The sequence below is a fragment of the Stylophora pistillata genome, chromosome 6, assembly GCF_964205215.1.
Source record: "Stylophora pistillata chromosome 6, jaStyPist1.2, whole genome shotgun sequence".
NCBI lineage: Eukaryota > Metazoa > Cnidaria > Anthozoa > Scleractinia > Pocilloporidae > Stylophora > Stylophora pistillata.
This window is the reverse complement of record NC_142524.1, coordinates 35,742,736-35,813,162: the sequence shown is the minus strand read 5'-3', so window position 1 is coordinate 35,813,162 and position 70,427 is coordinate 35,742,736. Positions and strand designations below refer to the sequence as shown.

Sequence of the window (70,427 nt, the reverse complement as noted above, 5' to 3'; positions counted from 1 at the left end):
CCACGTTGCGGTTTATTAACACTATTTCTTTGGATAAAAAGGAATCTCCACAGTAATTCTTGCAATGTTACAGATCATTTCTTCTTCTTTTTTTGAAGGTTTGGTGCTGAAACTTTCACTTTTCCTGGAATGTAACGCGAAAGATCGTTGTCCTAGAAATAGAGTGGAAAACTAGTGAAAATTTAAAAAAAAAGAAAAAAAGGAGAAGCACTGTCAGGGATGGTTTGCACAAAAGCTGTGAAGTGCGATTGACGCTTAGAATGCAAATAATGTGATGAATTACTTAAAGTTCAATAACATCGTTGACTGCTTCATCTACCTACTAAAGTATCCCGAGCTTTGAAATTTTTACCTTGAGACTTTTAATTAAATCTTTCTCTCGCTGGGAAGCTTCTTTGGAAAACAGAAAAGTGCCCAACGCCGTCTTGGCAGCTAAGGAAGGAAACAAAACCTGCTAAATTTATATTTGTTTTACACGAATCACAGGACGAGGTGAAATGTATCATTCTCGATTTTGTCGCCTAAAAATTCTTATAAACTTGTGTTACAAATTACTTAATAGAACTCCCTCACCGAGTAAATTCAAATCCGAGTTGGCCAAGTAAATTCAGAGAAAATTCATAGAAAATTTAGAACTGAGCATCAGCAGAATATTTTGGGAAGAAAATCCGTACAGTTTTTCTAACCTTTTCCTCGGCGAGCTGTACCTGGAGTAAGTTTCACTTTAAACCTGTCGACGAAACGGAAAAGAAAAGACAAATAAAACACACACACATCTCTTATCTGAGAATTAGATGGGGGCGGGGGGGGGGGGCGGGGGAGGAGGGGGCTTTTCGATCGTCATATTTTATTCAGGAGCATACCAGGATGTTTTCTTACTATAAAAGATAACTTTTCCACAGCCCTTCTGATACAGAAAGATAAACTCTGGTCAGGGCTGATCTATCACCCAAACAACTTGAGCTTAGGGTGTCTTAGAAACTTAAAGAAAAAAAGAATAGAAAAAAGAAAACCGCTGTCTTACTTGTAGTTTTGTACCGCACCGTATGGAGCACACACAGGAATTGCAAACAGCAGTAAATCTTCAGACAGCGGACAACCTGTAAGAGAATCAAGCAGCGATACAGCTTCCTGCAAAGCAACGAAAAACGCCGAAAATTAGAAAAGTTACCCAAGCATGAAGTCAACGGTAATCGGCAGAGTTTGAGTTTCTCACAATCTTGCTTAACTCAAAATATTCGGATTGGTTGTGATCAAAATATTTTTTGCGGTTATTCTGAAATGGTGAACCATAAATCACGCTTGTAAGTAAAATCGGAGTTGACTTTTGCCGCAAGTTGCTGTGAAACCATCATGCTCAAACCAACTATTATCGAGCAATAACAGCACATTACTAAAATGAAACAGGCAAAGAATAAACCAAGTTATGAGCTGGGATGGTTAGAATTTTGAGAATCGTTTTTTAAAAAAAAAAAACCTCCAAAAAATCTCAATTGAAATTATTTCATTGCGTACTTTCGGTGCTTCGTCTTCTGCTTCGTCATCTGATACAGCCTGAAGGAAAGAAAAAAAAAACAATTCATATTAACTCGCGAAGTAACGAGAAAAGAAGTACTGCCTGGGATTTATTAAAACATAAAGAAAACAAATAAGTGAGTGAAACGCAACAAATACGCTACAAATATAAATATAAACAAATTAATAAATGAGTTTCTTCTTTACATTGTCGTAAAATGTGTAATTTATAATCACCAAACAGGGTGTCATGTCACTTTTCAAGTGCGCATGGCATTTTGTTCACGACCTCTGACTGTTAATCTCGCTAAGGCTGTAAAGTTTGATAAGGTTTGAAGTATTTACAAAATACTGAAAAGTATATAGCACAGCCGAACTGTCTACTTACAATGTCTTTTTCTTTCTCAGAATTCCCATATTTCGCATCTGAAAATAGAAAAAGCTGACTTACACTTCATTACTTTCGGTATTTTACGGTTAATTACATAAAAAAAAAAATTCATAAAAAAATGATTGTTGTACCTTCATCTTTTGGAGCACCCTCTTTGAGAGAATTGTCTTCTACACTGACTAGTTCCAAACTGCTCGTTTCACCAGCTTGTCTATCAGAAGAGTTCATCAAACCAGTCGCTGTCTCTTTACTGTCAATATCGTTACCTTCTCTATCGCCTTTATCCTGATAGACGCTTGAGTTTTGATTTGTAAAGTTTGTTTTTTTGCCTTTGTTTTCTTCCAAATCTTGCCTGGACTGGAAGCTGTTGTCCTGATCTTGGTTTTTACCGCCTCCTGTTGCAGACAGATTATTTTGATTTGAGTATTGGTCTTTGCTTGTCTGGGTTTCCCTTTTCCCTGGTTTACCGCTGGCTGGCCTGTTGACGCAACTTCCTTTACCCGCCTTCTTGTCTCTTTTCCTCTTATCAGCTTTGCTTTCTTTCGAAGGCCCAGCAGACTATAAGAGGAAAAAAACCAGCATTGTTTAAGAGGAAAAAATAAAAAAATTATCATACATCTGAAGTATTGGGAAACGGCCGTGGTGCATTAGCTCACCATAATTCATGTCAAAATGTCTCGGGTCGGTTTACGCGCAATGTTTCTCCATCATCCACTGTTCATTGCAATCACCAAACTGTCCAGGAATCAAGACGTTATATTTGGGAGTACCTTTGAAGAATTCTCATTCTATCCATGAGAGTTGTAATAGACTTGCAGTTACTTGAGGCCACAGAAAACACTACAAGCTGTAGCAGGTATGCAAGTCAAACCTCATTTTGATGCAGCCTTGCCAGTGAACCTCGTTCCGATCCAGACTCATTTCACCCTTTACAGATTACGCAAGGGTAGGATAAATTCGATACTTTTTACATGCTAAAAATCATTACCGCTAAAATCTCCATTTTCATTTGTCGTTCCTCTTCATCCTGTTCGCCGTATTTCTCTTTTATTTTCCTAAGTTTGGTCTGAAAAGTGAAAAAAGTATAAATTGCTTTAAGCAAAGCCACTAAATTCTTCTGACAGACCTTAATTAACACGGGTAATTCCTTAGATTTGTTTTTATATCGCTCCCGTTCATTTAGATAACAAAAGGGTGTAGACTTGAAATATCCAATTTTTTGTCGCTAATTTCAGGCCGGTCACGCTGGAAAATCATTCGTTAGCTTCCAAGTCTGTGAATTGTTATTAAAATCCTTAATGTTCATTATTTATCACGCTGCACAGAGTGGTCCATATTTAATGTCTGTTGTTTAAAATGAACGAGCGGAACTAGAATGAATTCATTCTAACCACTTAAATCTACTATCATGCTCAGTCAAAGAAAGTGAATCTTAAACTTTCTCTGTGACATAAATAATCAACTAAATATTCACTTCTCCTCGCCGATATTAACAGTCTAACAGGGTTGAAAAAAGTGTGTCAAACCTTTTGTCCTCTCTTAGGTGGCTGCTGCTGTTGCTGTTTTTGTTTTTGTTTTTGGTGATGGTTTTGTTGAGATTTCTGTCGATAATATTTTTAAGGATCAGAAGATATTAGAAGCTGTTTCCCAAAATACTTTCAAAGCGAAATGCGAGGTCGAGCAGATATAAATGCTCTGATATTTTGTTGAATCCCCTACCATGAATTAAAACATAGGCTAATGAAGAGGATTGACAAGGGCTCATTTTCGACATCACCATTAAAAGCAGAATGCAAACGTACCTGGTCATATTCTTCTCCTTCCTCTGTTTCTTGCTCCTCCTCATTCGCCTGCAAAGAGCCGTCTTCACCTTGTCTGACCTTCTTCTTTCGATTCTCTCTAAGATAAATTCGATTGTAATCATTAAAAATCTGTGGTGTATCTTGGTCTCGCAATAAAAAAATATGCCAATGTAAGATCAATATTGAGCACAAAGTAGCTTGGTATTGCACCTTCCCTTTTGAAAGAAAAGTGAATACACCTTAATTTTATAAAACAGTCGCCGCGTAAATCAGAAGACAAGTGACAAGTGGCTGCACTTCATTCATAATACAGATTTGTGCTCACTGCAGCGTGTCATTAAGTGAGAGTCAAGATTTACATGCGCAGGATCATGGCTAATTATTACCTCCTCTGTTTCGCTGATAGACGCTGTTTGTTTGCGGGCTGAAAAGAAAAATAATGAGGAATATTAGGCGACGTTTCGATCGCTCGAGTGCTTGAAAACTAAAACAAAAACTATAGCAAAAACCAGAGTAAGTTCAGGCCACTGATCTCAAGCGCTAGAAAAAGTGAGTGACCAGGTGACGCGCGTTTTTTTTTTTCTTTCATCTGATTGGTTGAGGAAGTGAAGCAAGTTTTCTGGACCAGCTATAAAGGTATGGAAAGGAAAGCCAATCTATTTCCTGATGAAGTTTTTGATACGATAGGCAGTTTCTTGATAAGATCACGAAAACTGGCAAACTGAAACTCGGCTATAACTTGCGCTTTCTTGCATTTTGCTATTCATGAAATGCAAGGGCGAGGAATGACATCTCAAATTCTCAAGATACTTGTTTGGTTTCCTCAGGATCAACACTTTCTCCTTCTTCACTATCTCTTCGGCTATTGCTTCTGCTTGTACCTCGCTGAAGGTGTACTCTAGAAACGAAGATAAAAGCACGATAAATTTAGAGTTAAACAATAGACTTAAACATTGCCATTGAAAATTAATCTATTAAAAATACAAACAAAACTTACTTTCCCTCCTTCGTAAGCTGTATATCGATGCTTGTATCAGGAAACAAGCTGTCTTCTTCATCATCGTCTTCTAGAGTAGCTGCCCCTTCGACAACAGAATTCGGTGGATTTTCTGCCTCGCCTTCGTCACTTGGAATGCTCAGCTCTTCCTCTCCTTCAGCATCCTATGTCAAGTTCAAAGTGTTATATCATTGGATCGTTTCCCGATATATTTGGGTGGAAAAAATGCAAACGTTACTGTGTAAACAGTCTGTGTTATAATGTAAAGCTCTCATTAGCTAGTAATCAAAACAAAACAAAAAACAAACAAAACACGGTTGCTGGGAAATCAAGCACCGTTGAAAATCTCTCGGACCTTACCTCTACTATTTCAGTATCCTCCACAGCTCTGACTTTTCTCTCGTTCAAGTGATTCTCGATGGACGTTTCATCCAGTTTAAACAAAAAACCAAAGCCCATCATGAGGTAACATGGCGGCAAGAAGTTCTTTTTGCCCCTAATCATGAAGCTTCCTGTGGTAAGGTACTCTCCTGTGGGTGCCGTCTTGGACACCTGCGAATGATGCACCCACCAGGCTGAGGTCACAATCCGTGCCTCCCACGCAGCACTGTAGGACACCGCCATGCAACCGGCTTCATTTAGGGTCTTTGGCGGGACGGGCTGACCCGTAGGGTTCTTTACTACAACACTTGTTGCACCATGGAGATCTGCGTGAACGTACACGTCTCCTGAGGAGAAAAGATATGTGATAATGATACATGACACAGAAACATGTAACTGGCCCCAAAACATATAGCCAGTGACCGAGCACGGGATACAAGCTCCTGCTGTACCTCAGAGTCAAGAGCTGAAAAATGTAACCACTGCTAACCTCGAGAAATGAGAAACAAGCTGAGAAGCGCTGAGAAGCGCTGAGAAGCGCAGAGAAGCACGTAAGCATTCACCAGGTGCACTCTCGAGAACTGTCTTGACCAACTTTGACCGCGGGCAAACACGTGACTGGCGACATTCGTAAGAAAAACTTGGGAAGTTGACAAGTTCCTAAAACAGTGTAGAAATAGAATGCAAAGTGAGCCACAACAGACCTTGTTCTAGATGTCTTTTGACCACAAGTTCGTTCTGCTGTTGGTCTCGGCCACCAATTACCAGGTAATTCTCAGAACTGATAAACCAAAGAAACTTCTCAAACCTAAAAAAACAAACGAAATATTCATTTAATTCCCATCCCAGGAGATATATATTCATGTTATCTGCATCACTAATAACACATTCTTCAACATATTATTCCCTCTCTGTCTTCTACATTCATCAAGGCTCACTTCGGCTCAAGTTATCTAATTCACGCTTCTTACAACTCGTCTGCTTATCAGAATGGTGGTGTGTATGGCCGGCCTAAATTGTGGATAACTCTTGCTGTAAAACGTTGAAGGAAAAGTAAACGCTGATTGACTGTTATGACAAACTACTTCAAAGCTGCTTTCATTCTTACCAATATGTTTTCCGAGCTTTCTTAATTCTTGTTGTAGTCTCAACTTCTTTCAAGGTTTCCTTCGTTTTTCGCTCCGCTGATTTTAACGCCTGCGGTTAATAACAGTTAGATTTATCATGGGGATTTGCAAATTAAGCAACCAACAACCTGCGACACTGGGTAACTAACCTTTTCCGATGCATCAATTGTCTTCTGTTCCTTTTTGGAAGAAAATTTCTTCTTGTCATAAAAGCTGCGACGATAAGAGTGAGGATAAGTTCTACTGCAAAACTGGGGATACCACAAAGAGATTACATACAGGACAAAAAGGTCTTTAAGACACCATCATATCAGAACAGCGACTAAAATCCGTTAAGGAATGAAATCATTTTCCCTTCTACATGAGCCGCCAGGAATGGTCGTAAACAAATAGAAATATTCTCAGTACATAACTTGCCGTACCTTCGTGCATTGGCATATGCAGATAAAGCCAAGTTGATGTCAATTTTAGTAAATTTAGAGCCCTGCAAGATGGAGAAAGTGTACATGCATAACTAACTTCACGAAGGAGCACTGGGGGTTGCAGAACTATGAGAAAAATTTTGCGTGTCGAGAAAGCACAGTGCACAGCAGTCAGAGACATACCTTGGTTTTTTTCTTCCTTTTCTTTTTTGTACTTTCATCATCTTCTTCTTCTTCATCTGAATCAGGGTCTGATTCTGAAGAGTCGTACGGATTCCTACAGAATAATGTCGCAAAATGTATGTAATCATATTCACAAAGCAAGCAAACTCGGTTTTTGAAAAGAGAAAAAGTTTCTAGAAATCCTTCGCCAAGATTTTTGGGGTTGCCTCTGCGAGACAAGGTCTCCTTTTTCTTTTGCTGTCCTCATGAAATAAAGGTAACGAGAGACATTCCTGTGCAAAGCCAAAGGGGGTAACAACGAGGACGAAATGTAACCTACGCAATTTAAAGGAGATACAGAGATGGGTAGAACAGTGGATACCTAAAACCAGTGCAATAATAAAGTTTTGAAATGGTGACTTCTTGACGCTAAGCTGTGTCTATGGCACAAAAGCCTGTGGGGCGTAGCAATCAATCAAAAGTAATTTTAATGGATCAAACACCTAAAGATCCAAACTAAAGGAAGAGAAATCAGATGACTTTCAGCAACCAGGTCTAAGAATCCCACTTAGGCACTCAAAAATGCTAGCGATCTAAACATTTGGTTAGGAGCCTACTGAAAGATGCCTAAAAAAAGATATCAGACCTGAGGTGCATGGTGATATGATTAGTTTCCAGTTTTAGTGCACCAATAGCACATGCCACAGGGTCTCCTTGTGACTGTGCCTCTTTCACAATGTTGTTGATTTCAGACCAATCAATCTGGTTTGCTATGGCGCTGTTCACGATCAGGATTGCTTTATCCACCTAAAACATATAAGAAATCATCTTTAAAAAGTTGTAGTTTTGCACTTTGGTTAACATGTTTTCATTTTCGCGATGTAGTCACTACTGACGTCATTTCCAAATACGAGTTGTACTTTGACGTAATTTCCACATACGGTTAAAATTTGATGTAGCTTGTACTTTTAAAAACATGATGTCCCACTTTAAAACAAAATAAAAAACACGTCCATAGTTCATTTCCTCCGGAATCTTCGGGTGTCAGTTGAAACGTAGGGACGGATATAAACTGTAGGTTACCCTGACAGATAATATAGTCCTTCGTGACACATTACAACTTCAACATTCCTCGTTTAGGCTAAAGATTTTATTGGGAAACAATTTTTTTTTTTTTTGGGGGGGGGGGGGAAACATCTTGATAAGATGATAAAAGGCAGGTAAAATTTTACAAACATTTCATACCGGTAACGAGAAAAGAAGAAATTCGAGCGTTGAGTTGCATTGCTAATCTTACAACGGGAAAACCACGATCTTTCTTGCCAGGACACTTTTCTTTTATTTAATACTCAATGGTTAAGCTGAAACTTTAATTGTGAAGGAAAGAGGCGCCTTGGAGAAAAATTCAAAACGGGTCAATAAATTACACAATGGCTTTAATCACAATAAATTTACAAAATCGTGTCTTTCATTTTGCTCATTATTCTTTTAATTAAATTTTTAATTTTTACAGTTTATTTTTACTCTTGATTATGAAAGATCTCTCTTAAATAACTGACATGGATTCTGACAAAGCTGTTTTCATGCAGTTGACATAAACTAGAGGCTCAGTTTCAACGGAGCAACATGTTTCGCAGAATTTCTGCGATGCCCTTTCGAACTTGTCTCATCTTCCAACAATAGATAACAGGATTTAGGGATGAATTGAGATGCAGCAGTGAACAAGTGTACATAAGAAATAGCTCTAATGTGACATTTGATCCACGAATGAAAACAGACGCAACGAAACTGCAATAGTGGGGCAGGTAACAAAACAAAAACAAAATGAGGACGTAAGAAGTATTAACTGCAGTTTTCCTTTGCTTTACATCATTTACTAATTTTTCATCATCTTGTGAAACTTGTTGTACTTGTAACGGGCGAATTTGGTTTGTAAGGCGCACCACCACGAAATAAATTCTGCAATTCGCCACAGTCAGAGAAACAAAGCAAAAACCCAGAATGAAACCGACCACGATTCCCATGTGCACCCAAATGATCCTCATCACTGAAAGCAATGCACTGAACACCCATATCAGCAAGACACCTGCAACGGTTCGTTTGTGAGCTACAAGTTCCTGATATCTCAGATGAAGATGGACGGCTAGGAACCTGTCTACACCTACAGCCGTTACACTGAACAAAGAAGCATACAAAATCAATCTAACTATAAAATCCATAGATTTCCGCACACTGGACGCAAGATCGTTTTGCAGCAAAAGCGCAAGTAGCTCTTCAACGTAAAACGGCTGCACCAGCAAGCCAACACCAAGATCAGAAACAGTAAGACTTAACAGTAATGTTTTCAAAGTCTCCGGTAAGGACGAAGTTTTCCTCATCGCATGGATTGTTAAAAGGTTCAACGTTACAGCCGCGAAAGAGGAGACAACGTTCAATACAGCGTTAACTATGAGAGACGAATAAAACTCTTCTTTTGTATCTGCCATTGTAGAACTGTGACTTAAGTTGAGGTCGGGCGTTCTGCTGCTAAAAGCAGTGAGACTGTGCGCTTCATAGACTCCGATCTTCAAGGAGACTCTAACTCTTGAATTGCATGAACCACTTTATAAAGTCTATTTTATCAGAAAAAGTAAACAAACTGCGGGTAACTGTCATGGACTAATGAATGCAACGTAAAAAAGATCAAAACGTAATCTCATCTTTATTACCTATTGAATTTCGCTTTTGACGAAGTTACCAATTGTTTAAGTTGGTAAGAACAAGGGAATAAATACATAAATAAATAAATACGACGTCGAGATAGCAATTTTTTTTTGTCCAAATTCAGAACTGGGATATTACGAGCTTTCATTTAGTTTCCTGGTCGGCAACTGGAAGAAAATACTCAGCCCTTACTCTTAAATTTAGAAAAAAAATGGCATCATCTTCTTATTCCCTGTAAATATTTGGTTGATCAGCGGTTTTACGTTTCCATTTCCGTTTAATGACACCGGTGTTACTCGCAAGCGCTGTCCTGCCTAAAAGTTCGTCAGGGATCCAATAAAAAAGACAATGAACGTCGTCAACAGGCAAAGATCATCGCTACTTTGCAAATATTTCCTTTGAGTAACGAAAAACCGGAAAATGCACTCCCGCCCCCACGTTTCCACACAAAAATACACAAAAAGATGAGATCCTGACGTTAAAATTATTGTCATTGGGTGAAAGTGATAATAAATTAATCTTGACATAAGAGGTCGGAAAACGCATCATTCGTAATGACAACAACAAAATGTCCCATCGCCGTCATTTCAACAATTTAGAATTAAAACCTGTGTTAGTCCTCCCTTCTGTACATAAGCATTAAAAAAAAATGGTATTACCAACACCATGCGTCACTGGATTAAAAAAAAAAAAAAAAAACACAGCCAATAAAAAAACTTCGTATTATATTCCATCATGAAATTGTGTTAATCATCTCAAAATTCTGATTTTTCAGAAGAAATGAAAAAACCCCATGTAGTTTGATTATTCAATATCTCCGTGTTGTACAAATGTCAGTTGAAACTCAAGTAACGATAATAAACTGTAGAGCGAGACGACACACCACCATCATTAAATGTTCCTTGTTGATAAAGGTAAATAAACTGCGACCAAAAAAATGGAACCTCTGGCGTTAACAGTTCGTCAGAGCATATAACTTGAGGGCTGACGCAACATCTAACTTCAGCTACTGACCAGCGCACCAACACAAACGCTACAATCTGATCGGCTCCATCACTGCAAATCTAATTAAACAATAGAGTGCACTATGGGCTGACAGTATCTCTCCACGGATGAACACTATCGCGTCACGTGATCAATTTAAACCAATAAGAATCGGAGAAAATTTAGTGGCGATACCACTGAAACGAAACGACCGAAAAGGCGAATCGATTGAAAAAAAAAACAAAAAACAAACAAACAAACATGACCGAAACATTGGTGCGGAGGAGAACAAAAGAGACCACCGTTAGGTGAAACAGGTTTTTATTTTGAGCTCTCGAATATTTTGGGATTACCCGATAAATTTCTTAAAACCAGAGAATTCTTTAGAGGATCACGATTTTTAATGTCGATAAAAGGATACTTCGGCGTATAATCAATTCCGCGAGGAGATCCTCTTCTGAGAAAGCCCTGAAACCCTAGCCCTCTTAAAAAAAACCTCGCTTCAAGAGACAGCTTTAAACATCAAAAGGCTTTTAAATACAACACAAAACAAATTTACATATCTGAGTATGAAGGGCAGAAGGTGAGGGAGTTGTTTTTGGCTGTTTGAGGAGAGGCTTAAAGTTCTAAATGTGAGAGAACATCTAAAGTAAAATGTACCTTTTCCTCGACATTCCATCTTTCCCTCACTCGGCGTGGGCTTATTTTGGACGTTTCACTCGTTGCGAAATTCCTCTTGGTTATTGCTTTTGTTTTTGTTGTTTTGACGGTAGCGCTTGTCTCAGTGGTTTCAATCTAATGTTTAGGTTTAAAGTCCATTCGATTCAGATTTGTTGATTATCATAAGAAGTTTTTACTTTTGTGTTCAAGCGTGCCAAAGACATCATTACGGTAATTTATGTTTTTATAAACAAAGCTAGTAGCTCCTAATATATAGCATTCATAGTCTGTTTATGAGCCACGTGGCCCATCAGGCCGACGCTTAACTCCGGTTCCTGTAACATAAGCGACTAGGAGTCTCTAATGTAGTATTCGTACTTCTGTTTTAAAACCAATACATGTAATAAGAAAATTACCCTTTGCTTCCGACGAGAAAGAGGTAGAAAAACATTACATCTGCATGTTATAACTTCAATTAACTTAAGCTGTCTAAGCTGACAAATTGAATACAAATATAGGTCTACATTTACATATGACCTGTCAGCAAACTACAAGGACTTACAGATTCTCTACTGTGCAAAACACATTCGTTTACTTTCGTTGCGAACTATTCATAATACTTGAAGATTGCCTCCGAAGTGCTCGGTTGTTATATAGCTACCTTAAAAGTTTCTTCAGTTTTAACGACGAAATATATTTCGAAGAATGCAAATGATAGATTGCCGAATGCGTCTCATTTTCCAGCAGTATACCACAGGGTTTAGAGACGAGTTGAAAAACAAAAGCGTTAACGTATAAATAACACTAGTACGAAATCTGGTGATTTGTTTAACGGAAGAAAAACTCCAAATATAAACACAGTACCAGGGTAAATAACACAACAAAAACACGAGGTATATGTAGAAGGTACTGTTAGCCGACTTCCTCAACCTGGCCGCGTTCACTGTCGTTCCACCCCCGTGTGTTAGTTGCAACGCTTGGATTACGTTTCTGTGGCGCCTCACCGCTAAATATATTTTAAAGTAAATAATTGTTGTACAAATAATACAACAACAAAAAGTAACGGTGAGTACGGTTTTTCCAGCGTATTTGAGCGAGAAATAATCCAGCACTAACAGCAACGAAAACAAGAAACTAAACGTCCATATCATCAACACTGCAGCAACAACACGCTTGTGAGTCACAAGTTCTTGATATCTGAGATAAAGATGAATGGCCAGAAATCTGTCTGTGCTCAAAGCAGTAACACCGAACAGTGACGCACACAAGAATAAACTCGAAAAAAAGTCACTGATGTAGGTAAATATATTTAGCTCGGGGTAGATATAGTTTCCACTAGTAGCGCAAGTAATCAGCCTTGCAACATAAACAGGTTTCACCAGCAAACCAACACCAAGGTCAGAAACAGCGAGACTCAGCAGCAATGTTTTCAAAGTCTTTGGCAATGCTGACGTCTTCCTCATCGCATGGATCGTCAAAATGTTCAACATAATGGATGTGTAGCAAAAGAAGGAGTTCAACACGGAATTAGTGACACAAGATGAGTAATACGGGCTTTCGCTTTTCCCCATTCTATATCTGGTAGTCAGGAGGCTGATTTGTCAGCAAGTTCACCGAGTACGCTCAGAAGAAATGGATTTCATGAGACAAACATGCTTCATCGTGAATTAATGGAGAGTTACTTAGAAAAGCTTCATGATAAATTCTGGCAAAAGCCAGGATTAATAAGTAGTTGGAAACCAGAGACTTATGAATAAGTTGATGCATTTGACAGCTTCGTCCGGTGCCAACGAGGAAATCGAAAAACACGCGTGCTCCTGCTGAAGTGCTTTTTTATCCGTGTTCTTCCGACGTTATTCACTGTACAGATAAATAGCTACTTTCCTGTTATGTACCTGTGGCCCATATGGTCGATGTTTAAGCCGCCGAAACAACGTTCGCCAATTCATTTCACGTTTCCCATTTAATACACATCGAAAGTGTATCAAGACATCTGTATATATTTACAAAACTAGAAATAGTTTTTTATTCTTCAGTTGTAGAAATCTAGAATTCAGGGAAAATTCATAGAAACTGCAATGTTTACAAATACCGGAAGTCACGGATCATACTGACCCATGATTGGCTTATTTACCGTTTAGTCGCAGGGACTGGTCGCACAAACAGTTCCCACGAAGGGACAAACATATGTTTCATGCGACCAGTCGCAGGGACTAAATTTTGGTCCCTGCGACCACAGAAATGTGTAGTTCACACGAAGGGACTAGTTGCATGAAACTGGTCGCTGGGACTAGTCGCAGGGACTAGTCCCCTCGTGTGTGCCGACCTTTAGACTTAGAATTGGTAAAATGTTCGCTTTCGTCAGAAAGATAGAGGTTGTCCTTAGGAGGCGGCGGCGTGTCACTTTCAGTAAGCGGAATTTTGGAAAAGAAAAAAAATAACACCTCTTTACATTCGAAAATTCCGCGAGTTATGGCAGTCTAGAATAACAGCTGTAGCGAATAACTGAAACGAAGCTATGAAGAGAACAACATATTAAACATAATAACTCCTCTTTGGCGCGAATGCTCAAGTTCCATCGACAGAAACTTTAATTTGTTTACTCTGTTAAAAGCGACAAGACCTACGTTTTGACAATTACACGAAACAAACCCAATATCGAAACCAAAAAACTTTAACAGTAACTTTTCGCTGTTGAAGCGGACATTGAAAAACACTAATGTTCATCTTCTAGAGATCTATAAAAATGGGAAAAAACCTCATTTACAATAATCTAGCACAACAAAAAAGGGACGTAAGAAAATGCATTTCAATCAAGTACAGAAAATCAGCTGTCTCTAAAATTGACTGTTTCTACCGAGGTCAGGTGTTGAATTTTAATCCAAAACCTTTTGTTTTCAAGAAAAAAATTCTTCTAGGGCAAAACAAATAAGAAGGGAAAAACTGAATGTGTCTACTTCCGACAGAATGAAAGTAAAATAAATGTAAAGTCTATTTTTCACAGCTTTAATTTCATCTAGAAAACTCTCCGTAACAGAGAGAGAAACAAGAACCTCGAAAACACGCAGACAGTTTATAAGCTCCTCTGCTCTTCATCTCTATGAAAAACTTTGGATATAAAAATCAAAGCACAAATAAACCTTTGGCAGAAAGCACGTTTAAAGTCTACAATAATATCATCTTAAGTTTTAACAGTTCAGTTCTGACGAATGATCACATTTCGCAGCATGCAAATGATGGATTGCCAAATGTGTCTCATTTTTCAGCAGTACATTTCAGTACAGTTCACCGCCATTTCATTGCTTTGTGAAACTTGATGGACCTGAAGGCCTTGAATTAAGCTTGGGTAGCGCCGCACAGTGAAATAAATCCAATATTAAAAAATTATAGTGCAATTAAAACAACAGCCGAAATCGAAATACTGTTATAACCACAGCAACAATACGCTTGGGAGTCACAAGTTCCTGATATCTGAGATGAAGATGAACGGCTAAAAATGCTAATGCTTTCTGGTAAGTTCCTGTCAATAAACAAGAATTAATAAATGGAAACCGTCACCATCTGTCAAGTTTTACAGTGAAACAGTATATTTGAAAGCACGAACGATCATCGTCAAAAGTTCTTCATGTCCGTGTTTTCCGTTCTCCTTTCTCGGCTATCAACCATAGAAAGGGATGTGCACGATAAGAGGACGTTTCAAAGGGAATTAGCTAAGTACTTTAAATAACATAAGTGTGAAAATTTTCCATTTAACTTAATGGAACTTAAAGACAGCCTACACTAAGTATAATGCAATGTTCACTGAAATTCATCTGCTAATAGACATATAACTAAGTAAATAAGTCTTTGACCACTATCGTTTGTTGAAAGCAAGAAATATGTATGCGATCCTCGGGTTGGTGGATGAAACATGGACAACGAAACAAGATTAAGGTTTTCGTAGTTAAAATCGACGTTTCTGCGCAATTGCGCGTAATTTTCGCGTAACGAGGACGACTGGCCGATGACATAAGTTAAAGACAAAACAAGAGCAGTTCACTGAAAAAACACCACGCTCTTCGCAGTATGCAAATGATACTTTGTCCATTGTGTCTCATACCCCAGCTGTAAACAGAACGGTTTAATGATGAATTTAGATACACCAGGGTTTTAGTCTACTGATGAAAATTCCAAAACGTAGTATTTGCTTCATGGATGAAAGATCTTACAACAAACGCACAGTGCCAAGGTAAATAACAAAATAAAAACACGAGGTACATGTAGAATGTACATAGGGCTGATTTCTTTATCTTCACAAAGTTCACTGCCATTTCACCCTAATGAGACACCTGATGGACTTGAAGGGCTTAAATACGGGTCGCGTGGCGCCGTACAGCGAAATAAATTCTACAATAAAAAAACTACAGTGTAAATAAAAATACAGCCACATGTAACAGCTATTATAATAATTCCAGCAATTTTGATCGGGATGAACCATGTTAATGAAAGCAACGTATGTAAGCATCTATTCTGTTGAAACCGCAGCAACAATATGCTTGTGAGTCACAAGTTCCCGATATCTGAGATGAAGATGAACGGCTGAAAATCTGTCTGCACTCAGAGCTGTAATATGGGCTGCCGTCACCACCAAAAATACAAGGATGTCAAATAGATCAGTAATAAAGGAATCGCATGGCCAAATTATAGACAGTCTAGGTTTCCTTAACATTACATGAAATATTCCCATCGGAATATTTCATGTAATGTTAAGCAATTCAATGTTCAGCTAGAGTGTCTGATGTTCTGCAAAGCTATTCGACGTAACGCTACACCATTTGTGTGTACCCTATACCATTCGACATTACGCTGAGCCATTTCATGCAACGCTACACTGTTTGTATGTGCGCTGTACCATTCTACATTACGCTGAGCCATTTCACGCAACGCTACACCATTTGTATGTACGCTGTACCATTTGACATTACGCTGAGCCATTTCACGCAACGCTACGCTGTTTGTATGTACGCTGTACCATTCTAAATAATGCTGAGCCATTTCACACAACGCTACACCATTTGTGTACGCTGTCCCATTCCACATTACGCTGAGCCTTTTCACGCAAAGCTACACTGTTTGTATGTACGCTATACCATTCGACATAACGCTGAGTCATTTCACGCAACGCTACACCATTTGTGTGTACGCTGTACCATTCCACATTACGCCGGGCCTTTTCACGCAAAGCTAAACTGTTTGTATGTACGCTGCACCATTCGACATTACGCTGAGCCATTTCACGCAACGCTAAACCGTTTGTGCGTACGCTGTGCTACTCGATATTACCCTGAGTAATTTGACGCAACGCGACACCGTTTGTGTACTGTATTGCAAATGAGTGCTAGCCTATTCGCAATTTAGCTGGTCCATTTCACAATTTCATGTTCCAACTTGACATGGGCAACTAGACCGTTTATCATTTGGGTAAACTGTCTATAATTTGGCCATGCCATTCCTTCATTAGCTATGCTATCCTGCAGCTGATTCTTAAAATTTACTGATCTATTTGACATCCTTGTATTTTTTGGTGGTGACGGTTGCCCATACTGCAACACCCCAAAAATGATGCCCCAGCGAAGAAAATTGAAAAAGAAATCGGTGATCTTTGAAAGTGCCTTTGGTGCTCCAAAGGAAAATTGTGGTCCTGGGTCGCAAGAGACCATCAATACGATATACAGAGGCTGCACCGGTCCAACACCAAGATCAGACACAGCAAGACTCAGCAGCAATGTTTTCAACGTCTTAGGTAATTCAGACGTTTTCCTCACCGCATAGATTGTCAAAATGTTTAACATGACAGCTGTTTTGTAGTAAAAGAGGATATTCAAATGCAGGAACGCTCATCGTCTATGGTTGTTCACCTCCGTTTCATTTCCGTTCTTCTTTCGCGGCTGTCAGCCTTAGAAAGGGATTGCAACAATGTTTTCTTTTTTTTTTTACAATAAGAAGACGTTTCAACGATGTACTATTAACAGCAAAAGTGTATTTTTTTTTTTTTTTTTTTTTACTTATACTGCGGGAGCTTAGGACTGGAGGGGCAGCATACACAACGTATGATATTAATGTCAATTACATCTATCTGTGCGCGAAAATTACCGGACATTTTTATTTAAAGTTCGATTTGGACCGAATCTAATTGTCTGCCAATGACCAGATGAGTGAGTAGGATATTCGACCTCCATTTCTTACTACAAAATGTGGAAATGACCACTTTCGTCAATAAACCGTTAAAATGTTCATTATAATGGCTGTGAAAGAATCGAACGAGTTGAATGTAGCAGTAACTTTACAGCATGAGTAGAGCGGATTTTCAGTGTTTCCGATTTTCAAAGAGCTTAGCTTATTTATTAGTCGTAAAGATAAGTTTGTACCCTAGAGAACTAGAACTCTTGCGTCTTAAGTTAAACCTGTTTATCAAAATGCTTCCGACAGGTTCCTGTCAATAAAAAAGAACTAACACCAGCGAGAAGAAACCGTTGCCATCTGCCATCTCGAGTGAGATGTTAAACTTCTTCAAATGTTTTACCTCTTTTCGCGAGCGATGAATAAATATGCGTAGACTTATGTTATCTTCCGGTTTCCCCCCTTACTTGAAACGTAACAAAATTTTCATTTAGACTTCGACTCAAAATAACCTTATAATTTGGATATATCAACAAAGTTGAAATGGTAAATTGGCCACCGAAACGATTACAAAAGCTGACGTTTCGAGCGTTAGTCCTTCGTCGGAACGAATAAAAATAACCTTACTCTGGCAAACTCATCAGAGCTTCCTCCTTTAACCCGAAGATTGCATACATATATTTTGCTTTTCAACAGACAAAAGCGGTCAAAGACTTGTATACCTGTATGCCAATTACCAGTTCAATGAGAAGGATATTCCAGCTCGATTTCTGAGTAGAAATTTGTTAACGTTTGATTTCATCAGTGGACCGAGTTACCTTTACTACACAGCCTCGTTTTCTATGGATATAAAAAAAACCCTGCTTTACACTAATTTAACCCAAACTGAGGAGAAAGAACTTAAACAAATGCATTTTAATAAAGCTCGGAAGATCAGCTGTCTCTAAAAGTGACTACGAAGAGCAAATGCGTTTTGCAAAGTTTACCGGGTCTGGACTAAAACATAACTTTTACCACAGGCAGCCCAAGCTCTCTTTGAGAACCACACAAGGAACACAATTTGCATATCGATTTATAAGGATTTGTATGGGATTTTCTACAAGATAGCCATAGAGATAGTTAAAAGTGAAAATATTAAATAAAAATGGCTTACCTTATTCCATACGTGTATTGCTTGCTCCTGGTGTCGTTATTTTACCGATTTCACTTGATTTAATCGGGTTTTTTAAATCCTGGTTTTCTTAAGAAGAGAAATCAAGCGAAATCGGTAAAATAACGACACCAGGAGCAAGCAACACACGTATGGAATAAGGTACGCCATTTTTATTTAATATTTTTACTTTTAACTATCTCTATGGCTATCTTGTAGAAAATCCCATACAAATCCTTATAAATCGATATGCAAATTGTGTTCCTTGTGTGGTTTTCAGAGAGCTTGGGCCGCCTGTGCTTTTACTAAATGTGAAAAACTCGATGTAACTCAAGAACCTCGAAAAACCCAGGCAGTCTATACCTTCCTCATCTTTTTATCGATATAAAAAACTTCGTGTGTAAAGAAACAATAAACGAACAAAGATTTTGCAGAAAACGTTTAAAGTTGACAATATCCTTAGCTAGAGCTCTAGCAGTTCAGTTTTGACGAGTAAAAACATTTCTTAATATGCGAAGGATAGACTTTCGAATGTGTCTCATGTTCCAGCAGTAAATTAGAGGGTTCAACGATGAATTAAGATGCGCCAGGGTTGTGGTGTACAGAAAAAAAATTTCAAACATACTATTTGGTCCATTGATGAAAAAAAAACCTAAAATAAACGCACAATATTGAGGCAAATAACAAAACAAAAACACGTAGAATGTACACAAAGCCGATTTTCTTGTCTTCGCAAAGTTGACCGCCATTTCATTGTTTTGTAAAGTTTGAAGGGCTTGAATATGGTTTGTGTGGCGCCGCACAGCGAAATGAATTTTACAACAAAAAATTGTAGTGCAAATAAAACAACAAACACCAGTAACAGCCTCTATAACTGTTTTGACAATTTCGAGCGGGAGGAAATCCATTAATGGTAGCAAAGCACTAAGAATCCATAATGTTATAACAACAGCAACAACACGCTTGTAAGTCACTAGTTCCCGATATCTGAGATGAAGGTGAACGGCTAAAAATCTGTCGGCCATCAGAGCCGAAACACCCAGAAACGAAGCAAATAAAAAGGAACGATACAAAAACTGGAAGATTTTTGAAAGTGCATTCTGCGTGTCTTCGAGAGGTGCTTTCTCAGGGGTACACGAGACCATCGTAACAACATGGAGAGGCTGCACCAATCCAAAACCAAGATCAGACACAGCAAGACTCAGCAGCAATGTTTTCAAAGTCTTTGGCAATTCCGACGTTTTTCTCATTGCGTGGATTGTTAAAATGTTTATCATAATGGCTGTGTAAGATATAAACGAGTTCAACGCAGAGTTAACCATACAGGACCAATAAAGCAGGTCGCCAGTGTTTTCCATTTTACTAGTTTCTAACTCGTTCAGGTGAGTTCGAACGATCACGGAGATATAGAACTCATTAAAATGCTCTCTGGAAACTTCCTATCAATAAATAATTATCAATTAGCGCAAACCGTTGACATTTGTCACGTTTTGCAGTAGAAGAGGATATTCTAAAGCACGAACGATCATCGTCAAACGTTGTTTACGTGCGATTTTTCTGTTCTGTTAACTTTAAAAAGGAATTTTAACAATATGAATTTACATAATAAGAAGAAAAGTACCATACGTGGGACAGGTGTAAAATTTACCCACTTGCACTACTGAAACTTGGGACAAAAGGGGCAGCATACACAAAATAACTTTTGTACTCTGTTCTGTAATGTAAAAAGGTTTTTTATATCGGTGGAAAGTTTAGAAAGCTATAAACTGTTTGCGTTTTTAGAGGTTCTTGTTTTTTCTTTCTGTGCTACAGTGAGTTTGTTAGATTTAATAAAAGCTATTTAAAGTGACATTTATGTTACTTTTATTCTGATGGCAAGTGACTTGGAGTTGTCTTCCTATTGATGTACCGATCAAAACCGTATATCCCTTGCACGCTTTACGGTCCTATGTTTTATTCTCGACCCAGAGGATTCGCTTAAATGCATTTGGGCTGTCTCCGTTTGCTTCGCTCGGAAACTCGACTTTAAAGATTGGCAGACAGAGAAAATTTCTTCGTCTGCCAACACAAGGAGTTGAATTAAAATTCAAGACTGGACCTCAATAAAAACAGTCAATTTTAGAGACAGCTGTTCTTCTGTGCTTAACGAAAGTCCTCTTCTCTTTAGGGTTACATCAATGTCGATAAGTTTCTTTTTTCCATACTCATACAAAACGAGGTTGTGTAGAAAAAGCAAATAGGTAAACTCACGAAAACAAACGTTTCTACAATTTCCACTAAGCTTATTAAAAACAATGGCGGTCAAAACTTTTAGAGCTTTATGTTAATCACCACATCCGTAAGAGGAATATTCGAGCTCCATCTCTGAGTGGGAAATGTGGAAACGTTCGCTTTTGTCAGTGAACCGATTCATTGAATGTATTTAATCAGTAAACCATCTTGTCAGCAGGGCAAGTAGTAATCTCTCTCTGGTGTCATGGTTGCCTGACCGCTTTTCATTCAAATCAGACTAAAAACACATGCTTAAACAGTTGTCAGCTGTCCTACTTATTTTCAGATGAATTTTGACTGTTGTGTTTCTGTCAAGCGGGTTTATGGCCGTGAATCGAATCTAACCGCTTTTACGCATATCAAATACAACACACTTGGTATTGAAAGGTTCGCTCCATGAAAATTGTAAAAACTGGCTTACGTCTTCCGCAGATGAAGGCTTCCTACATCTCGTATCTCCGAACGGGAAAGCTGCTAACGACAAAGGCGGAATATATGGAACGCTCTTCCGCCCGAGCCTTTTCATGAATGTTTACGATACGGTTACATATATGTTTTGTAAGTGCTTTTATTATTCTGAGTATCAATCATACTGAACATCCCGCGAAGACCTATAATTCTTTTAGAGATAACGGTGTAGTAGCCATGACAGTAACAAACAGTGTAATAGTTCATCTTCTTTCACTAGTCCAGTTTTAATAAAAATCATTCTAAAAAACTGAGTCAGCATCTTTCTAGGAAAACTTCTGCGGATCATTAATCTTTCTACTCCGAAAAGTATATCTGGCCTCTTAAAAAAGATCAAACAAAATTTACATATCCTTATGGCTTCCATTTGTCTCAGTTTACCTTCATAAAAGGAAAACAAAAAAAATTGAAAAATACGGTAACTTCGTACATTTTATCCACTATCTCTTCTTCGTGGCTTTGGCCTCAGACTAAACGAAAATATAGATACACGATTAGTCTTCAAGCGAGCGAGAAAAAGTTCCTCAAGTAGCTTTTGTTCGTAGTGGAAAAAGATTATCTCGATTTCTCTTTCCAGAATATATATAAAAAAAAACCCAGCACATTGAATAAAAAACAAATATTCGTTCCATTTTGCATAAAGTTAACTCAATTAACCTCAAAAACCCAGCTAGAATATACTTTTACATTAATATTGACACAAAAACCCTGGTGAAGGAAAAAGTTCAAAGTTCCTTCAACTTCTCAATTATTAAAACTTTTGCTTCTAATAACAAAAATGGAGAAGTAAAAATGTTTCAGAATGCTCTTTCATGGTTTACAGCCATCTTGCCTACAGCTTTATCAGTTCAGTTTTGACGAATAAACAAATTTCGCAGAATGGAAAGTATAGATTGTCGAATGTCCCTCATTACGAAGCAGTAAACAACAGGGTTTAATGATGAATTAACAAACACCAGTGTGAGAGTATACCGAAGAAAATTAGCATACGTAATATTTGGTTTACGGATAAATATATCTGCAACAAGTCCACTGCAATAAGGCAAGTAACACAACAAAAACAAAACATACACATGGCAGGTGCACAAACCCGACCTCTTTATCTTTGCAACGTTCACCGCCATTTCCCCATCGTGGACCTGAAGGGCTTGAATTTGGTTTGTGTGTCGCCGCACAGTAGAATAAATTTTTCGATAAAAAATGAAACTACAAATAAAACAAAAACCAAAAAATACAGCCACGATCTTTTTGCCAATTGACGGCCAGAGAGAAGTGATTAATGAAAGCAATGCACTAACCGCCCATACTATTGTCGCCAAAACAACAACGCGTTTGTGTGTCACAAGTTCCTGATATCTGAGGTGAAGATGAATGGCCACAAATCTCTCGGCACCCAGGGCCATAATACTCAAAAATGATGCATACCAAAAGGCACAAGACAAAAAGGAAACGACAATCTTGAGAGCAGTTGGTTCTTCAGTGCGGCAAATAACCAGGAGGTGTACGACATTAATAGGCTGCGCGCATAGGCCAACGCACAGATCAGAAACGGCAAGATTCAGCATCAATGTTTTCAAAATCTTTTGCAATGCCCACGACTTCCTCATCGCATGGATTGCCAAAATGTTCAACATAATGGCTGTGTAGGAAAAGAACAAGTTAAGAACAGCATTAGAGATACAAGACGAATGGGTCGAGAGTTGAACCTTGACCATGATCTCACTAGACTAATCCCTGACTCGTTCAGACGAGCTTGTATGCCGTGGATGATTGGACCTCTTCTGACAAGTTAGGCCTACTGTCAATGACTTCTCAATGACTTTGATAACATATATGTGGAAGCTGTTACCATCTGTCCCGTCGTATTTATACAAGAGGACATCGAAAGCAAGGATGATCATCGTCTAGACTTAGCATGTTTGTCCTGGTTTTTGTAACTACTGCCTCCTATAGGAAGCGCAGCTGCGTATTTTTTCGAAATGAGTGATGGTAAGCATTAAAGCCGAACTTCACCCGATTTTGACCCGATGTCACTTCTTGTTTATTTCGGAGTATCTTCGAAGATCGACATTCGCACTAGAGATAATTGGGCGCAGCATACACTAAAGTGAGAAGAATGCCTTTGAAATAAATACTTTTGTGCATGAAAAAACCCCAAGATGTCATTTTTTAAGTTCTTGCCGTGACACTATAAAAGACGATTCACAATCATTTCGGGATGGCGCGTGATTAAAACCAAAACTTTTCCTTGCACAAGCATACAAATGGTGTAAGAGAATATCAACATAAACTCTTGTTGGTGTGATCGGCGCATCATGCAAACTTAAAGGAAAATTTTTTTTCTTTGAAGAGAGAATATTTTTACGTTTAAATCCGCGATTTATGACCAGTAGATAGAAGATGTAATTTTTCAGTTCTTGCAGTAACACTACAAAAGATGATAAACATTTGGAAATAATTTCACAGTGGCTTCGTTACAGAAATATCTAAATAGGTGCGATCTGCACATCGTGGAAACTTTGAGCAAAAAAAAAGTTATTTAGAGAGAGAGAGAGCATTTTACCATTTGAATTAGCGACCGATGCCTAAAAGAGCCACAAAATTTGCGAAGCGAGCAAGGTCCGTAGTTTAGCAGAGTCATTCTCTTCGATGGACTGATGAAACTGTGGAATGACGGATTGGCGGAATATCCTTAAAGTGCACATTACACGAGATTTTTTTCTCTTGTTTCTTGAAGTTGGATATTTATAGAAAACGTTTCGAAGCTTTAAAAATGTAAAAAGCACTTTTTTGCTATGGAAAAACGCGCAATTTTCCTTCAAATTTGTCCCGGAAACTGGGACCTAGTTTATCGCCGTCGAAGTTATTCGTGACGTCACATTGTGTACCTTTGCCGCGCAGGTCTGTTGTCGCCAAGAGACAGTACTTCGTAGTAGATAGATAGTGCATTGAAAGGCAAAGATGTCCAGTGATTCTAATGATTCCTTTGAGTCCGACTCTTCTGAAAGGTCCATTGACTTCGAAGAATGTGGAGATGAAGTAGAAGTAGTTACAGGAGAGCACGCACCATACCGAGACGAACCGCTCGCAAGCGATGGCGAACAAGACGAAGAAAGCGAAGATGCTGACCTTGATGGACTGACGCCTTCAGTTTCGGAGGCCAGATTTGAACGTCGCGTTGCAGTCAGCGAATGGTTAGTGAATCATGTTTATCATGGCTTTTTGTGAATATTATAAAACAGCGAAACTGTAGTGTAATCATAGCTCTACCTTACCTTAGGTGCAAATGTAAACAGTGCCGTGACGAAACCTTGGCAGACTCACTAGCATTCCGTTGTTGCTGCGAGGTCACAAATGCCAGAAGACAGTTAGTTTTCGATGGTTCCATCGAAATCATAAGCTGCATCGCGCAACACGAAGATTACAGTGCTCTGACAAACAGGACCGTGCTCTTACAAGTTGCTCTTTTAATTCGCGATCAGAATGGGAGGGCATACTGGCAACGAACTGGAGTGCATGAAAATGAGTCAGTAACGTTTTGTAGGCGAGAATGTCATATTTGATGTTGCACTGAGGTACACAATGTGACGTCACGTTATGATATCACGTGCGACTTTGGCCGCGCGATGACCGGGACAAATTTGAAGGCAAATTCCGCGTATTTTGGAAGCAAAAAAAAAAAAATACTTTTTAGACTTTTCCAGCACTTTTAAGGCTACGAAATGTTTCCTATAGATATCCAACTACAAGAAACAAGAGAAAAAAATTTCGCGTCCTATGCACTTTAAACACTGAATGACAGAATATCCTAAAACGCGGAGTGCCTTGCTGTATGAAACAAAGGTCTCACAAAAATGGAATAAAAGTAACAAAGAAGGCTAGAGGTAAAACAGCCTAAATTACATGTAAGAAAAAAAATACCGTAAACTTGAAAAGTTCGAGAGCTAAGATGATTAAATTACAAATATCAAAACTTATATATGTCCTATAACAAAACGCGCAATGAACGCCATAGCCGCCATAGCGGCCATAGCTAACAAACCAATAGGAAATATTCACATTCTCTGTCACTGCCATTTACAGTTTAGTTTTGCCGAATGTAAATACATTTCTTCAGCTAGCCCCTATTAAATATCTTTATTATTACTGTTGTTGTTGTTATTATTATTACTATTATTATTATTATTATTATTATTATTGTTATTATTATTACTATTATGGCAGTAAAAACTTCTGGATGCCCAGATATCCTAAACAATGATTGGGCGGCAAGCCGTAACCAATCAATGCAACGACCAGAGTCCTTACAATTAAAATTCCTTTTGCAATTCCTAATTATGAAACCCTAGAAATAAAAGTCTTAGACTTAATTGCTATGTAATAAAACCTCAGTCAAAACACTAAAGGTTCCATGCGTCACTATCGAAACGCTTAAATGTAATAAAACATCTAATATCATTATTATTATTATTAGTAGTAGTAGCAGTAGTCGTAGCGGTAGCGGTAATGGTTGTGGTAGTGGTAGTAGTAGTGTTATAGTTAACATAATTATTTGTTACCATTTAATTATTGGTTGAATGTCAATGAGTCACTATATTCTTGAACCACCTTTCTCTTGTGGAACAGGGTACTCATAAATATGTGGGATGCGTCAGGTTTTCTGTCTTGCATGTGAGAGAAATATTCTGCAACACTACCTTCTGGCGTCATTATACAACCTCTAGCTGTTTTAAATCCTATAAAAATGGTGCAATATCAGTAACCACGTGCAGTCTTGGACTGTTTATTTTCTCATTTCGTTGTTTCAAAGCTCACACTTCAAAACGGAGTTGTAACATCACGAATGTGCAGAAGAAAAAGGCTAGGATTAGCAATGTACGAAAAACAGCATAGCTCTAAAACTTTCTTAACTTGCAACATTGCATCTTAAGATAGGAGAAGCAGCTTTCAAAGGTGTAATTTAATATTCGCTGACACTCTTTTCCGCATGACATAGTTTGCTCTTGTACGGCATGTTTACCTTGTTTAAATCGCCCATTTCCGAATTACCTTCAGCCTCTTTTACAAAGCGAGTCCTGGGACTCATCCTTACGTATGATGATAAGTTCTCATCGACATGCAAATTAAGCTCATTTTCACAAGAATGGTCAAGCATCAGGCCTCGTTTTGAAAAAGAGGCCAACGGTAATTCAGGAGTGGCCTCCAATCTCTACCTAGTTCTGTCCAGGACTAATGAGTTAATTTCTACAGAATGGCACCAACTGTCGGTTTACCTACATCGAAAATTCCACGTGCCTTAAATTATATCGTCACCATTAACCTGAATGACCGTCTTGATCGAGTTTATTTCTCGTTTCATAATCCAACAGAATAATCGCATGCTTACTGAGTGTATTTTTAAACTTCTTGAGAGTATCAGGCATTTCTTCAGAAATGATTAACGATTCCAAGTTTACCAGGCTTCGTTTTCCATAAAATTGAAAATAAAACACCTTCCTTCTGGAAAAAACATTTAAACGAAGCTCACAAAATAACCTATTTCGAAAATTGACTACAACCGCGGCATTTATGATTAAAAACGAATGCAAGTTCCAGTGTTGACTTCTATTCATTAATTTTTTTTGCCACGAAATAAATTCTGCAATACGCCACAGTCAGGGAAACAAAGCAAAAACCCAAAATGAAACCGACCACGATTACCATGTGCACCCAAATGATCCTCATCACTGAAAGCAATGCACTGAACACCCATATCAGCAAGACACCTGCAACGGTTCGTTTGTGAGTTACAAGTTCCTGATATCTGAGATGAAGATGGACGGCCAGGAACCTGTCTACACCTACAGCAGTTACACTGAACAAAGAAGCATACAAAATCAATCTAACTTTAAAATCCATAGATTTCCGCACACTGAACGTAAGATCGTTTTGCAGCAAAAGCGCAAGTAGCTCTTCAACGTAAAACGGCTGCACCAACAAGCCAACACCAAGATCAGAAACAGTAACACTTAACAGTAATGTTTTCAAAGTCTCTGGTAAGGACGAAGTTTTCCTCATCGCATGGATTGTTAAAAGGTTCAACGTTACAGCTGCGAAAGAGGAGACAACGTTCAATACAGCGTTAACAATGAGAGACGAATGAAAGTGTTCTTTTGTATCTGCCATTGTAGAACTGTGACTTAAGTTGAGGTCGGGCGTTCTGCTGATAAAACCAGTGAGACTGTGCGCTTCATAGACTCCGATCTTCAAGGAGACTCTAACTCTTGAATTGCATGAACCACTTTATAAAGTCTATTTTATCAGCGAAAGTAAACAAACTGCAGGTAACTGTCATGGACTAATGAATGCAGCGTAAAAAAGATCAAAACGTAATCTCATCTTTATTACTTATTGAATTTCGCTTTTAACGAAGTTAACAATTGTTTAAGTTGGTAAGAACAAATGAATAAATACACAAATAAATAAATAAATAAATAAATAAATACGTCGAGATAGCAATATTTTTTTGTCCAAATTCAGACCTGGGATATTTCGAGCTTTCATTTAGTTTGCTGGTCGGCAACTAGAAGAAAATACTCAGCCCTTACTCTTAAATTTAGAAAAAAAATGGCTTCATCTCCTTATTCCGTGTCAATATTTGGTTGGTCAACGGTTTTACGTTTCCATTTCCGTTTGATGACACCGGTGTTACCCGCAAGCGCTGTCCTCCCTAAAACGTTCGTTAGCGATCCAATAAAAAAGACAATGAACGTCGTCAAAAGACAAAGATCATCGCTACTTTGCAAATATTTCCTTTGAGTAACAAAAAGCCGGAAAATGTACTCCCGCCTCCATGTTTCCACACAAAAATACACAAAAAGATGTGATCCTGACGTTAAAATTTTTGTCATTGGGTGAAAGTGACAAAACAGATTCTCATTTCTTTTATGAAAATATTCACAGGAACTCATTGGAAATGAAGTCTTAATTAATCTTGACATAAGAGGTCGGAAAACGCATCATTCGTAATCAATGACAACAACAAAATGTGCCATCGCCGTCATATCAACAATTTAGAATTAAAACCTGTGTTAGTCCTCCCTTTTGTACATAAGCATTAAAAAAAAAATGGTATTAGGAACACTATGCGTCCCTGGATTAAAAAAAAAAAAAGGCAGCCAATAAAAAAAAAATTCGTATTATATTCCATCATGAAATTGTTAATCATCTCAAAATTCTAGTTTTTCAGAAGAAATGGAAAAACCCCACGTACTTTGATTATTCAATATCTCCGTGTTGTACAAAATGTCAGTTGAAACTCAAGTAACAATGATAAACTGTAGAGCGAGACGACACGCCACGATTATTAAATGTTCATTGTTGATAAAGGTAAATAAACTGCGACCAAAAAAATGGAACATCTGGCGTTAACAGTTCGTCAGAGCATATAACTTGAGGGCTGACGTAACATCTAACTTTAGCTACTGACCAGCGCACCAACACAAGCGCTACAATCTGATTGGCTCCATCACTGCAAATCATGAATTAAACAATAGAGTGCACTATGGGCTGATAGTATCTCTCCACGGATGAACACTATCGCGTCACGTGATCAATTTAAACCAATAAGAATCGGAGAAAATTTAGTGGCGAAACCACTGAAACGAAACGACCGAAAAAGCGAAACGATTGGAAAAGAAAAAAAAAAAAACAGAAACAAACATGACCGAAACATTGGGGCGGAAGAGAACAAAAGAGATCACCGTTAGGTGAAACAGGTTTTTATTTTGAGCTCTTAAAATTTCTCAAAACCAGAATATTCTTAAGAGGATAATGACTTTTGATGTCGATAAAAGGATACTTCGGCATTCAATCACTTCCGTGAGGAGATCCTCTACTGAGAAAGCCCTGAAACTATAGCCCTCTTAAAAAACCTCGCTTCAAGAGACCATCAAAAGGCATTTAAATACAACACAAAACAAATTTACATATCTGATTATCACATTATGATGATTATGATGCACCAGTATCGCAGAGGTCAGTGGTTCCAATCCCGTACAGGCCTGATTTTTTTCAGGTCTGATTTTCGCTATTGCATAAATAGCGCTATCTACTGCGAGGATCGTGCATCATACGTATCTAATACCGCAGTTCAAAATATATGAACTTCATATATTCACTGTATCTGATTTATCACTTTCACGGGTTTCTTACGAATCAACTTAACGGCCTGCTCCCAGTTGGCTTGTTAGCTCAATTGGTGGAGCACTGCACCAGTATCGCAGAGGTCAGTGGTTCGAATCCCGTACAGGCCTGATTTTTTTCAGGTCTGATCTTCGCTATTGCATAAATAGCGCTATCTACTGCGAGGATCGTGCATCATACGTATATCTGATTATGAAGGGCAGAAGTTAAGGGAGTTGTTTTTGGCCGTTTGAGGAGAGGCTTAAAGTTCTAAATGTGAGAGAACATCTAAAGTAAAATGTACCTTTTCCTCGACATTCCATCTTTCCCTCACTCGGCGTGGGCTTATTTTGGACGTTTCACTCGTTGCGAAATTTCTCTTGGTTATTGCTTTTGTTGTTGTTGTTTTGACGGTTGCGCTTGTCTCAGTGGTTTCAATCTAATGTGTAGGTTTAAAGTCCATTCGATTCAGTTTTGTTGATTATCATAAGAAGTTTTTACTTTTGTATTCAAGCGTGCCAAAGACATAATTACGGTAATTTATGTTTTTAATAAACAAAGCTGGTAGATCTGAGTATATAGCATTCATAGTCTGTTTATGAGCCACGTGGCCCATCAGGCCGACGCTTAACTCCGGTTCCTGTAACATAAGCGACTAGGAGTCTCTAATGTAGTATTCGTACTTCTGTTTTAAAACCAATACATGTAACAAGAAAATCACCCTTTGCTTCCGACGAAAAAGAGGTAGAAAAACATTACATCTGCATGTTATAACTTCAATTAATTTAAGCTGTCTAAGCTGACAAATTGAATACAAATATAGGTCTACATTTACATATGACCTGTAAGCAAACTACAATGACTTACAGTTTCTCTACTGTGCAAAACACATTCGTTTACTTTCGTTGCGAACTATTCATAATACTTGAAGATTGCCTCCGAAGTGCTCGGTTATTATATAGCTACCTTAAAAGTTTCTTCAGTTTTAACGACGAAATATATTTCGAAGAATGCAAATGATAGATTGCCGAATGTGTCTCATTTTCCAGCCGTATACCAAAGGGTTTAGTGACGAGTTGAAAAACAAAAGCGTTAACGTATAAATAACACTTATATGAAATCTGGTGGTTTCTTTAATGGAAGAAAAACCCCAAATATAAACACAGTACCAGGGTAAATAACACAACAAAAACACGAGGTATATGTAGCAGGTACTGATAGCCGACCTCCTCAACTTGGCGGCGTTCATTGTCGTTCCACCCCCGTGTGTTAGTTGCAACACTTGGATTACCTTTCTGTGGCGCCTCACCGCTAAATATATTTTAAAATAAATGATTGTTGTACAAATAATACAACAGCCAAAAGTAACAGTGAGTACGATTCTTCCAGCGTATTTGAGCCAGAAATAATCCAGCACTAACAGCAATGAAAACAAGAAACTAAACGTCCATATCATCAACACCGCAGCAACAACACGCTTGTGAGTCACAAGTTCTTGATATCTGAGATGAAGGTGAATGGCCAGAAATCTGTCTGTGCTCATAGCAGTAACACCGAAAAGTGACGCACACAAGAATAAACTCGAAAAAAATTCAGTGATGTAGGTAAATATATTTAGCTCGTGGTAGATATAGTTTCCACTAGTAGCGCAAGTAATCAGCCTTGCAACATAAACAGGTTTCACCAGCAAACCAACACCAAGATCAGAAACAGCGAGACTCAGTAGGAATGTTTTCAAATTCTTTGGGAATCGTGACGTTTTCCTCATCGCATGGATCGTCAAAATGTTCATCATAATGGATGTGTAGCAAAAGAAGGAGTTCAACACGGAATTAGTGACACAAGACGAGTAATACGGGCTTTCGCTATTCCCCATTCTATAACTGGTAGTCAGGAGGCTGGTTTGTCAGCAAGTTCACGAAGTACGCTCAGAAGAAATGGATTTCATGAGACAAACATGCTTCATCGTGAATTAATGGAGAGTTACTTCGAAAAGCCTCATGATAAACTCTGGCAAAAGCCAGGATTAATAAATAATTGGAAACCAGAGACTTATAAATAAGTCGATGCACTTGACAGCTTTGTCCGGTGCCAACGAGGAAATCGAAAGACACGAGTGCCCATGCTGAAGTGCTTTTTTTTATCTCTGTTCTTCCGACGTTATTCACTGTACTGATAAATAGCTACTTTCCTGTTATGTATTTGTGGCCCATATGGTCGATGTTTAAGCCGCCGAAACAGCGTTCGCCAATTCATTTCACGTTTTCCCATTTAATACACATCGAAAGTATATAAATTATGTGTCAATTCACATATCAGTAATCAGAGAAATCGATCTCATATCCGACAAAAAATTTGTCATCAGACTTGGTAAAAACTAAGGTCGGCACACACGAGGGGACTAGTCCCTGCGACTAGTCCGTGCGACTAGTCCGTGCGACTAGTCCGTGCGACTAGTCCGTGCGACTAGTTCCGGCGACAAGTCCGTGCGACTAGTCCGTGCGACTAGTTCCGGAGACAAGTCTTTGAAGGGTTTACACGAGGGGACCGGTAGCAGGGACTAGTCCCTTAAGGCGTTCACACGAGGGCATTCAATTGCACAAGAACATGGGGAAATTAAGAGGCAACAGATATTCCTTAGTCTGGGGCGTTACACGAAAACAATGAAAATTTGGTAACTTTTTATTATGGCACTATTAAACATCAACGCAAATGAACTACACTTATTCAGTCGGATTATTCATGCTTTTTCATGTTCCGTTTTTGTTAATTTTTTTTTTTTATTATTTTTAACAGAAACAGAGTCAAATAGGGTAAAAATTCCATCAAAACGGCTCCAAGACATCTGTATATGTTTACAAAACCAGAAATAGTTTTTTATTCTTCAGTTGTAGAAATCTAGAATTCAGGGAAAATTCATAGAAACTGCAATCTTTACAAATACCGGAAGTCACGGATCATACTGACCCATGATTGGCTTATTTACCGTTTAGTCCCAGGGACTGGTCGCACAAACAGTTCCCACGAAGGGACCAACATATGTTTCATGCGACAAGTCGCTGCGACTGGTCGCACGAATTCAAACCAGTTTGAATTCGTGCGACCAGTCGCAGGGACTAAATTTTGGTCCTTGCGACCACAGAAATGTGTAGTTCACACGAAGGGACTAGTTGCATGAAACTGGTCGCTGGGACTAGTCCCCTCGTGTGTGCCGACCTTTAGACTTAGAATTGGTAAAATGTTCGCTTTCGTCAGAAAGATAGAGGTTGTACTTAGGAGGCGGCGGCGTGTCACTTTCAGTAAGCGGAATTTTGGAAAAGAAAAAAATAACACCTCTTTACATTCGAAAATTCCGCGAGTTATGGCAGTCTAGAATGACAGCTGTAGCGAATAACTGAAACGAAGCTATTAAGACAACAACATATTAAACATAATAACTCCTCTTTGGCGCGAATGCTCAAGTTCCATCGACAAAAACTTTAATTTGTTTACTCTGTTAGAAGCGACATGACCTACGTTTAGACAATTACACGAGACAAACCCAATATCGAAACCAAAAAAACTTTAACAGTAACTTTTCGCTGTTGAAGCGGACATTGAAAAACATCAATGTTCATCTTCTAGAGATCTATAAAAATGGGAAAAAACCTCATTTACAATAATCTAGCACAACAAAAAAGGGACGTAAGAAAATGCATTTTAATTAAGTACAGAAATCAGCTGTCTCTAATATTGACTGTTTCTACCGAGGTCCGGTGTTGAATTTTAATCCAAAACCTTTTGTTTTCAAGAAAAAAATTCTTCAAGGGCAAAACAAATAAGAAGGGAAAAACTGAATGTGTCTACTTGCAACAGAATGAAAGTAAAATAAATGTAAAGTCTATTTTACACAGCTTTAATTTCAGCTAGAAAACTCTCCGTAACAGGGAGAGGAACAAGAACCTCGAAAACACGCAGACAGTTCATAAGCTCCTCTGCTCTTCATCTCTATGAAAAACTTTGGATATAAAAAACAAAGCACAAATAAACATTTGGCAGAAAGCACGTTTAAAGTCTACAATAATATCATCTTAAGTTTTAACAGTTCAGTTCTGACGAATGATCACATTTCGCAGCATGCAAATGATGGATTGCCAAATGTGTCTCATTTTTCAGCAGTACATTTCAGTACAGTTCACCGCCATTTCATCGTTTTGTGAAACTTGATGGACCTGAAGGGCTTGAATTAAGTTTGGGTGGCGCCGCAGAGCGAAATAAATCAAATAATAAAAAATTATAGTGCAATTAAAACAACAGCCGAAATCGAAATACTGTTATAACCACAGCAACAATACGCTTGGGAGTCACAAGTTCCTGATATCTGAGATGAAGATGAACGGCTAAAAATGCTAATGCTTTCTGGTAAGTTCCTGTCAATAAACAAGAATTAATAAATGGAAACCGTCACCATCTGTCAAGTTTTACAGTGAAACAGTATATTTGAAAGCACGAACGATCATCGTCAAAAGTTCTTCATGTCCGTGTTTTCCGTTCTCCTTTCTCGGCTATAAACCATAGAAAGGGATGTGCACGATAAGAGGACGTTTCAAAGGGAATTAGCTAAGTACTTAGTAAATAAAAATACAGCCAAATGTAAAAGCTATTATAATAATTCCAGCAATTTTGATCGGGATGAACCCCGTTAATGAAAGCAACGTATGTAAGCATCTACTCTGTTGAAACCGCAGCAACAATATGCTTGTGAGTCACAAGTTCCCGATATCTGAGATGAAGATGAACGGCTGAAAATCTGTCTGCACTCAGAGCTGTAATATGGGCTGCCGTCACCACCAAAAATACAAGGATGTCAAATAGATCAGTAATAAAGGAATCGAATGGCCAAATTATAGACAGTCTAGGTTTCCTTAACATTACATGAAATATTCCCATCGGAATATTCATGTAATGTTAAGCAATTCAATGTTCAGCTAGAGTGTCTGATGTTCTGCAAAGCTATTCGACGTAACGCTACGCCATTTGTGTGTACCCTGTACCATTCGACATTACGCTGAGCCATTTCATGCAACGCTACACTGTTTGTATGTGCGCTGTACCATTCTACATTACGCTGAGCCATTTCACGCAACGCTACACCATTTGTATGTACGCTGTACCATTTGACATTACGCTGAGCCATTTCACGCAACGCTACGCTGTTTGTATGTACCTGTACCCTTAAAAAACAATCAGAAAAGACCAAGATGCGATCTGATCATAATCCATTCATTGTAAAGAACTTAGTTAAAGACATCATTGAAAGTAAAGAGGATCGTGATAAAGGCCGTTACTAATTCATCTTGGCCCCAAAATTACGTTAAATCCTTTAGATGCCGGCAGCTGATTCGAGTTCTTCGTAATCGTTCCGCTCTCCACATGCAGGATATTTGGCAAATATAAAAAACGACGCAACGACTTCGTTTTGATGCGGCCGACAAACAAACTCGAGGTCGGACAAAAAAAAAGTAAACAGTCGTCAGTTGGTTACGATCGCCCTTGAAAACTGACCGTTTCTCGGAACAGATCATTCCTGACGATAAATATGCGACAATACTTTTTGCATAAATGGAGGCTACTGTGTCAGTTATTCATTAAATGCTTTTTGCTAAGCGTGGGGAGAGGCATCTACGAAGAGCTTGCCGTCAAAACGTTGACTGTCTGGGTCACAATTATTCCGCCGAGTCAGTCGAACGTTCTTTCCGTCTTGAGTGGATCATCAAAGGATAGGAGACTCATCATATCGAACCCAAAATGCAGTCCTTACCAGAAATTTCCCAGAACTATATAGGTTACCTGACGCGCCTACATCAGTCATGTGCGCACAGAAATATTTGACGATTAAAATGGATTATGTAAAATAAATTACAAGAAGTAAGCTGACCATCAGAAAAAGACTTGGACACTACAAAAATAATTAATAATAATAATCATAATCAACGAAGAAAAACGTATTTGACGTGTAGTCGATTAACCACGTGGCGGTTTATTAACACTATTTCTTTGGATAAAAAGGAATCTCCACAGTAATTCTTGCAATGTTACAGATCATTTCTTCTTCTTTTTTTGAAGGTTTGGTGCTGAAACTTTCACTTTTCCTGGAATGTAACGCGAAAGATCGTTGTCCTAGAAATAGAGTGGAAAACTAGTGAAAATTAAAAAAAAAAGAAAAAAAGGAGAAGCACTGTCAGGGATGGTTTGCACAAAAGCTGTGAAGTGCGATTGACGCTTAGAATGCAAATAATGTGATGAATTACTTAAAGTTCAATAACATCGTTGACTGCTTCATCTACCTACTAAAGTAACCCGAGCTTTGAAATTTTTACCTTGAGACTTTTAATTAAATCTTTCTCTCGCTGGGAAGCTTCTTTGGAAAACAGAAAAGTGCCCAACGCCGTCTTGGCAGCTAAGGAAGGAAACAAAACCTGTTAAATTTATATTTGTTTTTCACGAATCACAGGACGAGGTGAAATGTATCATTCTCGATTTTGTCGCCTAAAAATTCTTATAAACTTGAGTTACAAATTATTTAATAGAACTCCCTCACCGAGTAAATTCAAATCCGAGTTGGCCAAGTAAATTCAGAGAAAATTCATAGAAAATTTAGAACTGAGCATCAGCAGAATATTTTGGGAAGAAAATCCGTACAGTTTCTCTAACCTTTTCCTCGGCGAGCTGTACCTGGAGTAAGTTTCACTTTAAACCTGTCGAAGAAATGGAAAAGAAAAGACAAATAAAACACACACACATCACTTATCTGAGAACTAGATAGGGGGGGGGGGGGGAGGGAGGGCTCTTCGATTGTCATATTTTATTCAGGAGTATACCAGGATGTTTTCTTACCATAAAAGATAACTTTTCCACAGCCCTTCTGACACAGAAAGATAGACTCTGGTCAGGGCTGATCTATCACCCAAACAACTTGAGCTTAGGGTGTCTTAGAAACTTAAAGAAAAAAAGAATAGTAAAAAAAAAAAAAAACCGCTGTCTTACTTGTAGTTTTGTACCGCACCGTATGGAGCACACACAGGAATTGCAAACAGCAGTAAATCTTCAGACAACCTGTAAGAGAATCAAGCAGCGATACAGCTTCCTGCAAAGCAACGAAAATCGCCGAAAAGTTACCCAAGCATGACATCAACGGCAATCGGCAGAGTTTGAGTTTCTCACAATCTTGCTTAACTCAAAATATTCGGATTGACTGTGATCAAAATATTTTTTGCGGTTATTCTGAAACGGTGAATCATAAATCACGCTTGTAAGTAAAATCGGAGTTGACTTTTGTCGCAAGTTGCTGTGAAACCGTCATGCTATAACCAACCATTATCGAGTAATAACAGCACATTACTAAAATGAAACAGGCAAAGAATAAACCAAGTTATGAGCTGGGATGGTTAGAATTTTAAGAATCGTTTTTTAAAAAAAAAAACCTCCAAAAAAATCTCAATTGAAATTATTTCATTGCGTACTTTCGGTGCTTCGTCTTCTGCTTCGTCATCTGATACAGCCTGAATGAACGCAAAAAAAAGATCAATTTATATTAACTCGCGAAGTAACGAGAAAAGAAGTACTGCCTGGGATTTATTAAAACATAAAGAAAACAAATAAGTGAGTGAAACGCAATAAATACGCTACAAATATAAATATAAACAAATTAATAAATGAGTTTCTTCTTTACATTGTCGTAAAATGTGTAATTTATAATCACCAAACAGGGTGTCATGTCACTTTTCAAGTTTGCATGGCATTTTGTTTACGACCTCTGACTGTTAATCTCGCTAAGGCTGTAAAGTTTGATAAGGTTTGAAGTATTTACAAAATACTGAAAAGTACATAGTACAGCCGAACTGTCTACTTACAATGTCCTTTTCTTTCTCAGAATTCGCATATTTCGCACCTGAAAATATAAAAAGCTGATTTACACTTCAGCACTTTCGGTATTTTACGGTTAATTACATAAAAAAAAAATTCATAAAAAAATGATTGTTGTACCTTCATCTTTTGGAGCACCCTCTTTGAGAGAATTGTCTTCTACACTGACTAGTTCCAAACTGCTCGCTTCACCAGCTTGTCTATCAGAAGAGTTCATCAAACCAGTCGCTGTCTCTTTACTGTCAATATCGTTACCTTCTCTATCGCCTTTATCCTGATAGACGCTTGAGTTTTGATTTGTAAAGTTTGTTTTTTTGCCTTTGTTTTCTTCCAAATCTTGCCTGGACTGGAAGCTGTTGTCCTGATCTTGGTTTTTACCGCCTCCTGTTGCAGACAGATTATTTTGATTTGAGTATTGGTCTTTCCTTGTCTGGGTTTCCCTTTTCCCTGGTTTACCGCTGGCTGGCCTGTTGGCGCAACTTCCTTTGCCCGTCTTCTTGTCTCTTTTCCTCTTATCAGCTTTGCTTTCTTTCGAAGGCCCAGCAGACTATAAGAGGAAAAAAACCAGCATTGTTTAAGAGGAAAAAATAAAAAAATTATCATACATCTGATGTATTGGGAAACGGCCGTGGTGCATTAGCTCACCATAATTCATGTCAAAATGTCTCGGGTCGGTTTACGCGCAATGTTTCTCCATCATCCACTGTTCATTGCAATCACCAAACTGTCCAGGAATCAAGACGTTATACTTGGGAGTACCTTTGAAGAATTCTCATTCTATCCATGAGAGTTGTAATAGACTTGCAGTTACTTGAGGCCACAGAAAACACTACAAGCTGTAGCAGGTATCCAAGTCAAGCCTCATTTTGATGCAGCCTTGCCAGTGAACCTCGTTCCGATCCAGACTCATTTCACCCTTTACAGATTACGCAAGGGGTAGGATAAATTCGATACTTCTTACATGCTAAAAATCATTACCGCTAAAATCTCCATTTTCATTTGTCGTTCCTCTTCATCCTGTTCGCCGTATTTCTCTTTTATTTTCCTAAGTTTGGTCTGAAAAGTGAAAAAAGTATAAATTGCTTTAAGCAAAGCCACTAAATCCTTCTGACAGGCCTTAATTAACACGGGTAATTCCTTAGATTTGTTTTTATATCGCTCCCGTTCATTTAGATAACAAAAGGGTGTCGACTTGAAATATCCAATTTTTTGTCGCTAATTTCAGGCCGGTCACGCTGGAAAATCATTCGTTAGCTTCCAAGTCTGTAAATTTTTATTAAAATCCTTAATGTTCATTATTTATTACGCTGCACAGAGTGGTCCATATTCAATGTCTGTTGCTTAAAATGAACGAGCGGAACTAGAATGAATTCATTCTAACCACTTAAATCTACTATCATGCTCAGTCAAAGAAAGTGAATCTTAAACTTTCTCTGTGACATAAACAATCAACTAAATATTCAATTCTCCTCGCCGATATTAACAGTCTAACAGGGTTGAAAAAAGTGTGTCAAACCTTTTGTCCTCTCTTAGGTGGCTGCTGCTGTTGCTGTTTTTGTTTTTGTTTTTGCTGATGGTTTTTTTCAGATTTCTGTGGATAATATTTTTAAGGATCAGAAGATATTAGAAGCTGTTTCCCAAAATACTTTCAAAGCGAAATGCGAGGTCGAGCAGATATAAATCCTCTGATATTTTGTTGAATCCCCTACCATGAATTAAAACAGGCTAATGAAGAGGATTTACAAGGGCTCATTTTCAACATCACCATTAAAAACAGAATGCAAACGTACCCGGTCATATTCTTCTCCTTCCTCTGTTTCTTGCTCCTCCTCATTCGCCTGCAAAGAGCCGTCTTCACCTTGTCTGACCTTCTTCTTTCGATTCTCTCTGAGATAAATTCGATTGTAATCATTAAAAATCTGTGGTGTACCTTGGTCTCGCAATAAAAAAATATGCCAATGTAAGATCAATATTGAGCACAAAGTAGCTTGGTATCGCACCTTCCCTTTTGAAAGAAAAGTGTATAACCTTAATTTCATAAAACAGTCGCCGCGTAAATCAGAAGACAAGTGCCAAGTGGCTGCACTTTATTCATAATAGAGATTTGTGCTCACTGCAGCGTGTCATTAAGTGAGAGTCAAGATTTACATGCGCAGGATTCATGGCTAATTATTACCTCCTCTGTTTCGCTGATAGACGCTGCTTGTTTGCGGGCTGAAAAGAAAAATAATGAGGAATATTAGGCCACGTTTCGATCGCTCGAGTGCTTGAAAACTAAAACAAAAACTGTAACAAAAACCAGAGTAAGTTCAGGCCACTGATCTGAAGCGCTAGAAAAAGTGAGTGACCAGGTGACGCGCGTTTTTTTTTTTCTTTCATCTGATTGGTTGAGGAAGTGAAGCAAGTTTTCTGGACCAGCCATAAAGGTATCGAAAGGAAAGCCAATCTATTTCCTGATGAAGTTTTTGATACGATAGGCAGTTTCTTGATAAGATCACGAAAACTGGCAAACTGAAACTCGGCTATAACTTGCGCTTTCTTGCATTTTGCTATTCATGAAATGCAAGGGCGAGGAATGACATCTCAAATTCTCAAGATACTTGTTTGGTTTCCTCAGGATCAACACTTTCTCCTTCTTCACTATCTCTTCGGCTATTGCTTCTGCTTGTACCTCGCTGAAAATGTACTCTAGAAACGAAGATAAAAGCACGATAAATTTAGAGTTAAACAATAGACTTAAACATTGCCATTGAAAATTAATCTATTAAAAATACAAACAAAACTTACTTTCCCTCCTTCGTAAGCTGTATATCGATGCTTGTATCAGGAAACAAGCTGTCTTCTTCATCATCGTCTTCTAGAGTAGCTGCCCCTTCGACAGCAGAATTCGGTGGATTTTCTGCCTCGCCTTCGTCACTTGGAATGCTCAGCTCTTCCTCTCCTTCAGCATCCTATGTCAAGTTCAAAGTGTTATATCATAGGATCGTTTCCCGATATATTTGGGTGGAAAAAATGCAAACGTTACTGTGTAAACAGTCTGTGTTATAATGTAAAGCTCTCATTAGCTAGTAATCAAAACAAAACAAAAAACAAACAAAACATGGTTGCTGGGAAATCAAGCACCGTTGAAAATCTCTCGGACCTTACCTCTACTATTTCAGTATCCTCCACAACTCTGACTTTTCTCTCGTTCAAGTGATTCTCGATGGACGTTTCATCCAGTTTAAACAAGAAACCAAAGCCCATCATGAGGTAAGATGGCGGCAAGAAGTTCTTTTTGCCCCTAATCATGAAGCTTCCTGTGGTAAGGTACTCTCCTGTGGGTGCCGTCTTGGACACCTGCGAATGATGCACCCACCAGGCTGAGGTCACAATCCGTGCCTCCCACGCAGCACTGTAGGACACCGCCATGCAACCGGCTTCATTTAGGGTCTTTGGCGGGACGGGCTGACCCGTAGGGTTCTTTACTACAACACTTGTTGCACCATGGAGATCTGCGTGAACGTACACGTCTCCTGAGGAGAAAAGATGTGTGATAATGATACATGACACAGAAACATGTAACTGGCCCCAAAACATATAGCCAGTGACCGAGCACGGGATACAAGCTCCTGCTGTACCTCAGAGTCAAGAGCTGAAAAATGTAACCACTGCTAACCTCGAGAAATGAGAAACAAGCTGAGAAGCGCTGAGAAGCGCAGAGAAGCACGTAAGCATTCACCAGGTGCACTCTCGAGAACTGTCTTGACCAACTTTGACCGCGGGCAAACAAGTGACTGGCGACATTCGTAAGAAAAACTTGGGAAGTTGACAAGTTCCTAAAACAGTGTAGAAATAGAATGCAAAGTGAGCCACAACAGACCTTGTTCTAGATGCCTTTTGACCACAAGTTCGTTCTGCTGTTGGTCTCGGCCACCAATTACCAGGTAATTCTCAGAACTGATAAACCAAAGAAACTTCTCAAACCTAAAAAAACAAAAGAAATATTCATTTAATTCCCATCCCAGGAGATATATATTCATGTTATCTGCATCACTAATAACACATTCTTCAACATATTATTCCCTCTCTGTCTTCTACATTCATCAAGGCTCACTCCGGCTCAAGTTACCTAATTCACGCTTCTTACAACTCGTCTGCTTATCAGAATGGTGGTGTGTATGGCCGGCCTAAATTGTGGATAACTCTTGATGTAAAACGTTGAAGGAAAAGTAAACGCTGATTGACTGTTATGACAAACTACTTCAAAGCTGCTTTCATTCTTACCAATATGTTTTCCGTGCTTTCTTAATTCTTGTTGTAGTCTCAACTTCTTTCAAGGTTTCCTTCGTTTTTCGCTCCGCGGATTTTAACGCCTGCGGTTAATAACAGTTAGATTTATCATGGGGATTTGCAAATTAAGCAACCAACAACCTGCGACACTGGGTAACTAACCTTTTCCGATGCATCAATTGTCTTCTGTTCCTTTTTGGAGGAAAATTTCTTCTTGTCATAAAAGTTGCGACGACAAGAGTGAGGATAAGTTCTACTGCAAAACTGGGGATACCACAAAGAGATTGCATACAGGACAAAAAGGTCTTTAAGACACCATCATATCAGAACAGCGACTAAAATCCGTTAAGGAATGAAGTGTACATCCATAACTAACTTCACGAAGGAGCACTGGGGGTTGCAGAACTATGAGAAAAATTTTGCGTGTCGAGAAAGCACAGTGCACAGCAGTCAGAGACATACCTTGGTTTTTTTCTTCCTTTTCTTTTTTGTACTTTCATCATCTTCTTCTTCTTCATCTGAATCAGGGTCTGATTCTGAAGAGTCGTACGGATTCCTACAGAATAATGTCGCAAAATGTATGTAATCATATTCACAAAGCAAGCAAACTCGGTTTTTGAAAAGAGAAAAAGTTTCTAGAAATCCTTCGCCAAGATTTTTGGGGTTCCCTCTGCGAGACAAGGTCTCCTTTTTCTTTTGCTGTCCTCATGAAATAAAGGTAACGAGAGACATTCCTGTGCAAAGCCAAAGGAGGTAACAACGAGGACGAAATGTAACCTACGCAATTTAAAGAAGATACAGATATGGGTAGAACAGTGGATACCTAAAACCAGTGCAATAATAAAGTTTTGAAATGGTGACTTCTTGACGCTAAGCTGTGTCTATGGCACAAAAGCCTGTGGGGCGTAGCAATCAATCAAAAGTAATTTTAATGGAACGCACACCTAAAGATCCAAACTAAAGGAAGAGAAATCAGATGACTTTCAGCAACCAGGTCTAAGAATCCCACTTAGGCACTCAAAAATGCTAGCGATCTAAACATTTGGTTAGGAGCCTACTGAAAGATGCCTTAAAAAGATATCAGACCTGAGGTGCATGGTGATATGATTAGTTTCCAGTTTTAGTGCACCAATAGCACATGCCACAGGGTCTCCTTGTGACTGTGCCTCTTTCACAATGTTGTTGATTTCAGACCAATCAATCTGGTTTGCGATGGCGCTGTTCACGATCAGGATTGCTTTATCCACCTAAAACATATAAGAAATCATCTTTAAAAAGTTGTAGTTTTGCACTTTGGTTAACATGTTTTCATTTTCGCGATGTAGTCACTACTGACGTCATTTCCAAATACGAGTTGTACTTTGACCTAATTTCCACATACGGTTAAAATTTGACGTAGCTTGTACTTTTAAAAACATGATGTCCCACTTTAAAACAAAATAACAAACACGTCCATAGTTCATTTCCTCCGGAATCTTCGCGTGTCAGTTGAAACGTAGGGACGGATATAAACTGTAGGTTCCCTGACAGATAATATAGTCCTTCGTGACACATTACAACTTCAACATTCCTCGTTTAGGCTAAAGATTTTATTGGGAAACAAATTTTTTTTTTTTTTTTGGGGGGGGGGGGAAACATCTTGATAAGATGATAAAAGGCAGGTAAAGTTTTACAAACATTTCATACCGGTAACGAGAAAAGAAGAAATTCGATCGTTGAGTTGCATTGCTAATCTTACAACCGGAAAACCACGGTCTTTCTTGCCAGGACACTTTTGTTGTATTTAATACTCAATAGTTAAGCTGAAACTTTAATTGTGAAGAAAGAGGCGCCTTGGAGAAAAATTCAAAGCGGATCAATAAATTACACAATGGCTTTAATCACAATAAATTTACAAAATCGTGTCTTTCATTTTGCTCATTATTCTTTTAATTAAATTTTTAATTTTTACAGTTTATTTTTGCTCTTGATTATGAAAGATCTCTCTTAAATAACTGACATGGATTCTGACAAAGCTGCTTTCATGCAGTTGACATAAACTAGAGGCTCAGTTTCAACGGAGCAACATGTTTCGCAGAATTTCTGCGATGCCCTTTCGAACTTGTCTCATCTTCCAACAATAGATAACAGGATTTAGGGATGAATTGAGATGCAGCAGTGAACAAGTGTACATAAGAAATAGCTCTAATGTGACATTTGATCCACGAATGAAAACAGACGCAACGAAACTGCAATAGTGGGGCAGGTAACAAAACAAAAACAAAATGAGGACGTATGAAGTATTAACTGCAGTTTTCCTTTGCTTTACATCATTTACTAATTTTTCATCATCTTGTGAAACTTGTTGTACTTGTAACGGGCGAATTTGGTTTGTAAGGCGCACCACCACGAAATAAATTCTGCAATTCGCCACAGTCAGAGAAACAAAGCAAAAACCCAGAATGAAACCGACCACGATTCCCATGTGCACCCAAATGATCCTCATCACTGAAAGCAATGCACTGAACACCCATATCAGCAAGACACCTGCAACGGTTCGTTTGTGAGTTACAAGTTCCTGATATCTGAGATGAAGATGGACGGCTAGGAACCTGTCTACACCTACAGCAGTTACACTGAACAAAGAAGCATACAAAATCAATCTAACTATAAAATCCATAGATTTCCGCACACTGGACGCAAGATCGTTTTGCAGCAAAAGCGCAAGTAGCTCTTCAACGTAAAACAGCTGCACCAGCAAGCCAACACCAAGATCAGAAACAGTAAGACTTAACAGTAATGTTTTCAAAGTCTCCGGTAAGGACGAAGTTTTCCTCATCGCATGGATTGTTAAAAGGTTCAACGTTACAGCTGCGAAAGAGGAGACAACGTTCAATACAGCGTTAACAATGAGAGACGAATAAAACTCTTCTTTTGTATCTGCCATTGTAGAACTGTGACTTAAGTTGAGGTCGGGCGTTCTGCTGCTAAAAGCAGTGAGACTGTGCGCTTCATAGACTCCGATCTTCAAGAAAACTCTAACTCTTGAATTGCATGAACCACTTTATAAAGTCTATTTTATCAGAAAAAGTAAACAAACTGCGGGTAACTGTCATGGACTGATGAATGCAACGTAAAAAAAATCAAAACGTAATCTCATCTTTATTACCTATTGAATTTCGCTTTTGACGAAGTTACCAATTGTTTAAGTTGGTAAGAACAAGGGAATAAATACATAAATAAATAAATACGACGTCGAGATAGCAATTTTTTTTGTCCAAATTCAGAACTGGGATATTACGAGCTTTCATTTAGTTTGCTGGTCGGCAACTAGAAGAAAATACTCAGCCCTTATTCTTAAATTTAGAAAAAAAATGGCATCATCTTCTTATTCCCTGTAAATATTTGGTTGATCAACGGTTTTACGTTTCCATTTCCGTTTAATGACACCGGTGTTACTCGCAAGCGCTGTCCTCCCTAAAAGTTCGTCAGGGATCCAATAAAAAAGACAATGAACGTCGTCAACAGGCAAAGATCATCGCTACTTTGCAAATATTTCCCTTGAGTAACGAAAAGCCGGAAAATGCACTCCCGCCCCCACGTTTCCACACAAAAATACACAAAAAGATGTGATCCTGACGTTAAAATTATTGTCATTGGGTGAAAGTGATAATTAATTAATCTTGACATAAGAGGTCGGAAAACGCATCATTCGTAATGACAACAACAAAATGTGCCATCGCCGTCATTTCAACAATTTAGAATTAAAACCTGTGTTAGTCCTCCCTTCTGTACATAAGCATTAAAAAAAAATGGTATTAGGAACACCATGCGTCACTGGATTAAAAAAAAAAAAAACACAGCCAATAAAAAAAAATTCGTATTATATTCCATCATGAAATTGTGTTAATCATCTCAAAATTCTAGTTTTTCAGAAGAAATGAAAAAACCCCATGTAGTTTGATTATTCAATATCCCCGTGTTGTATAAATGTCAGTTGAAACTCAAGTAACAATGATTAACTGTAGAGCGAGACGACACGCCACGATTATTAAATGTTCATTGTTGATAAAGGTAAATAAACTGCGACCAAAAAAATGGAACATCTGGCGTTAACAGTTCGTCAGAGCAAATAACTTGAGGGCTGACGCAACATCTAACTTTAGCTACTGACCAGCGCACCAACACAAACGCTACAATCTGATCGGCTCCATCACTGCAAATCTAATTAAACAATAGAGTGCACTATGGGCTGATAGTATCTCTCCACGGATGAACACTATCGCGTCACGTGATCAATTTAAACCAATAAGAATCGGAAAAAATTTAGTGGCGAAACCACTGAAACGAAACGACCGAAAAGGCGAATCGATTGAAAAAAAAAACAAACAAACAAACAAACATGACCGAAACATTGGTGCGGAGGAGAACAAAAGAGACCACCGTTAGGTGAAACAGGTTTTTATTTTGAGCTCTCGAATATTTTCGGATTACCCGATAAATTTCTTAAAACCAGAAAATTCTTTAGAGGATCACGATTTTTAATGTCGATAAAAGGATACTTCGGCGTATAATCAATTCCGCGAGGAGATCCTCTACTGAGAAAGCCCTGAAACCCTAACCCTCTTAAAAAACCTCGCTTCAAGAGACAGCTTTAAACATCAAAAGGCTTTTAAATACAACACAAAACAAATTTACATACATAATAAGTTAATGTTACTGTTGGATTAGGGGAGGGGTAGGTGCGCAGTTGCTCAGATACTGATGTTGTCTGTATCTGGGCAACTGTGCACAAATTATAATAAGTTAAGAAGTTAGTGTTACTGTTGGATTAGGGGAGGGGTAGGTGTGCAGTTACCCAGATACTGATGCGTATTTTCTTGTTCTGTTCACTTGTTAACTACAAATAAGGCTGATTTCTTTTTTGTCATGATATTTATTAATTTTCTTTTACATTAAATATGCTAATTTAATCTCAGGCTTGTTTTTGTATATTTGTTACAGTTCTGATTTCCACCACCAATTTTTAAGAACAATTTAAGAACACCTTCAGGCTGATTTTTCACTAAGCACCCGATATATAAGAACCTGATCAGCCTGACCTCCAAAATCAGTGTTCTTATATGCGGGTGTTTACTGTATCTGAGTATGAAGGGCAGAAGGTGAGGGAGTTGTTTTTGGCCGTTTGAGGAGAGGCTTAAAGTTCTAAATGTGAGAGAACATCTAAAGTAAAATGTACCTTTTCCTCGACATTCCATCTTTCCCTCACTCGGCGTGGGCTTATTTTGAACGTTTCACTCGTTGCGAAATTCCTCTTGGTTATTGCTTTTGTTTTTGTTGTTTTGACGGTAGCGCTTGTCTCAGTGGTTTCAATCTAATGTTTAGGTTTAAAGTCCATTCGATTCAGTTTTGTTGATTATCATAAGAAGTTTTTACTTTTGTGTTCAAGCGTGCCAAAGACATCATTACGGTAATTTATGTTTTTATAAACAAAGCTGGTAGCTCCTAATATATAGCATTCATAGTCTGTTTATGAGCCACGTGGCCCATCAGGCCGACGCTTAACTCCGGTTCCCGTAACATAAGCGACTAGGAGTCTCTAATGTAGTATTCGTACTTCTGTTTTAAAACCAATACATGAAACAAGAAAATTACCCTTTGCTTCCGACGAAAAAGAGGTAGAAAAACATTACATCTGCATGTTATAACTTCAATTAACTTAAGCTGTCTAAGCTGACAAATTGAATACAAATATAGGTCTACATTTACATATGACCTGTAAGCAAACTACAATGACTTACAGTTTCTCTACTGTGCAAAACACATTCGTTTACTTTCGTTGCGAACTATTCATAATACTTGAAGATTGCCTCCGAAGTGCTCGGTTGTTATATAGCTACCTTAAATGTTTCTTCAGTTTTAACGAAGAAATATATTTCGAAGAATGCAAATGATAGATTGCCGAATGTGTCTCATTTTCCAGCAGTATACCACAGGGTTTAGAGACGAGTTGAAAAACAAAAGCGTTAACGTATAAATAACACTTGTATGAAATCTGGTGGTTTGTTTAACGGAAGAAAAACCCCAAATATAAACACAGTACCAGGGTAAATAACACAACAAAAACACGAGGTATATGTAGAAGGTACTGCTAGCCGACCTCCTCAACCTGGCCGCGTTCACTGTCGTTCCACCCCCGTGTGTTAGTTGCAACACTTGGATTACGTTTCTGTGGCGCCTCACCGCTAAATATATTTTAAAGTAAATGATTGTTGTACAAATAATACAACAACAAAAAGTAACGGTGAGTACGGTTTTTCCAGCGTATTTGAGCGAGAAAAAATCCAGCACTAACAGCAACGAAAACAAGAAACTAAATGTCCATATCATCAACACTGCAGCAACAACACGCTTGTGAGTCACAAGTTCTTGATATCTGAGATGAAGATGAATGGCCAGAAATCTGTCTGTGCTCAAAGCAGTAACACCGAAAAGTGACGCACACGAGAATAAACTCGAAAAGAAGGCAGTGATGTAGGTAAATATATTTAGCTCGTGGTAGATAAAGTTTCCACTAGTAGCGCAAGTAATCAGCCTTGCAACATAAACAGGTTTCACCAGCAAACCGACACCAAGGTCAGAAACAGCGAGACTCAGCAGCAATGTTTTCAAAGTCTTTGGCAATGCTGACGTCTTCCTCATCGCATGGATCGTCAAAATGTTCATCATAATGGATGTGTAGCAAAAGAAGGAGTTCAACACGGAATTAGTGACACAAGATGAGTAATACGGGCTTTCGCTATTCCCCATTCTATAACGGGTAGTCAGGAGGCTGATTTGTCAACAAGTTCACCGAGTACGCTCAGAAGAAATGGATTTCATGAGACAAACATGCTTCATCGTGAATTAATGGAGAGTTATTTCGAAAAGCTTCATGATAAATTCTGGCAAAAGCCAGGATTAATAAGTAGTTGGAAACCAGAGACTTATGAATAAGTTGATGCATTTGACAGCTTTGTCCGGTGCCAACGAGGAAATCGAGAAACACGCGTGCTCCTGCTGAAGTGCTTTTTTATCCGTGTTCTTCCGACGTTATTCACTGTACAGATCAATAGCTACTTTTCTGTTATGTACTTGTGGCCCATATGGTCGATGTTTAAGCCGCCGAAACAACGTTCGCCAATTCATTTCACGTTTCCCATTTAATACACATCGAAAGTGTATCAAGACACCTGTATATGTTTACAAAACTATAAATAGTTTTTTATTCTTCAGTTGTAGAAATCTAGAATTCACGGAAAATTCATAGAAACTGCAATGTTTACAAATACCGGAAGTCATGGATCATACTGACCCATGATTGGCTTATTTACCGTTTAGTCGCAGGGACTGGTCGCACAAACAGTTCCCACGAAGGGACAAACATATGCTTCATGCGACAAGTCGCTGCGACTGGTCGCACGAATTCAAACCAGTTTGAATTCGTGCGACCAGTCGCAGGGACTAAATTTTGGTCCCTGCGACCACAGAAATGTGTAGTTCACACGAAGGGACTAGTTGCATGAAACTGGTCGCTGGGACTAGTCGCAGGGACTAGTCCCCTCGTGTGTGCCGACCTTTAGACTTAGAATTGGTAAAATGTTCGCTTTCGTCAGAAAGATAGAGGTTGTCCTTAGGAGGCGGCGGCGTGTCACTTTCAGTAAGCGGAACTTTGGAAAAGAAAAAAATAACACCTCTTTACATTCGAAAATTCCGCGAGTTATGGCAGTCTAGAATGACAGCTGTAGCGAATAATTCAAACGAAGCTATGAAGAGAACAACATATTAAACATAATAACTCCTCTTTGGCGCGAATGCTCAAGTTCCATCGACAGAAACTTTAATTTGTTTACTCTGTTAAAAGCGACAAGACCTACGTTTTGACAATTACACGAAACAAACCCAATATCGAAACCAAAAAAACTTTAACAGTAACTTTTCGCTGTTGAAGCGGACATTGAAAAGCACGAATGTTCATCTTCTAGAGATCTATAAAAATGGGAAAAAACCTCATTTACAATAATCTAGCACAACAAAAAAGGGACGTAAGAAAATGCATTTCAATCAAGTACAGAAAATCAGCTGTCTCTAAAATTGACTGTTTCTACCGAGGTCAGGTGTTGAATTTTAATCCAAAACCTTTTGTTTTCAAGAAAAAAATTCTTCTAGGGCAAAACAAATAAGAAGGGAAAAACTGAATGTGTCTACTTCCTACAGAATGAAAGTAAAATAAATGTAAAGTCTATTTTTCACAGCTTTAATTTCATCTAGAAAACTCTTCGTAACAGAGAGAGAAACAAGAACCTCGAAAACACGCAGACAGTTTATAAGCTCCTCTGCTCTTCATCTCTATGAAAAACTTTGGATATAAAAAACAAAGCACAAATAAACCTTTGGCAGAAAGCACGTTTAAAGTCTACAATAATATCATCTTAAGTTTTAACAGTTCAGTTCTGACGAATGATCACATTTCGCAGCATGCAAATGATGGATTGCCAAATGTGTCTCATTTTTCAGCAGTACATTTCAGTACAGTTCACCGCCATTTCATTGCTTTGTGAAACTTGATGGACCTGAAAACCTTGAATTAAGCTTGGGTGGCGCCGCACAGCGAAATAAATCCAATAATAAAAAATTATAGTGCAATTAAAACAACAGCCGAAATCGAAATACTGTTATAACCACAGCAACAATACGCTTGGGAGTCACAAGTTCCTGATATCTGAGATGAAGATGAACGGCTAAAAATGCTAATGCTTTCTGGTAAATTCCTGTCAATAAACAAGAATTAATAAATGGAAACCGTCACCATCTGTCAAGTTTTACAGTGAAACAGTATATTTGAAAGCACGAACGATCATCGTCAAAAGTTCTTCATGTCCGTGTTTTCCGTTCTCCTTTCTCGGCTATCAACCATAGAAAGGGATGTGCACGATAAAAGGACGTTTCAAAGGGAATTAGCTAAGTACTTTAAATAGCATAGGTGTGAAAATTTTTCATTTAACTTAATGGAACTTAAAGACAGCCTACACTTAGTATAAGTAATGTTCACTGAAATCCATCTGCTAATAGACATATAACTAAGTAAATAAGTCTTTGACCACTATCGTTTGTTGAAAGCAAGAAATATGTATGCGATCCTCGGGTTGGTGGATGAAACATGGACAACGAAACAAGATTAAGGTTTTTGTAGTTAAAATCGACGTTTCTGCGCAATTGCGCGTAATTTTCGCGTAACGAGGACGACTGGCCGATGACATAAGTTAAAGACAAAACAAGAGCAGTTCACTGAAAAAACACCACGCTCTTCGCAGTATGCAAATGATACTTTGTCCATTGTGTCTCATACCCCAGCTGTAAACAGAACGGTTTAATGATGAATTTAGATACACCAGGGTTTTAGTCTACTGATGAAAATTCCAAAACGTAGTATTTGCTTCATGGATAAAAGATCTTATAACAAACGCACAGTGCCAAGGTAAATAACAAAATAAAAACACGAGGTACATGTAGAATGTACATAGGGCTGATTTCTTTATCTTCACAAAGTTCACTGCCATTTCACCCTAATGAGACACCTGATGGACTTGAAGGGCTTAAATACGGGTCGCGTGGCGCCGTACAGCGAAATAAATTCTACAATAAAAAAACTACAGTGTAAATAAAAATACAGCCACATGTAACAGCTATTATAATAATTCCAGCAATTTTGATCGGGATGAACCCTGTTAATGAAAGCAACGTATGTAAGCATCTATTCTGTTAAAACCGCAGCAACAATATGCTTGTGAGTCACAAGTTCCCGATATCTGAGATGAAGATGAACGGCTGAAAATCTGTCTGCACTCAGAGCTGTAATATGGGCTGCCGTCACCACCAAAAATACAAGGATGTCAAATAGATCAGTAATAAAGGAATCGCATGGCCAAATTATAGACAGTCTAGGTTTCCTTAACATTACATGAAATATTCCCATCGGAATATTTCATGTAATGTTAAGCAATTCAATGTTCAGCTAGAGTGTCTGATGTTCTGCAAAGCTATTCGACGTAACGCTACACCATTTGTGTGTACGCTGTACCAGTCGACATTACGCTGAGCCATTTCATGCAACGCTACACTGTTTGTATGTGCGCTGTACCATTCTACATTACGCTGAGCCATTTCACGCAACGCTACACCATTTGTATGTACGCTGTACCATTTGACATTACGCTGAGCCATTTCACGCAACGCTACACTGTTTGTATGTACGCTGTACCATTCTAAATAATGCTGAGCCACTTCACACAACGCTACACCATTTGTGTACGCTGTCCCACTCCACATTACGCTGAGCCTTTTCACGCAAAGCTACACTGTTTGTATGTACGCTATACCATTCGACATAACGCTGAGTCATTTCGCGGAACGCTACACCATTTGTGTGTACGCTGTACCATTCCACATTACGCCGAGCCTTTTCACGCAAAGCTTAACTGTTTGTATGTACGCTGCACCATTCGACATTACGCTGAGCCATTTCACGCAACGCTAAACTTTTTGTGCGTACGCTGTGCTACTCGATATTACCCTGAGTAATTTGACGCAACGCGACACCGTTTGTGTACTGTATTGCAAATGAGTGCTAGGCTATTCGCAATTTAGCTGGTCCATTTCACAATTTCATGTTCCAACTTGACATGGCCAACTAGACCGTTTATCATTTGGGTAGACTGTCTATAATTTGGCCATGCCATTCCTTCATTAGCTATGCTATCCTGCAGCTGATTCTTAAAATTTACTGATCTATTTGACATCCTTGTACTTTTTGGTGGTGACGGTTGCCCATACTGCAACACCCCAAAAATGATGCCCCAGCGAAGAAAATTGAAAAAGAAATCGGTGATCTTTGAAAGTGTCTTTGGTGCTCCAAAGGAAAATTGTGGTCCTGGGTCGCAAGAGACTATCAATACGATATACAGAGGCTGCACCGGTCCAACACCAAGATCAGACACAGCAAGACTCAGCAGCAATGTTTTCAACGTCTTAGGTAATTCAGACGTTTTCCTCACCGCATAGATTGTCAAAATGTTTAACATGACAGCTGTTTTGTAGTAAAAGAGGATATTCAAATGCAGGAACGCTCATCGTCTATGGTTGTTCACCTCTGTTTCATTTCCGTTCTTCTTTCGCGGCTGTCAGCCTTAGAAAGGGATTGCAACAATGTTTTCTTTTTTTTTACAATAAGAAGACGTTTCAACGATGTACTATTAACAGCAAAAGTGTTTTTTTTTTTTTTTTTACTTATACTACGGGAGCTTAGGACTGGAGGGGCAGCATACACAACGTATGATATTAATGTCAATTACATCTATCTGTGCGCGAAAATTACCGGACATTTTTATTTAAAGTTCGATTTGGACCGAATCTAATTGTCTGCCAATGACCAGATGAGTGAGTAGGATATTCGACCTCCATTTCTTACTACAAAATGTGGAAATGACCACTTTCGTCAATAAACCGTTAAAATGTTCATTATAATGGCTGTGAAAGAATCGAACGAGTTGAATGTAGCAGTAACTTTACAGCATGAGTAGAGCGGATTTTCAGTGTTTCCGATTTTCAAAGAGCTTAGCTTATTTATTAGTCGTAAAGATGAGTTTGTACCCTAGAGAACTAGAACTCTTGCGTCTTAAGTTAAACCTGTTTATCAAAATGCTTCCGACAGGTTCCTGTCAATAAAAAAGAACTAACACCAGCGAGAAGAAACCGTTGCCATCTGCCATCTCGAGTGAGATGTTAAACTTCTTCAAATGTTTTACCTCTTTTCGCGAGTGATGAATAAATATGCGTAGACTTATGTTATCTTCCGGTTTCCCCCCTTACTTGAAACGTAAGAAAATTTTCATTTAGACTTCGACTCAAAATAACCTTATAATTTGGATATATCAACAAAGTTGAAATGGTAAATTGGCCAGCGAAACGATTACAAAAGCTGACGTTTCGAGCGTTAGTCCTTCGTCGGAACGAATAAAAATAACCTTACTCTGGCAAACTCATCAGAGCTTCCTCCTTTAACCCGAAGATTGCATACATATATTTTGCTTTTCAACAGACAAAAGCGGTCAAAGACTTGTATACCTGTATGCCAATTACCAGTTCAATGAGAATTGAATTGAATTGAATCTTTATTAAGTCATAAGATAAATAATCACATATCCTATGTTACAACATTAAAAGAAGGTATATATATAAATTACAGAGAAAATCAAGATAAAAATTATAAGACTAGATTATGTTTAAAAATTAAGCGATTGACAAACGTGTTTTTGAACCTATCAGTGTTTATTTTAGGATGGTGACTTGTCTCTTTCCTCAGATTGTACTTGGTTGATTTCTTTTTTGGCATTATAGCTCTTAAAGGGTGTATTGTATTATTAAAAACATTCTTGAAGATACGTGTGTCTTGTTGAACTAACAATTCATAAACATTAATGTGGTCGGATGTATACTTGCGCTTATAACATCGATCTAAGAAACATTGGATTGTTGTTAATTCGGAATTTACAGCGCCAAATACGGACAGCCCATATAATATATTTGGTAGAACCAGATTTAGAAACAGATGGTCTATTTCGGCCTGATTGTACCCTTCTTTCCTTAAAGATCTTAAAATGAACAGGCACTTGTTTGCTTTGATTAGTTTTTCCCGAATATGTGTTATGAACCTACTGTCTTCCTGAAATGTTACCCCTAAAATAGTAAGCTCTTTTGTCTGTGGTATTCCAGACACCATCGGAAGGATATTCCAGCTCGATTTCTGAGTAGAAATTTGTTAACGTTTGATTTCATCAGTGGACCGAGTTACCTTTACTACACAGCCTCGTTTTCTATGGATATAAAAAAAACCCTGCTTTACACTAATTTAACCCAAACTGAGGAGAAAGGACTTAAATAAATGCATTTTAATAAAGCTCGGAAGATCAGCTGTCTCTAAAAGTGACTACGAAGAGCAAATGCGTTTTGCAAAGTTTACCGGGTCTGGACTAAAACATAACTTTTACCACAGGCAGCCCAACCTCTCTTTGAGAACCACACAAGGAACACAATTTGCATATCGATTTATAAGGATTTGTATGGGATTTTCTACAAGATAGCCATAGAGATAGTTAAAAGTGAAAATATTAAATAAAAATGGCTTACCTTATTCCATACGTGTATTGCTTGCTCCTGGTGTCGTTATTTTACCGATTTCACTTGATTTAATCGGGTTTTTTTAATCCTGGTTTTCTTAAGAAGAGAAATCAAGTGAAATCGGTAAAATAACGACACCAGGAGCAAGCAACACACGTATGGAATAAGGTACGCCATTTTTATTTAATATTTTTACTTTTAACTATCTCTATGGCTATCTTGTAGAAAATCCCATACAAATCCTTATAAATCGATATGCAAATTGTGTTCCTTGTGTGGTTTTCAGAGAGCTTGGGCCGCCTGTGCTTTTACTAAATGTGAAAAACTCGATGTAACTCAAGAACCTCGAAAAACCCAGGCAGTCTATACCTTCCTCATCTTTTTATCGATATAAAAAACTTCGTGTGTAAAGAAACAATAAACGAACAAAGATTTTGCAGAAAACGTTTAAAGTTGACAATATCCTTAGCTAGAGCTCTAGCAGTTCAGTTTTGACGAGTAAAAACATTTCTTAATATGCAAAGGATAGACTTTCGAATGTGTCTCATGTTCCAGCAGTAAATTAGAGGGTTCAACGATGAATTAAGATGCGCCAGGGTTATGGTGTACATAAAAAAAATTTGAAACATACTATTTGGTCCATTGATGAAAAAAAAACCTAAAATAAACGCACAATATTGAGGCAAATAACAAAACAAAAACACGTAGAATGTACACAAAGCCGATTTTCTTGTCTTCGCAAAGTTCACCGCCATTTCATTGTTTTGTAAAGTTTGAAGGGCTTGAATATGGTTTGTGTGGCGCCGCACAGCGAAATGAATTTTACAACAAAAAATTGTAGTGCAAATAAAACAACAAACACCAGTAACAGCCTCTATAACTGTTTTGACAATTTCGAGAGGGAGGAAATCCATTAATGGTAGCAAAGCACTAAGAATCCATAATGTTTAAACAACAGCAACAACACGCTTGTAAGTCACTAGTTCCCGATATCTAAGATGAAGGTGAACGGCTAAAAATCTGTCGGCCATCAGAGCCGAAACACCCAGAAACGAAGCAAATAAAAAGGAACGATACAAAAACTGGAAGATTTTTGAAAGTGCATTCTGCGTGTCTTCGAGAGGTGCTTTCTCAGGGGTACACGAGACCATCGTAACAACATGGAGAGGCTGCACCAATCCAAGACCAAGATCAGACACAGCAAGACTCAGCAGCAATGTTTTCAAAGTCTTTGGCAATTCCGACGTTTTTCTCATTGCGTGGATTGTTAAAATGTTTATCACAATGGCTGTGTAAGATATGAACGAGTTCAACGCAGAGTTAACCACACAGGACCAATAAAGCAGGTTGCCAGTGTTTTCCATTTTACTAGTTTCTAACTCGTTCAGGTGAGTTCGAACGATCACGGAGATATAGAACTCATTAAAATGCTCTCTGGAAACTTCCCATCAATAAATAATTATCAATGAGCGCAAACCGTTGACATTTGTCACGTTTTGCAGTAGAAGAGGATATTCTAAAGCACGTACGATCATCGTCAAACGTTGTTTACGTGCGATTTTTCTGTTCTGTTAACCTCAAAAAGGAATTTTAACAATATGAATTTGCATAATAAGAAGAAAAGTACCATACATGGGACAGGTGTAAAATTTACCCACTTGCACTACTGAAACTTGGGACAAAAGGGGCAGCATACACAAAATAACTTTTGTACTCTCTTCTGTAATGTAAAAAGGTTTTTTATATCGATGGAAAGTTTACAAAGCTATAAACTGCGTTTTTAGAGGTTTTTGTTTTTTCTTTCTGTGCTACAGTGAGTTTGTTAGATTTAATAAAAGCTATTTAAAGTTACATTTATGTTACTTTTATTCTGACGGCAAGTGACTTGGAGTTGTCTTCCTATTGATGTACCAATCAAAACCGTATACCCCTTGCACGCTTTACGGTCCTATGTTTTATTCTCGACCCAGAGGATTCGCTTAAATGCATTCGGGCTGTCTCCGTTTGCTTCGCTCGGAAACTCGACTTTAAAGATTGTTTTGCCCCAAGAAGAAAATTTCTCTTTCTGCCAACACAAGGAGTTGAATTAAAATTCAAGACTGGACCTCAATTAAAAACAGTCAATTTTAGAGACAGCTGTTCTTCTGTGCTTAACGAAAGTCCTCTTCTCTTTAGGGTTACATCAATGTCGATAAGTTTCTTTTTTCCATACTCATACAAAACGAGGCTGTGTAGTAAAAGCAAATAGGTAAACTCACGAAAATAAACGTTTCTACAATTTCCATTAAGCTTATTAAAAAAGATGGCGGTCAAAACTTTTAGAGCTTTATGTTAATCACCAGATCCGTAAGAGGAATATTCGAGCTCCATCTCTGAGTGGGAAATGTGGAAACGTTCGCTTTTGTCAGTGAACCGATTCATTGAATGTATTTAATCAGTAAACCATCTTGTCAGCAGGGCAAGTAGTAATCTCTCTCGGGCGTCATGGTTGCCTGACCGCTTTTCATTCAAATCAGACCAAAAACACATGCTTAAACAGTTGTCAGCTGTCCTACTTATTTTCAGATGAATTTTGACTGTTGTGTTTCTGTCAAGCGGGTTTATGGCCGTGAATCGAATCTAACCGCCTTTACGCATATCAAATACAACACACTTGGTATTGAAAGGTTCGCTCCAAGAAAAATGTAAAAAATGGCTTACGTCTTACGCAGATGAAGGCTTCCTACATCTCGTATCTCCGGACGGGAAAGCTGCTAACGACAAAGGCGGAATATATGGAACGCTCTTCCGCCCGAGCTTTTTCATGAATGTTTACGATACGGTTACATACAAGTTTTATAAGTGCTTTTATTATTCTGAGTATCATTCATACTGAACATCCTGCGAAGACCTATAATTCTTTTAGAGATAACGGTGTAGTAGCCATGACAGTAACAAACAGTGTAATAGTTCATCTTCTTTCACTAGTCCAGTTTTAATAAAAATCATTCTAAAAAACTGAGTCAGCATCTTTCTCGGAAAACTTCTGCGCATCATTAATCTTTCTACTCCGAAAAGTATATCTGGCCTCTTAAAAAAGATCAAACAAAATTTACATATCCTTATGGCTTCCATTTGTCTCAGTTTACCTTCATAAAAGAAAAACAAAAAAAATTGAAAAATACGGTAACTTCGTACATTTTATCCACTATCTCTTCTTCGTGGCTTTGGCCTCAGACTAAACGAAAATATAGATACACGATTAGTCTTCAAGCGAGCGAGAAAAAGTTCCTCAAGTAGCTTTTGTTCGTAGTGGAAAAAGATTATCTCCATTTCTCTTTCCAGAATATATAAAAAAAAAACCCATTGTATGCCGTGGATGATTGGACCTCTTCTGACAAGTTAGGCCTACTGTCAATGACTTCTCAATGACTTTGATAACATATATGTGGAAGCTGTTACTATCTGTCCCGTCGTATTTATACAAGAGGACATCGAAAGCAAGGATGATCATCGTCTAGACTTAGCATGTTTGTCCTGGTTTTTGTAACTAGTGCCTCCTATAGGAAGCGCAGCTGCGTATTTTTTCGAAATGAGTGATGGTAAGCATTAAAGCCGAACTTCACCCGATTTTGACCCGATGTCACTTCTTGTTTATTTCGGAGTATCTTCGAAGATCGACATTCGCACTAGAGATAATTGGGCGCAGCATACACTAAAGTGAGAAGAATGCCTTTGAAATAAATACTTTTGTGCATGAAAAAACCCCAAGATGTCATTTTTTAAGTTCTTGCCGTGACACTATAAAAGACGATTCACAATCATTTCGGGATGGCGCGTGATTAAAACCAAAACTTTTCCTTGCACAATCATACAAATGGTGTAAGAGAATATCAACATATTCTCTTGTTGGTGTGATCGGCGCATCATGCAAACTTAAAGGAAAATTTTTTTTCTTTGAAGAGAGAATATTTTTACGTTTAAATCCGCGATTTATGACCAGTAGATAGAAGACGTAATTTTTCAGTTCTTGCAGTAACACTACAAAAGATGATAAACATTTGGAAATAATTTCACAGTGGCTTCGTTACAGAAATATCTAAATAGGTGCGATCTGCACATCGTGGAAACTTTGAGCAAAAAAAAAGTTATTTAGAGAGAGAGAGCATTTTACCATTTGAATTAGCGACCGATGCCTAAAAGAGCCACAAAATTTGCGAAGCGAGCAAGGTCCGTAGTTTAGCAGAGTCATCCTCTTCAATGGACTGATGAAACGGTGGAATGACGGATTGGCGGAATATCCTTAAAGTGCACATTACACGAGATTTTTTTCTCTTGTTTCTTGAAGTTGGATATTTATAGAAAACGTTTCGAAGCTTTAAAAATGTAAAAAGCACTTTTTTGCTATGGAAAAACGCGCAATTTTCCTTCAAATTTGTCCCGGAAACTGGGACCTAGTTTATCGCCGTCGAAGTTATTCGTGACGTCACATTGTGTACCTTTGCCGCGCAGGTCTGTTGTCGCCAAGAGACAGTACTTCGTAGTAGATAGATAGTGCATTGAAAGGCAAAGATGTCCAGTGATTCTAATGATTCCTTTGAGTCCGACTCTTCTGAAAGGTCCATTGACTTCGAAGAATGTGGAGATGAAGTAGAAGTAGTTACAGGAGAGCACGCACCATACCGAGACGAACCGCTCGCAAGCGATGGCGAACAAGACGAAGAAAGCGAAGATGCTGACCTTGATGGACTGACGCCTTCAGTTTCGGAGGCCAGATTTGAACGTCGCGTTGCAGTCAGCGAATGGTTAGTGAATCATGTTTATCATGGCTTTTTGTGAATATTATAAAACAGCGAAACTGTAGTGTAATCATAGCTCTACCTTACCTTAGTGCAAATGTAAACAGTGCCGTGACGAAACCTTGGCAGACTCACTAGCATTCCGTTGTTGCTGCGAGGTCACAAATGCCAGAAGACAGTTAGTTTTCGATGGTTCCATCGAAATCATAAGCTGCATCGCGCAACACGAAGATTACAGTGCTCTGACAAACAGGACCGTGCTCTTACAAGTTGCTCTTTTAATTCGCGATCAGAATGGGAGGGCATACTGGCAACGAACTGGAGTGCATGAAAATGAGTCAGTAACGTTTTGTAGGCGAGAATGTCATATTTGATGTTGCACTGAGGTACACAATGTGACGTCACGTTATGATATCACGTGCGACTTTGGCCGCGCGATGACCGGGACAAATTTGAAGGCAAATTCCGCGTATTTTGGAAGCAAAAAAAAAAAAATACTTTTTAGACTTTTCCAGCACTTTTAAGGCTACGAAATGTTTCCTATAGATATCCAACTACAAGAAACAAGAGAAAAAAATTTCGCGTCCTATGCACTTTAAACACTGAATGACAGAATATCCTAAAACGCGGAGTGCCTTGCTGTATGAAACAAAGGTCTCACGAAAATGGAATAAAAGTAACAAAGAAGGCTAGAGGTAAAACAGCCTAAATTAAATGCAAGAAAAAAATACCGTAAAACTTGAAAAGTTCGAGAGCTAAGATGATTAAATTACAAACATCAAAACTTATATATGTCCTATAACAAAAGACTCAATGAACGCCATAGCGGCCATAGCTTACAAACCAATAGGAGATATTCACATTCTCTGTCACTGCCATTTACAGTTTAGTTTTGCCGAATGTAAATACATTTCTTGAGCTAGCCCCTATTAAATATCTTTATTATTACTGTTGTTGTTGTTATTATTATTACTATTATTATTATTATTATTATTATTATTATTATTATTACTATTATTATTATTATTATTATTATTATTATGATGGCAGTAAAAACTTCTGGATGCCCAGATATCCTAAACAATGATTGGGCGGCAAGCCGTCACCAATCAATGCAACGACCAGAGTCCTTACAATTAAAATTCCTATAGCAATTCCTAATTATGGGACCCTAGTAATAAAAGTCTTAAACTTAATTGCTATGTAATAAAAACCTCAGTCAAAACACTAAAGGTTCCAGGCGTCACTATCGAAACGCTTAAATGTAATAAAACATCTAATATCATTATTATTAGTAGTAGTAGTAGCAGTAGTAGTAGCGGTAGCGGTAGTGGTAGTGGTAGTGGTAGTCGTAGTAGCGGTAGCGGCAGCGGCAGCGGCAGTGGCAGTGGCAGTGGCAGTGGCAGTGGTAGTGGTAGCGGTAGTGGTAGTGGTAGTGGTAGTAGTAGTGTTATAGTTAACATGATTATTTGTTACCATTTAATTATTGGTTGAATATCAATTAGTCAGTATATTCTTGAACCACCTTTCTCTTGTGGAACAGGGTACTCATAAATATGTGGGATGCGTCAGGTTTTCTGTCTTGCATGTGAGAGAAATATTCTGCAACACTACCTTCTAGCGTCATTATACAACCTCTAGCTGTTTTAAATCCTATAAAAATGGTGCAATATCAGTAACCACGTGCAGTCTTGGACTGTTTATTTTCTCATTTCGTTGTTTCAAAGCTCACACTTCAAAACGGAGTTGTAACATCACGAATGTGCAGAAGAAAAAGGCTAGGATTAGCAATGTACGAAAAACAGCATAGCTCTAAAACTCTCTTAACTTGCAATATTGCATCTTAAGATAGGAGAAGCAGCTTTCAAAGGTGTAATTTAATATTCGCTGACACTCTTTTCCGCATGACATAGTTTGCTCTTGTACGGCATGTTTACCTTGTTTAAATCGCCCATTTATGAATTACCTTAAGCCTCTTTTACAAAGTGAGTCCTGCTACTCATCCTTACGTATGATGATAAGTTCTCATCGACATGCAAATTAAGCTCATTTTCACAAGAATGGTCAAGCATCAGGCCTCGTTTTGAAAAAGAGGCCAACGGTAATTCAGGAGTGGCCTCCAACCTTTACCTAGTTCTGTCCAGGACTAATGAGTTAATTTCTACAGAATGGTACCAACTGTCGGTTTACCTAAATCGAAAATTCCACGTGCCTTAAATTATATCGTCACCATTAACCTGAATGACCGTCTTGATCGAGTTTATTTCTCGTTTCATAATCCAACAGAATAATCGCATGCTTTCTGAGTGTATTTTCAAACTTCTTGAGAGTATCAGGCATTTCTTCAGAAATGATTAACGATTCCAAGTTTACCAGGCTTCGTTTTCCATAAAAATGAAAATAAAACACCTTCCTTCTGGAAAAAACATTTAAATGAAGCTCACAAAATAACCTATTTCGAAAATTGACTACAACCGCGGCATTTACGATTAAAAACGAATGCAAGTTCCAGTGTTGACTTCTATTCATTAATTTTTTTTACCACGAAATAAATTCTGCAATACGCCACAGTCAGAGAAACAAAGCAAAAACCCAAAATGAAACCGACCACGATTCCCATGTGCACCCAAATGATCCTCATCACTGAAAGCAATGCACTGAACACCCATATCAGCAAGACACCTGCAACGATTCGTTTGTGAGTTACAAGTTCCTGATATCTGAGATGAAGATGGACGGCCAGGAACCTGTCTACACCTACAGCAGTTACACTGAACAAAGAAGCATACAAAATCAATCTAACTATAAAATCCATAGATTTCCGCACACTGAACGTAAGATCGTTTTGCAGCAAAAGCGCAAGTAGCTCTTCAACGTAAAACGGCTGCACCAACAACCCAACACCAAGATCAGAAACAGTAAGACTTAACAGTAATGTTTTCAAAGTCTCTGGTAAGGACGAAGTTTTCCTCATCGCATGGATTGTTAAAATGTTCAACGTTACAGCTGCGAAAGAGGAGACAACGTTCAATACAGCGTTAACAATGAGAGGCGAATAAAACTGTTCTTTTGTATCTGCCATTGTAGAACTGTGACTTAAGTTGAGGTCGGGCGTTCTGCTGCTAAAAGCAGTGAGACTGTGCGCTTCATAGACTCCGATCTTCAAGGAGACTCTAACTCTCGAATTGCATGAACCACTTTATAAAGTCTATTTTATCAGCGAAAGTAAACAAACTGCGGGTAACTGTCATGGACTAATGAATGCAACGTAAAAAAGATCAAAACATAATCTCATCTTTATTACTTATTGAATTTCGCTTTTGACGAAGTTAACAATTGTTTAAGTTGGTAAGAACAAATGAATAAATACATAAATAAATAAATACGTCGAGATAGCAATATTTTTTTGTCCAAATTCAGACCTGGGATATTTCTAGCTTTCATTTAGATTGTTGGTCGGCAACTAGAAGAAAATACTCAGCCCTTACTCTTAAATTTAGAAAGAAAATGGCTTCATCTCCTTATTCCGTGTCAATATTTGGTTGGTCAACGGTTTTACGTTTCCATTTCCGTTTGATGACACCGGTGTTACCCGCAAGCGCTGTCCTCCCTAAAACGTTCGTTAGCGATCCAATAAAAAAGACAATGAACGTCGTCAACAGGCAAAGATCATCGCTACTTTGCAAATATTTCCTTTGAGTTACGAAAAGCCGGAAAATGCACTCCCGCCTCCATGTTTCCACACAAAAATACACAAAAAGATGAGATCCTGACGTTAAAATTTTTGTCATTGGGTGAAAGTGACAAAACAGATTCTCATTTCTTTTATGAAAATATTCACAGGAACTCATTGGAAATGAAGTCTTAATTAATCTTGACATAAGAGGTCGGAAAACGCATCATTCGTAATCAATGACAAAATGTGCCATCGCCGTCATGTCAACAATTTAGAATTAAAACCTGTGTTAGTCCTCCCTTTTGTACATAAGCATTAAAAAAAAAAAAATGATATTAGGAACACCATGCGTCCCTGGATTAAAAAAAAAACGCAGCCAATAAAAAAAAAAATCGTATTATATTCCATCATGAAATTGTGTTTATCATCTCAAAATTCTAGTTTTGCAGAAGAAATGGAAAAACCCTACGTACTTTGATTATTCAATATCTCCGTGTTGTACAAAATGTCAGTTGAAACTAAAGTAACGATGATAAACTGTAGAGCGAGACGACACGCCACGATTATTAAATGTTCATTGTTGATAAAGGTAAATAAACTGCGACTAAAAAAAATGGAACATCTCGCGTTAACAGTTCGTCAGAGCATATAACTTGAGGGCTGACGCAACATCTAGCTTTAGCTACTGACCAGAGCACCAACACAAGCGCTACAATCTGATTGGCTCCATCACTGCAAATCTAATTAAACAATAGAGTGCACTATGGGCTGATAGTATCTCTCCACAGATGAACATTATCGCGTCACGTGATCAATTTAAACCAATAAGAATCGGAGAAAATTTAGTGGCGAAACCACTGAAACAAAACGACCGAAAAAGCGAAACGATTGACAAAAAAAACAAACAAACAAACAAACATGACCGAAACATTGGTGCGGAGGGAAACAAAAGAGACCACCGTTAGGTGAGACAGGTTTTTATTTTGAGCTCTCGAATATTTTCGGATTACCTGATAAATTTCTTAAAACCAGAAAATTCTTTAGAGGATCATGATTTTTAATGTCGATTAAAGGATGCTTCGGCATATAATCAATTCCGTGAGGAGATCCTCTACTGAGAAAGCCCTGAAACTCTAGCCCTCTTAAAAAACCTCGCTTCAAGAGACAGCTTTAAACATCAAAAGGCTTTTAAATACAACACAAAATAAATTTACATAACTGATTATGAAGGTGAGAAGGTAAGGGAGTTGTTTTTGGCTGTTTGAGGAGAGGCTTAAAGTTCTAAATGTGAGAGAACATCTAAAGTAAAATGTACCTTTTCCTCGACATTCCATCTTTCCCTCACTCGGCGTGGGCTTATTTTGGGCGTCTCACTCGTTGCGAAATTTCTCTTTGTTATTGTTTTTGTTGTTGTTGTTTAGACGATTCCGCTTATCGGTTTCAATCTAATGTTTAGGTTTATAGTCCATTCCATTCAGTTTTCTTGATTATCATAACAAGTTTTTACTTTTGTATTCAAGCCTGCTAAAGACATCATTACGGTAATCTATGTTTTTATAAACAAAGCTAGTAGATCTGAGTATATAGCATTCATAGTCTGTTTATGAGCCACGTGGCCCATCAGGCCGACGCTCAACTCCGGTTCCTGCAACATAAGCGACTAGGAGTCTCTAATGTAGTATTCGTACTTCTGTTTTAAAACCAATACATGGAACAAGAAAATTACCCTTTGCTTCCGACGAAAAAGAGGTAGAAAAACATTACATCTGCATGTTATAACTTCAATTAACTTAAGCTGTCTAAGCTGACAAATTGAATACAAATATAGGTCTACATTTACATATGACCTGTAAGCAAACTACAGTGACTCACAATTTCACGACTGTGCGAAACACATTCGTTTACTTTCGTTGCGAACTATTCATAATACTTGAAGATTGCCTCCGAAGTGCTCGGTTGTTATATAGCTACCTTAAAAGTTTCTTCAGTTTTAACCAAGAAATATATTTCGAAGAATGCAAATAATAGATTGCCGAATGTGTCTCATTTTCCAGCAGTATACCACAGGGTTTAGAGACGAATTGAAAAACAAAAGCGTTAACGTATAAATAACACTAGTACGAAATCTGGTGGTTTGTTTAACGGCAGAAAAACCCCAAATATAGACACAGTACCAGGGTAAATAACACAACAAAAACACGAGGTATATGTAGAAGGTACTGCTAGCCGACCTCCTCAACCTGGCCGCGTTCATTGTCGTTCCACCCCCGTGTGTTAGTTGCAACACTTGGATTACGTTTCTGTGGCGCCTCACCGCTAAACATATTTTAAAATAAATGATTGTTGTAAAAATAATACAACAACAAAAAGTAACAGTGACTACGATTCTTCCAGCGTATTTGAGCCAGAAATAATCCAGCATTAACAGCAATGAAAACAAGAAACTAAACGTCCATATCATCAACACCGCAGCAACAACACGCTTGTGAGTCACAAGTTCTTGATATCTGAGATGAAGGTGAATGGCCAGAAATCTGTCTGTGCTCAGAGCAGTAACACCGAAAAGTGACGCACACGAGAATAAATCCGAAAATAAGGCAGTGATGTAGGTAAAATTATTTAGCTCGGGGTAGATAAAGTTTCCACTAGTAGCGCAAGTAATCAGCCTTACAACATAAGCAGGTTTCACCAGCAAACCAACACCAAGATCAGAAACAGCGAGACTCAGTAGGAATGTTTTCAAAGTCTTTGGCAATGCTGACGTCTTCCTCATCGCATGGATCGTCAAAATGTTCAACATAATGGATGTGTAGCAAAAGAAGCAGTTCAACACGGAATTAGTGACACAAGATGAGTAATACGGGCTTTCGCTTTTCCCCATTCTATAACGGGTAGTCAGGAGGCTGATTTGTCAGCAAGTTCACCGAGTACGCTCAGAAGAAATGGATTTCATGAAACAAACAGGCTTCATCGTGAATTAACGGAGAGTTACTTCGAAAAGCTTCATGATAAATTCTGAGAAAAGCCAGGATTAATAAGTAGTTGGAAACCAGAGACTTATGAATAAGTTGATGCATTTGACAGCTTTGTCCGGTGCCAACGAGGAAATCGAAAGACACGCGTGCTCATGCTGAAGTGCTTTTTTATCTGTGTTCTTCCGACGTTATTCACTGTACTGATAAATAGCTACTTTCCTGTTATGTATTTGTGGCCCATATGGTCGATGTTTAAGCCGCCGAAACAACGTTCGCCAATTAATTTCACGTTTTCCCATTTAATACACATCGAAAGTATATAAATTATGTGTCAATTAGCATATCAGTGATTGGAGAAATCGATCTCATATCCGAGAAAAAATTTGTCATCAGACTTGGTAAAAACTAAGGTCGGCACACACGAGGGGACTAGTCCCTGCGACTAGTCCCGGCGACAAGTCTTTGAAGGGTTTACACGAGGGGACCGGTAGCAGGGACTAGTCCCCTCGTGTGTGCCGACCTTTAGACTTAGAAGTGGTAAAATGTTCCCTTTCGTCAGAAAGATAGAGGTTGTACTTAGGAGGCGGCGGCGTGTCACTTTCAGTAAGCGGAATTTTGGAAAAGAAAAATAAAAAACACCTCTTTACATTCGAAACGTCCGCGAGTTATGGCAGTCTAGAATAACAGCTGTAGCGAATAACTTAAACGAAGCTATTAAGAGAACAACATATTAAACATAATAACTCCCCTTTGGCGCGAATGCTCAAGTTCCATCGGCAAAAACTTTAATTTGTTTACTCTGTTAAAAGCGACAAGACCTACGTTTTGACAATTATACGAAACAAACCCAATATCGAAATCAAAAAAACTTTAACAGTAACTTTTCGCTGTTGAAGCGGACATTGAAAAACACCAATGTTCATCTTCTAAAGATCTATAAAAATGGCAAAAAACCTCATTTACAATAATCTAGCACAACAAAAAAGGGACGTAAGAAAATGCACTTCAATTAAGTACAGAAAATCAGCTGTCTCTAATATTGACTGTTTCTACCGAGGTCCGGTGTTGAATTTTAATCCAAAACCTTTTGTTTTCAAGAAAAAAGTTCTTCTAGAGCAAAACAAATAAGAAGGGAAAAACTGAATGTGTCTACTTCCGACAGAATGAAAGTAAAATAAATGTAAAGTCTATTTTTCACAGCTTTAATTTCATCTAGAAAACTCTCCGTAACAGAGAGAGAAACAAGAACCTCGAAAACACGCAGACAGTTTATAAGCTCCTCTGCTCTTAATCTCTATGAAAAACTTTGGATATAAAAAACAAAGCACAAATAAACCTTTGGCAGAAAGCACGTTTAAAGTCTACAATAATATCATCTTAAGTTTTAACAGTTCAGTTCTGACGAATGATCACATTTCGCAGCATGCAAATGATGGATTGCCAAATGTGTCTCATTTTTCAGCAGTACATTTCAGTACAGTTCACCGCCATTTCATTGTTTTGTGAAACTTGATGGACCCGAAAGGCTTGAATTAAGCTTGGGTGGCGCCGCACAGCGAAATAAATCCTATGATAAAAAATTACAGTTCGATTTGGACCGAATCTAATTGTCTGCCAAAGACCAGATGAGTGAGTAGGATATTCGACCTCTATTTCTTATTGCAAAATGTGGAAATGACCACTTTCGTCAATAAACCGTTAAAATGTTCATCATAATGGCTGTGAAACAATCGAACAAGTTCAATGCAGCATTAACGTTACAGGATGAGTAGAGCGGGTTTTCAGTGTTTCCGATTTTCAAAGAGCTTAGCTTATTTATTACTCGTAAAGATGACTTTGTACCCTAGAGAACTAGAACTCTTGCGTCTTAAGTTAAACCTGTTTATCAAAATGCTTTCGACAGGTTCCTGTCAATAAAACCAGCGAGAAGAAACCAATGCCATCTGCCATCTCGAGTAAGATGTTACACTTCTTCAAATGTTTTATCTCTTTTCGCGAGCGATGAATAAATATGCGTAGACTTATGTCATTTTCCGGTTTCCCCCCTTACTTGAAACGTAACAAAATTTTCATTAAGACTTCGACTTCGACTCAAAATAACCTTACTCTGGCAAACTCATCAGAGCTTCGTCCTTTAACCCGAAGATTGCATACATATGTTTTGCTTTTCAACAGACAATAGCGGTCAAAGACTTGTATACTTGTATGCCAATTACCAGTTCAATGAGAAGGATATTCCAGCTCGATTTCTGAGTAGAAATTTGTTAACGTTTGATTTCATCAGTGGACCGAGTTACCTTTACAACACTGCCTCGTTTTCTATGGATATATAAAAAACCCTGCTTTACACTAATTTAACCCAAACTGAGGAGAAAGGACTTAAACAAATGCAATTTAATAAAGCTCGGAAGATCAGCTGTCTCTAAAAGTGACTACGAAGAGCAAATGCGTTTTGCAGAGTTTACCGGGTCTGGACTAAAACATAACTTTTACCACAGGCAGTCCAGTGTTCCTTGTGTGGTTCTCAGAGAGCTTGGGCCGCCTGTGCTTTTACTAAATTTTTAGTGCTTTTACTAAACTTTTACTAAAGGTAACTGGTCAGCGGTGAGTTGGTCAGGACGGACGTTACTTTACGAGCTCCGCTAATCTTAATCAAGTTTGGATAATTTTTCGTTTCGTTTTGGATAATTTTTCGTTTCTTTTTTTCTCGATCGTTTTTCTTTTTTTGCTTTCTGAGAGATTCAAGAATGCCTGAGTCTGTTGCTAGCCTCAAGAGAGAGAACAGTAAGCTTAAAGATCAACTGTCTGTCATGGCGGATGAGATTGCTAAGATGAAGGAGATGCTGCTGGAGCAGTCAAAAAAACCTGCAGCGACTAATGACGAAGTAGAGCAAAGCTTAGAATTCATGAGTAAAGAATATGATGACTTTGAGCGATTCAGGGTCTCTGCTGGTAAAGAACTTGATCGCTTAGGTGCCATGCTTGATGAGATTGCTGTTGAAGTTAACAGAGTTTCCAGGAGCATCGATGAATTTCAAGAGTACAGTTATCAATATAATGTTAAGATTGTTGGTGTCCCTCAATTGAGTCAAGATGAATCCTCGGCCTCTACGAGTGAGCTATACGGTGATATCACGTTGCCGCCATGTTGGATTTGAGATACATCAAAACGAGGCTGGGCGTGCAAAGATAATAAGGTCACGGTGTTTTCTCTGTAAATATGTCTAACTACCACTGCTGTGTAAACTTATGTACGAATGATAAACGCTATGAAAATGGTAAGGATAAATACTTCTTCAACTTCCCTTCCAAGAAAGAAAAGAAAAAAGAGTGGATTATCGCTATAAAACGAGATCCTGGGCCGCTATTCAAGGTAAGTTAGTACAATATAGTCTCAGCGATGACTACTACACACGTGTAGTTGTGATTCCGCTGTTAAAACAGAAAAATCGCGAGTTATTCTTTTTTCCTTGGTTTGATTATTATGGAATTAGAAATTGCGATTGATTTTATGTATATTGGGGCTGAAATATGTAGTAATTTCGACAAAAAGTAAAAAACATACCAACCACACGTGGACCGGTCTATTTGTTTATATTATGGCAACTCGCGGGAAAATTTTCTCTGATTGTCTGAAGTTTCTGAGTACTGTTTCTGTTGCTGTGTTAAATACTGTTTATAGATAGTTATTTTTGCTCTTTTTTAGATAAAGAAAAATTCGACACTGGTATGTTCTGATCATTTCAAGCCGGGTGACATTGAATACACGTTGACAGGAAGGGTTCGACTGAAGCAAGGAGCTGTCCCGTCGATTTTTAAATGGACTAAAGAACATGAAGGACGTCCAGATAATAGCCTGCAAAAGTTTAAAAAGCAAAAGATAGAAGTGGAATCACTACCAAGTGCAGCAGGAGATATAACAGAAATGGAACAAGGAATAGCCGATAGAACCGATGCTGCAATGGAGACTGACTCACCTTACAACACAACAAACCCTGAAACAAATGCCGAAGTTAGCACTGAAATAAATGGTGAAGTTAGCACTGAAACTAATGCCGAAATAAACACTGAAGCCGAGTCAGTCACGACTGCATTAAAAGAAGAACTTGCGTCAACACAAAGAAAAGTAAAGGAACTTGAACTTCAGATAGCTACTCTTTTGTTAACTTCTTTTGGTTCTGAAAGAATTACTGGAAGTCCAGAATTGACAAGGTTTTACACTGGCTTTCATTCAAAGGAAAAACTTGATAGTTTTTATCGATGGGTAGAACC

General features: G+C 38.3%; 8 protein-coding genes and 1 pseudogene across 8 annotated transcripts in view; 2 read left to right on the top strand and 7 right to left on the bottom strand.

Moving 5' to 3' along the window:
- LOC148729625 (ribosome quality control complex subunit NEMF-like) overlaps positions 1-11,368 on the bottom strand; it is a 13,078-nt gene extending 1,710 nt beyond the window's left edge. The window contains exons 1-22 of the mRNA XM_088763071.1: positions 11,342-11,368; positions 11,145-11,279; positions 7,444-7,604; positions 6,819-6,912; positions 6,636-6,697; positions 6,363-6,426; positions 6,195-6,283; positions 5,791-5,894; positions 5,066-5,433; positions 4,706-4,869; positions 4,519-4,606; positions 4,095-4,132; positions 3,709-3,805; positions 3,433-3,507; positions 2,895-2,972; positions 2,038-2,464; positions 1,904-1,941; positions 1,516-1,554; positions 1,025-1,131; positions 687-730; positions 353-432; positions 1-152 (exon numbers count right to left, since the gene is read on the bottom strand). The exon at positions 1-152 is cut by the window's left edge and continues 1,710 nt beyond it. Of these exons, the coding sequence (XP_088619197.1) occupies positions 75-152; positions 353-432; positions 687-730; positions 1,025-1,131; positions 1,516-1,554; positions 1,904-1,941; positions 2,038-2,464; positions 2,895-2,972; positions 3,433-3,507; positions 3,709-3,805; positions 4,095-4,132; positions 4,519-4,606; positions 4,706-4,869; positions 5,066-5,433; positions 5,791-5,894; positions 6,195-6,283; positions 6,363-6,426; positions 6,636-6,697; positions 6,819-6,912; positions 7,444-7,604; positions 11,145-11,279; positions 11,342-11,368 (2,457 nt within the window). The 3' untranslated portion in view covers positions 1-74. The remainder of the gene's footprint in view (positions 153-352; positions 433-686; positions 731-1,024; positions 1,132-1,515; positions 1,555-1,903; positions 1,942-2,037; positions 2,465-2,894; positions 2,973-3,432; positions 3,508-3,708; positions 3,806-4,094; positions 4,133-4,518; positions 4,607-4,705; positions 4,870-5,065; positions 5,434-5,790; positions 5,895-6,194; positions 6,284-6,362; positions 6,427-6,635; positions 6,698-6,818; positions 6,913-7,443; positions 7,605-11,144; positions 11,280-11,341) is intronic.
- On the bottom strand, positions 11,274-13,181 carry LOC148729624 (adenosine receptor A3-like). Its single transcript, XM_088763595.1, has one exon. It carries the CDS (start codon positions 12,713-12,715, stop codon positions 11,825-11,827), a length of 891 nt encoding a protein of 296 aa, XP_088619721.1. The 5' UTR covers positions 12,716-13,181; the 3' UTR covers positions 11,274-11,824.
- Positions 13,182-23,598: 10,417 nt separating this feature from the next.
- LOC148729623 (uncharacterized) lies at positions 23,599-25,736 on the top strand. The gene is made up of 2 exons (XM_088763597.1): positions 23,599-24,386; positions 24,473-25,736. The coding sequence occupies exons 1-2, from the start codon at positions 24,154-24,156 to the stop codon at positions 24,753-24,755; spliced, it is 516 nt and encodes a 171-aa protein (XP_088619723.1). The 5' UTR covers positions 23,599-24,153; the 3' UTR covers positions 24,756-25,736.
- Positions 25,737-35,342: 9,606 nt separating this feature from the next.
- Positions 35,343-40,010, bottom strand: LOC148729622 (uncharacterized; annotated as a pseudogene).
- Positions 39,983-41,901, bottom strand: LOC148729621 (ribosome quality control complex subunit NEMF-like). Its single transcript, XM_088725172.1, has 6 exons — positions 41,896-41,901; positions 41,695-41,796; positions 41,527-41,615; positions 41,123-41,226; positions 40,408-40,775; positions 39,983-40,211 (listed from the first exon to the last, which is right to left on the bottom strand). The coding sequence occupies exons 1-6, from the start codon at positions 41,899-41,901 to the stop codon at positions 40,044-40,046; spliced, it is 837 nt and encodes a 278-aa protein (XP_088581298.1). The 3' UTR covers positions 39,983-40,043.
- LOC148729620 (uncharacterized) lies at positions 41,848-46,974 on the bottom strand. The gene is made up of 4 exons (XM_088725171.1): positions 46,948-46,974; positions 46,751-46,885; positions 42,619-42,779; positions 41,848-42,088 (listed from the first exon to the last, which is right to left on the bottom strand). The coding sequence occupies exons 1-4, from the start codon at positions 46,972-46,974 to the stop codon at positions 41,983-41,985; spliced, it is 429 nt and encodes a 142-aa protein (XP_088581297.1). The 3' UTR covers positions 41,848-41,982.
- A 2-nt stretch (positions 46,975-46,976) lies between these two features.
- LOC148729619 (adenosine receptor A3-like) lies at positions 46,977-48,859 on the bottom strand. The gene has a single exon (XM_088726075.1). The coding sequence runs from the start codon at positions 48,319-48,321 to the stop codon at positions 47,431-47,433; it is 891 nt and encodes a 296-aa protein (XP_088582201.1). The 5' UTR covers positions 48,322-48,859; the 3' UTR covers positions 46,977-47,430.
- Positions 48,860-64,349: 15,490 nt separating this feature from the next.
- LOC148729618 (adenosine receptor A3-like) lies at positions 64,350-66,675 on the bottom strand. The gene has a single exon (XM_088724867.1). It carries the CDS (start codon positions 66,059-66,061, stop codon positions 65,171-65,173), a length of 891 nt encoding a protein of 296 aa, XP_088580993.1. The 5' UTR covers positions 66,062-66,675; the 3' UTR covers positions 64,350-65,170.
- Positions 66,676-68,716: 2,041 nt separating this feature from the next.
- The window catches only part of LOC148729616 (uncharacterized), a 7,592-nt gene continuing 5,881 nt past the window's right edge, over positions 68,717-70,427 (top strand). The window contains exon 1 of the mRNA XM_088724737.1: positions 68,717-69,275. Within this exon, the coding sequence (XP_088580863.1) occupies positions 68,903-69,275 (373 nt within the window). The 5' untranslated portion in view covers positions 68,717-68,902. The remainder of the gene's footprint in view (positions 69,276-70,427) is intronic.

Excerpts from the sequence above, each read along its gene's own strand:
- LOC148729624 (XM_088763595.1), bottom strand. The coding sequence starts at position 12,715 with ATGGGGAAAAGCGAAAGCCCGTATTACTCATCTTGTGTCACTAATTCC.
- LOC148729623 (XM_088763597.1), top strand. The coding sequence starts at position 24,154 with ATGTCCAGTGATTCTAATGATTCCTTTGAGTCCGACTCTTCTGAAAGG. Across the intron at positions 24,387-24,472 it reads CGCGTTGCAGTCAGCGAATG|GTGCAAATGTAAACAGTGCC; the intron begins GTTAGTGAATCA and ends ACCTTACCTTAG.
- LOC148729621 (XM_088725172.1), bottom strand. Across the intron at positions 41,616-41,694 it reads CAATTGATGCATCGGAAAAG|GCGTTAAAATCCGCGGAGCG; the intron begins GTTAGTTACCCA and ends TATTAACCGCAG. Across the intron at positions 40,776-41,122 it reads CAAAAGGCATCTAGAACAAG|GAGACGTGTACGTTCACGCA; the intron begins GTCTGTTGTGGC and ends TTTTCTCCTCAG.
- LOC148729620 (XM_088725171.1), bottom strand. The coding sequence starts at position 46,974 with ATGTCTTTGGCACGCTTGAACACAAAA. Across the intron at positions 42,780-46,750 it reads GATGGAATGTCGAGGAAAAG|GTGGATAAAGCAATCCTGAT; the intron begins GTACATTTTACT and ends TATATGTTTTAG. Across the intron at positions 42,089-42,618 it reads CATATCACCATGCACCTCAG|GAATCCGTACGACTCTTCAG; the intron begins GTCTGATATCTT and ends ATTATTCTGTAG.
- LOC148729619 (XM_088726075.1), bottom strand. The coding sequence starts at position 48,321 with ATGGGGAATAGCGAAAGCCCGTATTACTCATCTTGTGTCACTAATTCC.
- LOC148729618 (XM_088724867.1), bottom strand. The coding sequence starts at position 66,061 with ATGGGGAAAAGCGAAAGCCCGTATTACTCATCTTGTGTCACTAATTCC.